The 72,089-nt window shown below is 48.9% G+C and overlaps 1 pseudogene; it reads right to left on the reverse strand.

The window, feature by feature from the left end:
• Positions 1-10,297: 10,297 nt before the first annotated feature.
• LOC136578084 (mitochondrial dynamics protein MID49-like) lies at positions 10,298-48,859 on the reverse strand (annotated as a pseudogene).
• Positions 48,860-72,089: the final 23,230 nt, after the last annotated feature.

The raw sequence follows: 72,089 nt of genomic DNA on the forward strand, positions 1-72,089 counted from the left end.
AATTCCTATCCGGTCATGTGAGGCCGACCTAAGGTAGATCGCTACCTTTTTATCACGTGACCGGGGACCGCTCAACGAGGCCACCCGTCACTGCTCCAGGCTCTCGGCGACCGTTGGTCGCTGGGAGCAAGGAGATTTTAAATTTCCTGTGCTCCCCGACTCCTGCGCATGTGTTCGCTGTTTTGCCGGCAGTCGCATGTGCAGAATTCGGGTAAGTTCATGGATGAGAATCGCGTCGGGGTGCAAATACAGAGGCCTCCGTTAAAAAGTTTTATCTCCTCTCACCGATCGCATCGGTGAGGAGAGATGAAGCTTCACCTTTTTTTTACTTTTACGTGATCGCCATTATCTATTGGATAACGGCGAACACGTGACGAGGAACCGCTCACCGCGGCCCCCGTGAAATCTCCAGGCTCTCGGCTAAGTTTTGTAGCCAGGAGCAGGGAGATTTTAAATTATCCTGGCAATCCACGGCTTTTGCGCATGCGTCCGCCATTTTGGCGACGGGTGCGTGCGCAGAAGCTGAGGTAAGGTCCGCGGATAAATTCGCAGGCCTTAGGTACGTCATTTCATCCTCCCTCACGGATAAGATCTGTGGGGGGAGATGAAACGCAAGCTTACTTAACTTTTAAACCTTTTTTTTTCACATTTAACACTTTTTTTTTTAACTTTACATGATCACTGTCATCCATTGGATAACAGTGATCATGTCCCCGGTATAATCTCTCTGTTCCTGGCTACACATGGCAGCCAAGAGCAGAGGGATTTTAAATTTCCCGGGGCTCGAGCCCGTCTGTGCACGCGCCCGATGTCAATCATCGGGTGCGCATGCGCAGAGGGGGATTCGGGTCCCGGGACATCGGGACATCGGGGAGGACTAAGGTGAGTATTTTCACCTCCCCTCATGGATCCGATCCATGAGGGGAGGTGAAACTGACTTTTTTTTAAAACTTTTTCGCGATCCATCAGGGCAGCTGAATATCTAACTTTTTAGGCACTTTTCTTTACTTTTTTGCGATCGGTGCTATCCATTGGATATTGCCGATCGCAATACCGGGGGGGACTGCCCACATCCTGGGATGACAGCTCCATGCTGTCGGCTACCTGAGGGCACCGACAGCATGGAGCTGTCACGTCCTCAGGCAAGTGGGCATTAATCCAAAGAGGATTCATAAAACTACGTCCTCTAGGATTAAAGCCCACTTACTAAGGACGTAGTTTCCCGATGGGGCAGTCGTTAAGGGGTTAAAGATTTATTGTTATAAAATGATAGAGTATGATTGTTTATAGAATTGTTTCCCTATATGTCCTGTCATATGACATTAGTGAACAGAGCTAAATCCACGAACGAGTGGAGCGCACGTTGCGTTCCATGACCAAGGAAGTGAGAGAAGTTACGTCGCGACATCACAGCTACCACGTGACACGCTCTTTTGGAATGCATCGATGCGTCTCAAAAGGTTCAGGGTGACGTAGCCACTAGAGGTACGTCATGCGCCGCGCCTATGGGACGCATCGAGCATTCCAGGGCACATTGATGACGCAGACACTTGAAATTAGCGTGCTGTGCTGTCAGCTTGCTCACTTCATATATCTCATGATCCATTGCTTGCTCAAGCGGTTTCACCTGCCACCGGTCCTGGGCTTAACCCCTTAACAACCAGCCCATAGTGTTTTTACGTCCTCCCGAAGTGGGCTTTATTCTCTGAGGACGTAAAAACATGTGTCCTGCAGAGAATAAAGCCCCTCGGGCTCTGGACGTGACAGCTCCATGCTGTCGGTGTCTGCAGGTAGCTGACAGCATGGAGCTGTCATCCCAGGCTGTTCGAACCCCCCCCCCGGCATTGCGATCGGCGCTATGCAATGGATAGCGCCGATCGCAAAAAAGTAAATAAAACTGCAAAAAAGTACATAAAACTGCAAAAAAGTGACATATTTAGCTGCTTTGATGGATCGGATCCATCGGAGCAGCTGAATTTACTCACCGAGGTCCGCCGCACGACTCCCCGCTGTCCCGATGCTCTGGGCGCCGTAGCCGTCCTTCTGCGCATGCGTGCCAGGCGGAATTACGTCAGCCACATGCGCAGAAGGCCTGGCAGCGCAGGAGACCTAAAATCTCCTGGCTCCCGCCTCCTGTAGGTAGCCGAGAGGCAGGAGATGTCAGCCGGTACCGCGATCGCCGTTATACAATGGATAACGGCGATCGCGGAAGAGTGAAAAAAAGTGTAAAACAAGAAAAGTTTCACCTCCCCTCATGGATCGGATCCATGAGGGAAGGTGAAAATACTCACCTCAGGTCCGCCGATGTCCTCCGGCCGGTGTCGGGACCCCCCGCTGGCTTCTGAGATGTGCCGATGTGGGGCGCATGCGCAGAAGGCCGGCGAGCCCGGCAAATTCAATATGACTGGGGACCGCTGTATGTGGTTTCCAGTCATATGATCACCGTTATCCATCGGATGATCATAACGGTGATCATATAAAGTTAAAAAGTAAAAAAAAAAGAAAAAGTTAAAAGTTAAAAAAAGTTTAAAAAGTTAAAGTTTCATCTCCCCTTACAGATCATATATCTGTAAGGGGGGATGAAATTACGTACCCAAGGTCCCGGATTTATTCCCTGATGGAATGTTGATTCGCGGATCTTACCCCAGCTTCGGCGCATGCGCCCGTCAGAATGATAGCGGACGCATGCGCAAAAGTGAAATATTGCCCAAGAAATGTAAAATCTCCCTGTTGCTGGCTACCAAAGGTAGCCAAGAGCCTGGAGATGTCACGGGGGGCGCCGTATGCAGTTACTGGTCACGTGATCGCCGTTATCCAATGCATAATGGCGATCACGTAAAAGTTCTTTAAAAAGTGGCAGTTTCATCTCCCCTCACCGATGCGATCGGTGAGGGGAGATGAAACATCTTCTCGGAGGCTTCCGCATTTGAATCCAGATGCGATTATCCTCCATGGACCCTTCCGGCTGCTGCGTATGCGCCCGCCGGCAAAATGCCGGACACATTCGCAGGAGCCGGGGAGCCCAGGAAATTTTAAATCTCCTTGCTCCCAGTGACCAACGGTTGCTGAGTGCTTGGAGCAGTGACCGGTGGCCTCGTTGAGCGGTCCCCGGTCACGTGATAAAGTAGCGATCTAACATTAGGCCGGTCACGCATGACCGGAGAGGAATTACGGGTTCTGCATGCGCTTGATCAGCGGTAATCCACGGATCAATCACATGCATTGGATCACACAATTCCCCCCAATATACCTGGCAATTTTAAATATGTCTAAATAAAGGAAGATTATATATTTTATTCTGCAAGCAAGCGTGGATGACACTTTTTCCTGCATGGAATTCTCTGCTGATGACGCAGACATCAGGGACACGTCATCACTTCCCGCCAAAGATGGCCCCCCGCACCGGAACACACTGTCTGCATTCGTTCCCTTCTCACCCCATGGTATGACATTTTGTTGTTTGTAATTTACCCTATATATAGCGATGAAAACTTGGGATCACTTATGCTTGACAAAGGCGTTTATTACGCCGAAACGCGTGGCATTTGCATTTATTCTGTTTGTTTTTTAAAAAGAAGCATGCTACCTCTCCTGATTTTAATAGAATAAACCTCCTGATATATGAGTGAGGTTTTATGTCGTTTTGAATGGGGGAATCATATAAGTAGCGCAGAGGCAACTTTTTACTGTTAGGGCTCATGTCCACGGGCAAAAGAAGAATTAAAATCCGCAGCGCATTTTAACTCTTCTCCCGCGCGCGGATCCGCACCCCATAGGGATGCATTGACCACCCGCGGGTAGATAAATACCCGCGGATGGTCAATAAAAGGGATTTTTTTAAAAATGGAGCATGAAAAAATCTGGACCATGCTCCATTTTCGTGCGGGTCTCCCGCGGGCTTCTATTGAAGCCTATGGAAGCCGTCCGGATCTGCGGGAGACCTAAAATAGGAATTTAAAAGAATTAACTCACCCGCAGCGGGTCGGGAGGGTCTTCTCTTTCTCACGGCCGGATCTTTCTTGCTTCGGCTCGGTGGATCTGCCTGGTGCATGGCGCGGCACGTCGGCAACGTGCCGGCGACGTGCCGCCGGCGTGACAAGTTCATCCCCCGGCCGAAAAAGAAGATCCGGCCGTGAGGAAAAGAAGACCCTCCCGGCCCGCTGCGGGTGAGTTAATTCTTTTAAATTCCTATTTTTAGGCCTCATGTCCGCGGGGCAGGAGGGACCCGCTGCAGATTCTACATGTAGAATCCGTAGCGGGCCTGATTTTCCCCGTGGACAAGGAACAGAGTATTGGTTTGGCCTGCGGCTCTCCAGTTGACTGGATTTTGGACGAACCCCAGATAAAGGAATTGCCCACTTGGATCTTTGGTGCAGATATGGTCACCTGCAGGTGACATGTTGAGCATCGGGTGAGTTTGATATTTACTATTCTACTTACTTTAAAATAGTGAGTTTCTTGAGGTGCAAGGCGCTCTCCTTGATACACATTTCTTTTCAACCTCTGAAGAATGGAGCCCTCAGAACTCCTTTCCCACTCTCAGACACTCACATTTATAGCCTCATACCACGTGACAGGACCTAAATTGATACATTCACAGCCAATTTGCAGGCCCTTGCAAACACTTAAAGGGGTTGTCCCGCGGCAGCAAGTGGGTCTATACACTTCTGTATGGCCATAATAATGCACTTTGTAATGTACATTGTGCATTAATTATGAGCCATACAGAAGTTATAAAAAGTTTTATACTTACCTGCTCCGTTGCTGGCGTCCTCGTCTCCATGGTGCCGACTAATTTTCGCCCTCCGATGGCCAAATTAGCCGCGCTTGCGCAGTCCGGGTCTTCTCCTCTTCTCTATGGGGCTCCGTGTAGCTCCGCCCCGTCACGTGCCGATTCCAGCCAATCAGGAGGCTGGAATCGGCAATGGACCGCACAGAAGCCCTGCGGTCCATGGAGACAGAGGATCCCGGCGGCCATCTTCAGCAGGTGAGTATGAAGACGCCGGACCGCCGGGATTCAGGTAAGCGCTGTGGGGGTTGTTTTTTTAACCCCTGCATCGGGGTTGTCTCGCGCCGAACGGGGGGGGGGGTTTAAAAAAAACAAAACCCCGTTTCGGCGCGGGACAACCCCTTTAACCCATCACACGCTGCAGCTGTGCAATACACATAAGAGCATGACTGGACAGATTTGCACAGTACACCAACATAAGACAGGACATGTATGACATTATGGAGTGAGCCAGGAAAGCATGTACTGGGCCACTACACAATCCTAACCCTGGGGCCGACCCAAAAAGTACCTCATATGGGCTGGGGCCTATTCTGTTAGGTATGTACCTTACAGAGCAGACTGCCAGGGGGAGACACCCGGTCCATGGTCTATTGGGCTCTGCCATGGCCTTCTGGATCGTGGTTTTTAAGGTACCATTTAAAGGGGTTGTCCCGCGGCAGCAAGTGGGTCTATACACTTCTGTATGACCATAATAATGCACTTTGTAATGTACATTGTGCATTAATTATGAGCCATACAGAAGTTATCAAAAGTTTTATACTTACCTGCTCCGTTGCTGGCGTCCTCGTCTCCATGGTGCCGACTAATTTTCGGCCTCCGATGGCCAAATTAGCAGCGCTTGCGCAGTCCGGGTCTTCTCCTGTCTTCAATGGGGCCGCTCGTGCAGAATGCCGGCTCCGTGTAGCTCCGCCCCGTCACGTGCCGATTCCAGCCAATCAGGAGGCTGGAATCGGCAATGGACCGCACAGAAGAGCTGCGGTCCACGGAGGAAGAGGATCCCGGCGGCCATCTTCAGCGGTAAGTATAGAAGTCACCGGAGCGCGGGGATTAAGGTAAGCGCTGAGCGGTTTTTTTTTTACGTCCCTGCATCGGGGTTGTGGATGGTACGGGGCATAAAAGGCCTGTTCTACCCCCAAGGCTTTCATTACTTTCTGTATCACTTCTCCTGTGGAGGCAGTACCTCGGTCACTCTCAGTTATCCCTGGTACACCGTACCTGAATACCACCTCAGATATCAGTTCTTGGCGGTCCTGAGCGGGAAAACCCCAGTCGATCAAATGAGGATAGGTTATCAATAAAAATAGCCCAGAAAAGCCCTTCAATCCACAACCAGGCTCTGGTGGTGGCTTATCTCCTAGGGAACAAAAGGATGGGGTATGAAAAATGAACACCCCTATCCGTCTTTTCCTTGACATCAGTCAGGTGACAGTTGAGCTACCCTAATACCCATTAGAGAGTCGTCTGGCCCTGCCGTTATCAGCAGGTTTGGATGACTAAACTCTAATATGTATGGGGACCTTAGGCTTCCTTCATATGGGTGACACGAAAAAAAAAAGATTGCTCACCTATTCTGGTGGCACCCATCCATCGCTGCAGTCTCAGTATCTGCCACTCGGAACCCAGCGGAAGCGGTGGGCGGTCATGTGTCATTCATTGTGCATGTGACCACTCAGCCATTTGTAGGAAGGTGATCGGGTGCCCGCTGACAGCGCTGGTATACACTGGGATCACAGGTGAAGCCACTGCTCCATCCCCTGCCTACTGGCCGGCGCTTGGAATTGCAGGAGCAGCTCCTATTGATTTCAATAAAGGCTGTTGCTGCAGTTGCAAGCGCCGGCCACTACACAGATGTCGGAGCAGCGGCTCCTGCTGCGCCCCAGTGTATATCAGTGCTGTTAGCGGACAGCAAATCAACCATTGACAACCTATTCTGAGGATAGGTCATTAACCCTTTCCAATCAATTTTTGGATAGAGGGTTTCCTAGAGGGCTTGTGATTTCTGCCGTTTTATATAACGGCGCCATCTACTGGCTAATTGAATAACTACATGATGGGATGTGTGGGAGCAGCCTGACGAGTGGCCGGCAGAATAATATAAGTATACACTGTCTAACAAGCATACATCTTCCGATATTGGAGCTGTACTGACTTCAGTGGTTAACATATTTGTTATCCCTGATCCTGTAAGAGTCTGATTTAGTAAAATAACCCCCAATTTCTCCCACACAGTGACCGTCTTCAGACACCGTGCCGGAGTTCCACTTTTTTAGTCACCCAGTCTGCAAGAAAAATGTTATACAAAGTGATCACAAAGCTGTATGTGGCCCAAAACAGAACCAACGGAAACTTCAGGCTGCCGCACAAAAACTGCACCGTCACACAGCTGCATCGATGGAGAAATACCGTGATGGGGCTCAAAAGATGGGGGCAGTCATGTTCTTATTTCTTAAAAACATGGAAATTTGGTATCGCCGTATTCATACTGATCCACAAAATAAAGTTAACGTCATTTTTTCTGTACTATTGACGTCATGAAAACAAGACCCCTTAACAACAGTGGGATTGTGTTTTTTCAGTTCATTTTATGGCACCCTTGTAAAATACACCTCGCCCTCACATGGCAGTGCCATCTGATACACCAGAGAGTTGCGTCTCAGTCGTAACATCTATACTCCTTTTTTATTTGGGAGACGCCATGTTCACATCAAAGCTGTTGACCCGTTCTAGTGGTCCAACCACAACCAATTTTGCTAGGTATGAAGAAATGTGGCTTTGGTGCCAGTTGGTGGAATGGGTTTGGTGGTAAAGTACAGGACGGAGAAACAATCTAGCATGCTGCAAAACAGTGAATATAGGGTCTGAATACAAACTACTTCCCAACATACAACGTCCATTGAAAGGATGAGGCTGTGATATATGATCAGACAGAGCAATCCAATCCTTAGGCTCCGACTACTAGAGGGGAGGCTCAACTAGGAAGGTCCAGAAAACAAACCCGCATGCTTTAATTAAGCTGCGGGCGCCCATGAATAGCCTATGGGCGGCTTGAACTCCGAATCATCCGCGCAAGTGACCCACGTGGATCCTGGGACATGAGCCCTAAAATAGAATTCAAGTTTCCCACACAATATGTGAATAGCTGTAGGATATTCCATAGACGGACCCGTACTGTCTATGCTGCCCCCATTGCATTGCATAATCCAGCCCCTCTCTTGATCGGTGATGTGGATGACATCTCCTACATCATCCACAGCACTGTCCGAATCTGATGCATGCGCCGTGGCCACAAACCAGCGCATGCGCAGAAAAATCACTTGAGTGCATCCACAATAGGGCCCGGCGATCCCACACTGCAGCCCCGCAGTCCTTCCGGTCTTTGTTGTGGACCGACTACCACCTGATCACTGTAGCCAATTAGGGGCCCCAGTAGTCCGGTGTCCTTCTCCTGGCATAGATGCTGCTAGTGGATATGCCAGGAGAACAACAGCTGGCCCTTGCAGCGGTCAGGTGGTAGTCGTTCCACAACACAGATCGGGAGGACTGGGGGGCTGCAGCGCTGGATCGCCGGGTCTGTCAGCGGATAAGTCCCTCTATGATGTTATTTTAGCATGCGCAGACATAAAGCCCCATTCACAGGAGCGCATTTTCGGTCCATATTTTTTACTGACTGAATACGGACGGCGCACAAACCCCCCTAATTTGTTGTATTCAGATGTGCGGTTTTTGGGGGTATTTTTTAAATGGGGACTTATATTGCGCAAAAAAATAAAATCGAAATACGTCCTACTATATTCCATATTTACGGACCAAAATCACCCAATAAAGTCTATAAAGAACATTTTTTGCACGCTCTGTTTTCTGTGGATTGTGACAAAATGGACATCACATGGGCCTTCTTGCTTTTTTTTCGCCCACACATGAAAAACAGCTGACACATGGATGCAGCATGGACATAAGAATAAAACACACGCACGGACAACCCCTATACGGCCGGCTCCACACGGGCGAACACATATTTGCAAGCGACGGGACACTGTGAATTTGCGGAATGAGCAATGCTTTTTTGCACGCGCATTGAAGTATCGTACTATATATTTGGCCCCGCAGGACATGTTCATTTGTGCGCGGCAAACAAAAACACCCCAATTGAAATGGCTAATTAGTTCCAGAGGTGTTCTTTTTCCAGTGCGATTACAGTGTTTCACGCATCTCCATGCGTATTGTGTGCCCCCATTGACTTCTATGGGGACCTGTGGTGCGCAAATGTGCAGAAAAATAGAGCAATGTTTTATCTTTCTTTTGCGTAAGCGAAATGTAAATGAAGTCATTGAGATCAGCGGGTTCTGTTCTCTGCATATTGCGGTGTGAAGCCAGCCTAACTGAATGGCTGCCCGTCTGGCCACATGGCATCGCCCGCCCTATATATATAGCGGGGTTATCTCTGCACTGACACACTGGATACATACATCCTCCTACTCACCAATAACCTCCGCACGCCGCGGTCAGGGGAAAAACTTTATCAGCACAACCTATTTAAAAAAAAAATAGAATTTGAAGCAGCAAAATCTACAATGGAAAGCAGCAGCCGAGGCGAAACCGCGAGAGGCCAGCGGCGCGGTCTAGACACAGATAGACCCCACAGCGGTGCGCCTAGTGCCGGGTTATATGGCTGCACCCACCAGTAACATCACAGTGCACAACACCAAGGCTTGTATACATCGGTCAGTAAAAGGTCTCCGCAAATCCTTCAGTCATCCTCTTATGGAAAGAGGATTCGTAGTCGTATCTGGGCGGTGACCACTATGGGAGTTGTAGTGGCGGCCATATTGATTGTGACCCAACTTTCCCAGAAACAGAATGACTCAAGGCCATAGACTTTCACTGCCTCCATTCACCACGTGTTGCGCACAGGAAAAAGGCGTGCAAAATACGTGGTGACAATACCCCTTGTGAATGAGACCTTCTGTACACACATCGCTTCTGCAGGAATTCTAGTTATTGTCCTAAACTACAGTTCCCAGCAGGCATTGCCAGACTGACAGTCTAACTAATCGCACACCGATCTGAATTTTAAAGATACAGAAACTTTTCTAATCAAAAGCATAATTCAACCAGACAACATCACAGAATTGCCTAGAAGTAAAACTCAATAGTACGTGAGCGCAGAGCCCGTCCATATCAGTCCGCTGGTCGGCTTCAGTATAGAACACTGGCAGATGAGAGACGAATGGAAAGGCAGCAAAAAAGGAATTCTAGTCCTGCTTAGGGAGATTAAAGGGGCTCTCCATTTGTATACATAAAGTTAATTGAAGCAAGAACGGGACGTTCTACTGTTAGAGGAAAGACAGTTCCATCACCAACACAGAAGGATGTTCTTTACTGTAAGAGCAGTGTAACTGTGGGACACAAAATCCACAAACAAGGCCATCAACTAACTTTATTGAATGTCCCTGGAGAAGCACAAATACAAGTAAAGCTTACATCACAGTGTAAGGAATAGTTCTGCAACTTTCTAATATAGCTTGCATTTCAATTTTAAATATTCAAAATCTTTGCCTGCTGTCAGTGAATGGAAACATTGTTTATACCTCAAGGCTTATAAACCTGCCCTTGATCATGTGCTGCTCCTGGCATGTTACAATGTATCAGAGCTCTCCCTTCTAGTGGGCGGTGCAGCTGTGTGAGCAGGATACGTTTTCAAACTCTGTGTTTGCATTCACTGAAAGCAAGCAGAGATTTTGAAAATTGTCAGCAAGCGATACACATGTATATTAGCAGTTGTAGACCTTTTCATTATACAGTAGCAAGAGTAATTCTGTAGAGACCTCTGGCAGGATGCACTCAGCATTAAGTACCCGATGGCGGCCGTCAGTTGGCTGTAAACAACCTCATTTTTTCAGCAAGGAGCTGGGATCAGAAAAAAAACCTGATACAGTCCAAAGCCGATCTCCTCCTCCATCAGGGGCAAGAATAAATTGATATCTTGGTTAAAATAGCAAGGGAGGGTCCTGCTGCCCAGATACCCGATGAGCGCCTCTATGACCTGTAGTAAGCGGTCAGCTATATTATACTCTGACCAATCAGATGAGTCATTACTGACATGGAGAACAACACGTCTTAGATGGGTTGAAGACAGTTGGCCAAGTCCTGAGCGCTGATGGCCGATATTCTTTAGTATGTGTAGGCGCTTCTGTTGAATCGTTGCTGTCTAGGCCCTGGAGGCGAAGAATCTCCTCGCGGTAAAAGGTCCTTCGCCAGGGGTTTTCGGACGGGGCGGTAGAGTGGGGGTATGCCAGCAGGATAATGTCTTTGGATCAGCCTAAGGTCATGAGCGGCAACAACCGGCCAAACATTGTACTCAAGGACCGTCCCGATCGATGGCCAGTTAATGGACGATGTGATGGTCTTGTGCAAGGACTCCACGATTATCCTGGTGGAAAGGTAGCCCCCCAACATATACCTGTCCCATGGACTAAGCCCCCAGACTGTATACTCCAGAATAACCATTTTAATTATCCAAAATAGAGGGTCATTGAGATGGTCCACAGTGCCAGTTCAAGTATTAGAGGCAGCAATACGTAAGCCTGGTCCAAACTGGTAACGGGGAGGCCATTACCCAGGAAACCCCCCAACTGCATGGCGAACAAAGGCATTTCGGGTTGCTTTGCCTTCAGAAAGTCCTGTAGCTCGCTAACAATGTCCAGCACCAGCTGTCTGGCCACTTGTGTCTTGTCTTCGGGCACAACTGCTTTGTGGGTGTAGTAATGCAGGAGGGTCTCCCGTACGGTGAGGCACATAGGGGTCTTCTCAGCAGCAGGGGGTTGTGGAGGATCACTGCTCGAAGCGGCGACATCTGGAAGGATGGAAAGAAAAGAATCAGGCTCTCCTTCGCTCCATCTCTTGCTATAAAAGGAACCGGTCAACTCCGAACGGCACTGAACACTAAGTTATAGTGTGTGGGGAGGCGGCGGGAGTCAGGGGGGATGTATTACCTTTACTCACCTACTCCTGCACTGCTCCACTCACCTGCTCCTAGTAAAGTCCGCACGCAGTCAAAAAAATAGGACCATTTTCAGACCGCTGTGCGAACACAGTCCCATAGGCTTCCAGGGGAGAGCGTGTGCACAGCAGTCTGAAAAGAGCTTGGACACCGCAGGAGGGTCAAAAAGAAAAATACATTTTTTTTGACTCTCCCAAGGTGTCCACGATCCGTCCAAAAATCTGACTCTTTTCAAACTGCTGTGCCTCCCCCAGATTCTCCGGGGCGTAGCATTTAGGAATATGTAGCGTTCACGCTCCCTAAGGGACATTCATAGAAGATTAGACGCCAGTTTCTCACACAAAAAAGCAGCAAATTTTTGCACGTGGGGATCTGAGCAAAAACGGGCAACTTTTTCACTTTCTATGTCACCGACTACCAATTATTTTTTAAAGGGCGTGGCTTGTCAGAAAGGGGGCGTGGCTAGCACAGAGACACATTTATGTATAATATACGCTGGTGTAAACTATACCAGAAATGAACCCCAGATCGGATCCTGCATACATTTCTGATTAGGGGCATGGAGGAGCTGAGATGTGCCTAATATATGAAGAGTTGTGCTCCTACTCATGTATTAGGTGCGTCATGCCCCGCTGGAAATATTAAGACCAGCACTTGAAATACGGGGCTTAATAACATTTCCCTGCTGTTGTAGTCTGAAGTAGAAATAAACCAGATTTCTGTTAGCAGCTTTGGGTGTGACTGGAGTAGAGATGTGATATAGCATATTATATATGATATTATATCCACTGGTGAGGACACTTTCGGTTCCTCTGCTGACCTGTGACAGGCGGGTCGGGCTCGGGTGCTGCTAATGCACCGCTCAAGTCCGGGCAGGTTGCTTTTCACAGACGTTTGGGGGAGGCCTTCATCGGAACAGCTTACTTCCAGCTTTCTTCTATGGTTTTCTCTTCCACTTTCTCCTCAGGAGGCGATGCTGCTCGGTGAATCAGCTGCAGACAATAGGAGTAGAATATAATCATGTGCAGAATCAGCTTTACAGCAATGACTCATTTAAAGGGACCATGACCCAAATGCATATGTATTTTTCATTTACACAGTGCCAAATTTGAAATCTCCTTTAACGGGGTCTTTCCCATTAATGACATTCTTCCCTATTTTACACGAAAGGCAATATATGTTTGATCACTGGGGGTCCAACTGCTGGAACTCCCAGCGATCCTGAAACTAGCTCATCCGAATGCCCCATATGAATAGAGCAGCAGTGCGTATGTTGAACCGCTCCCCCGTTCCCTGCTACTATGGGAAGAAGGGAGATGGATGTTCTTGGCAATCTCCTTCTGTCCCATAGAAGTGAATGAGACAGTAGTCATGCCTGTACATCGCCACTCCATTCATGTGAGGCATTTGGGGGCACCAGGCTCAGAGTCGCTGAGGGTCCCAGCAGTCAGACATGTATCCCCTATTCTGTAGGCAGGGAATAGAGCTCTGAAGTGCTAAAACCCCTTTGAGTATAATTTACCACTTACATATAATTCCTGAGTTATATCATGTCTTATACTCCAGTCACACATAAAGCGGCAAAAAGGGGGGCAGCTTTTTGCCACAAACGGCTAATCGCACTGCGGGAACTTCTTTTTGCCACACTTGGCCAATCGCAAGGCAGACACCTTTTTTTCATTTCCCCACATGGCTAATCGCACTGCAGGCACCTTTGTTTCTCATTCGCCACACACGGCCAATCGCGCCATGGTCACCTCTCTTTTTCGTTTGCCACACACGGCCAATCGCACTGCAGGCACCTTTGTTTCTCATTCGCCACACACGGCCAATTGCACCATGGGCACCTTTTTTATAGTTCGCTACACACGGCCAATCGCACTGCGAACACCTTTTTTATAGTTCGCTACACACGGCCAATCGCACTGCGGGCACCTTTTTCTTTGTTCACCACATACAGCCAATCGCACTGCGGGCACCTTTTTTATAGTTCGCTACACACGGCCAATCGCACTGCGGGCACCTTTTTCTTTGTTCACCACATACAGCCAATCGCACTGCGGGCACCTTTTTTATAGTTCGCTACACACGGCCAATCGCACTGCGGGCACCTTTTTTATAGTTCGCTACACACGGCCAATCGCACTGCGGGCACCTTTTTCTTTGTTCACCACATACAGCCAATCGCACTGCGGGCACCTTTTTTATAGTTCGCTACACACGGCCAATCGCACTGCGGGCACCTTTTTCTTTGTTCACCACATACAGCCAATCGCACTGCGGGCACCTTTTTTATAGTTCGCTACACACGGCCAATCGCACTGCGGGCACCTTTTTTATAGTTCGCTACACACGGCCAATCGCACTGCGGGCACCTTTTTCTTTGTTCACCACATACAGCCAATCGCACTGCGGGCACCTTTTTTATAGTTCGCTACACACGGCCAATCGCACCATGGGCACCTTTTTTATAGTTCGCTACACACGGCCAATCGCACTGCGGGCACCTTTTTTATAGTTCGCTACACACGGCCAATCGCACTGCGGGCACCTTTTTTTTGTTCACCACATACAGCCAATCGCACTGCGGGCACCTTTTTTTTGTTCACCACATGCAGCCAATTGCACCGCATTGGGATGCGGCAGATGTCAGTCTGGAGGCAATGGGTCCCAGAGAAAAACACATAGTGTCCCAGTAAAAATAACACCTCCCTAGTGGCCCCAGTAGTAATAATGCCCCCATAGTAGCCCTAGTAGTAATAATACTCCATAGTGACCTAAGTAGTAATAATGGCCCCCATAGTGATCCCAGTAGTAATAATAACCCCATTGTGGCCCCAGTAGTAATAATGCCCCTATAGTGGCCCCAGTAGTAATAGTACCCCCTAGTGGCCCCAGTAGTAATAATGCCCCCATAGTAGCCCTAGTAGTAATAATACTCCATAGTGACCTAAGTAGTAATAATGGCCCCTATAGTGGCCCCAGTAGTAATAATACCCCCATAGTGGCTCCAGTAGTAATAATGCCCCTATAGTGGCCCCAGTAGTAATACTACCCTCATTGTGGCCCCAGTAGTAATGATGCCCCCATAGTGGCCCCAGTAGTAATAATGCCCCTATAGTGGCCTCAGTAGTAATACCCTCCTAGTGGCCCTAGTACTAATAATACCCCTATAGTGGCCCCAGTAGTAATAATGGCCACCGTAGTGGACCCTGTAGTTTTAATGTCCCCATAGTGGCCCTAGTAGTAATAAGGACCCCATAGTGACCCCAGTAGTAATAATACCCCCATAGTGGCCCCAGTAGTAATAATGCCCCCATAGTAGCCCTAGTAGTAATAATACCCCCCATAGTGACTCCAGTAATAATAGTGGCCCCATAGTGACCCCAGTAGTAATAATACCCCCATAGTGGCCCCATGGTGACCCCAGTTGTAATAATACCCCCATAGTGACCCCAGTAGTAATAGTGGCCCCATAGTGACCCCAGTAGTAATAGTGGCCCCCTTAGTGACCCCAGTAGTAATAATACCTCCTTCGTGACGCCAGTAATAATAGTGGCCCCCTTAGTGACCCCAGTAGTAATAATACCTCCTTCGTGACGCCAGTAATAATAGTGGCCCCCTTAGTGACCCCAGTAGTAATAATACCCCTATATCACCCCTCTTTGCCGTTCTCTCTGGATGTGGCTGGTGTTTTTTAGCATGAAGTAGCTGACAATCAGGAATACTGGAGATCTGGAACCCCTTCCCAGCAAACTGTGAGTCCGAGGTAAGAGCCGGGGGTCTGGTTGCTGATGGTAGTGGGGGTCTGCTAATTATAATTATAGATTCCCAGCGTACGGCCCCCAAAGAAAGGAATTGGCCCGTACTGCCCCTTATTATGTCCTTTACGGGGTCCGCAGGACAACTAGCCGCGTTAGGCCATATTACGGACGCGTTGTCCCTACAAGCGTTACTCTGAGGATTTGTTACAGATGCAGTCAGAGCCGACGATCAGCTGTGAATTCTACTGGATGGCAGCAAAGTACAGGGGCCGAAAAAATGGGAGAAAAATAAAAATCCGTAATAAAAAATAGTAATAAAAAACCTCTTTTGCGCACTTTTCCTCTTTTGTTAAATAAATAAAAACCCGCATTCGGTATTGTCGCATCCGTAATGATCTGTACAAAAAACGGAACCGACTTCTGATCCCGCACGGCAAACGGGGTAAAAAAATGAACGCACAAAAAAATAACAGCCAAAATTCACCAAGAAAACACAATAAAAGTGATAAAAAAAAAAAATGTAGCCCAAAGTGGTCCCATTGAAAACTGCACCTCGTCACCGAGCCCCACTGGTCAAAAATAAAGTTATGTGATTTTGAATGCAGCGCTCTAAAACGAAGACCTTCCAAATATGAATCAATGTTATGGCTTTTAAAGAGCGGAGATGAAAATCCCCCCCAAAATCGTCGCCTCCTTAAGCCTAAACTAGGTTGTGTCACTAAGGGGTTAATGCCTTTAACTTGGTGCACAACAACACTGGCAGCCCTGGAGACGGCACATGGCAGATCACCGTAGCAACAGAATGTCCAGAGATCTCACCCGGCGGCCATCTTGTGTCGGCTGAGCTGGACAGCATGCAGATGACTGGTGCAGGTATGTAGCTCCTCCCTCAGCGCTGAGGCCGCGCCCACACATGGCGTAGCTGGTAAAATGGGCACATCTGGGCGTGGTGAGGCAGAGTTACTGAAGGCCTTCAGTGTTTTGGCGTACAACAGTTGGACATGATGTTGCGCAGCATCTTGTGCGCCGTGCGGGGGACTTTTTACACTTTCTTACACTGGCCACACTACTTTTAAGAGAGCGGGCGTGGCTTCACATGAGGGGGCGTGGCTTCACATGAGGGGGCGGGGCTGCTCACGGCCATCGCATTTGTTTTTACACCAAAAACTGGTGTAAATTTATCTTTGGCGCACAGACAGACGGAAAATACCCCAACTGTATGAAGAGGAGCAAGCGCTCTGTACATTTAGGACGCTTCCCGCCGGCACGATGTTTCCTTAGACCGGCGTACGACGTCGCTGAGTAAATCTGCCCCCAAAAAGCCCTAAATACAGTTTGTGGTTTGTATAGAGGCGATCCCACGCCATACAATGCGTCAGACGGAGACAGCGTGAACACTGAGCGTGGCTGTTAACCCTTTAAATGCCGTTATCACTCCTGACCATGGCATTTAACCCCTTAATGACGCGGCCCCTTTTTCTTTTTCCATTTTCGTTTTTTCCTCCCCCCTTTATCATAACTCCTTTATTTATCCATCGCCGTCGCTGTAGGAGGGCTTGTTGTTTTTTGCGGGACGAGTTGTAGTTTTCAATGGTGCCATTTAAAGTACCATATAATGGACTAAAAAACGTTAAAAAAATTCTAAGTGGAGTAAAATAAAAAGAAAATGACATTTCGGCATCTTTTAGTGCGTCTTGTTTCTACGGCGCACAAACGGCAACACAAGCGACATGATAGCTTCATTCTGCGGGTCGGTACGATTACTGCGATACCAAACTTGTAGAGCTTTTTTTTTTTTACTATACTACTCTTTTTTTTTTCAAAGACATTTAATTTTTTTCAATTATTTCCTGCGGTCATTTTGTGCGCGCGATAACTTTTTTATCTTTCCGTCGACGTAGTTGAACAAGGTCTCATTTTTTGCGGGATGTTCTGTAGTTTCTGATAGTACCAATTTGGAATACATACGACTTTTTGATCGCTTTTTATTGCGTTTTTTCTGGGAGACAGGGTAACTAAAAAAGTGCATTTCTGGCGTTCTTTATTTTATTTTTCGGACGACGTTCACCGTGCGGAAAAAATAATGCGCTACTTTGATAGTTCGGACTTTTACGGACGCGGCAATACCAAATACATATTTTTATTTTATGATTTAGATTTTTTAATAATAGATATGGCAAAAGGGGGGGGATTTAAACTTTGACAATTTTTTTTTTACAATTAAAAAAACTTTATTGATTTTAAAAAAAATTACTTTGAAGTCCCCCTGAGGGACTTTAACATGCGATGCTTTGATCGCTCCTGCAGTATGATGTAATGCAGGACCCTCGAACATCGTTTCGGGGATTTAAATGCCGCTGTCAGAATTGACAGCGGCATTTAAATGGTTAATAGCCGCGATCGGCCGCACGGCTATTGCCCGCGGGTGTCAGTTGTTATTAACAGCTGACGCCCGCACTGTATGAAGAAAGGTCGCCACACGGCTCCATGATGTATCGGTACATCATGGAGCGGGAAGGGGTTAAATGCCCCAATCACTATTCCGGGGTCCCAAACGCCCCTCCACTTCCCCCCTGCAATGAGATCACGAGGCGCCATCCGGTTGCATGGCTGCGAAGGCATGCCTGTAGTGTGGCTGGAAAGGCTGCCTGTCAAAACATAGTATAATGCAATACTATGATATCTTATTATACTCTATGAGCGAGCTAAAGACCGCAAGTTCAAAACCCCTATGGTGACTAAAAAAATGTAAACAGGAGTTTAAAAAGTTGTATTAATTTGCAAAACTAAAAGGTATTAAAAGTTAAAATAAAACCCTTTGTAATTTTTTATACAATATAAAAAAAAATTATATATGTGTGTGTGTGTGTGAGTGTGTGTGTGTGTGTGTGTGTGCGTGTGTGTGTGCGTGTGTGTGTGTGTGTGTGTGTGCGCGTGTGTGTGTGTGCATGTGTGTGCGTGTGTGCATGCGTGTGCGTGTGCGTGTGTGTGTATGTGTGTGTGTGTGTGTGTGTGTGTGTGTGTGCGTGCGTGCGTGTGTGTGTGTATGTGTGTATGTGTGTGTGTGTGTGTGTGTGTGTGTGTGTGTATGTGTGTGTGCGTGTGTGTGTGAGATATGGTTGCGTCCGTAAAAGTCCAATCAAAGAAATGTATTATTCATCTCACATGATGGAACGTCGTCAGAAAAAAAAATAAACATCAGAATTCGATATTTTTGGTCAAATTGTCTCCAAGAGAAAAATGAAAATAAAGTAAATCCCAAAGTCATATGTGCTCCGTAATGGAGCCAATAGGAAGTACAGGACACCCCTCAAAAAGACAAACCAAACCATATAAGCCTGGTATTGTCGTCATCGTACTGACCCATAGAATAAAGTTATTTTGTTTTTGTCAAAGTGTGCATGCCGTAAAAATAAGTCCCCCCACCCCCAAAGATCGTGGAATATGTTTTTATATTTCACCCCAATTAGAAATTTTTAGTATTTACCTGTCCGTTGTCTTTGGATACGACAAATCTCAGCTTCTTCTCGTCCCGCAGGCGCAGTAGAGCTTGTCGGCTGGTTGGGTCCTCGAGAACGCGCGGTCCGCTCGCCCCACGGCTCCCGCTGACAGTACGGACCTGAAAATAAACAGAACAGCAGCTTCCACCTGCCGACCGTCTCCCTGCTGAGGGGTAAGTTTGGAATGAGGGGCTTATGTATGTGACTGTTTATGTGCCAAGGGGGGGGCTATCACAGTAATTTGTCGTGGTAGACGGTGTCACTATTACAGTGATCACGAACCTATGACATGCGTGTCAGCACTGACACGCGTAGCCATGTTCGTTGACACACCGCCGCATACAGAGAAGTATGGGGCCGCATGCCGAGAACCGAAAAGAATGTTTCATCCTCGGCTCCTGCACGGCCAGGTGTCACTCACTGCTCCGCTGCCCCTTTTGTGTCCTCTGCAGAGCATAGGGGACACGGAGGAGCGCTGAACATCGCCCAACGTGGGGGCACTGTCAAGTGCTGTAGAGACGCGCCGGTGCTCACTCCCTACAACGGAGGACCGCAGTGGGACCGGAGATTGCAGCACAAGGCTGCCCCCACCACTGCTGTGTGCCCGCTGTCAGCCGCCATCCATAGAGTCTGGAGCTGTAGGGACGGGACAGACTACGAAGCTGCAGGCAATCGGAAGCTAGGGGTGTGACAGGGGCATTCCCTCCTGCTAAGTGCTGTCACACCCCTAGCTTCCGGTGTCGACAAGGTACAACAGTACCCACAGCGGCACCTTGTCACACATCTTCTGGTCCTATCCACTAATCATGCCTTATTGGCAGGAAGTATAAGCACGTATCAAAAAAGTTACAAATCTAACCGTACCTGTTGTTCCAAAACTCGCTCTACTGATTATTGGTTTCAATAGAATTCACCCAGCATACAAAAAATTGATAGGCCATGTCCTATTAGGTGCCAAATTGCTTTTTTCCAAAAATTGGAAATCTGAGGCCCAACTGTTTGTCAAAGATCTAATTAGTAGAGATAAGCGAGCACGCTCGTTTAAGGCTGATGCTTGAGAGAGCATCGGTCTTTTTGAGTAACTGCTTACTTGTTCGAGCACCTTGTGGGGAAGCGGTGGGGGGAGCGGGGGGGGGGGGGGGGAGAGTGAGAGAGATCTCTCTCTCCCCTCGGCTCCCCGTCAACCCCCACCCCCGCATGGTGCTCAGACTAGTAAGCAAATCTGCTTAAAGCAGGTTTCACCTCAGGCTTCGTCATTCCCCATGTTCCGGGCTCGGCACTTATGCTTAGCTGCAATTTAAAATCCGCGCGCGACAACAAGGAGTTGGTGATGGATAAGCTGCTAAAGGAAGTAGAGCTGGGTCGCATGGCGGGTCCTTTTCTGGAGCCACCGTTCGAGAATTTGCGGGTTTCTCCTTTGGGTTTGGTTCCAAAGAGGGAAACAGGCAAGTTTCGGCTTATCCATCATCTGTCTTTTCCAACGGGCGACTCAGTCAACGACGGGATTTCAAAAAACCAAACGGCGGTGTCGTATACGTCTTTCGATGGGGCGATATACTTAGTCCAACAGGCGGGTCCCGGAGCCCTTCTGGCAAAGGCGGATATTGAATCGGCCTTTCGTCTGCTCCCGGTGCACCCTGACTGTTTCCATTTACTGGGTTGCCTCACTCCTTTAGAATCGGCGCAGCGACGTCGGCTTTTGCTTGCGGCTTAAAAGGGGAAGAGGTTAAGAGGGTGGGCCGATGGAGGTTGGAGGCGTACAGGTCGTACGTCCGACCTGATCTGAGAGTGTTATGATAACCCCGTAGCAAATGGGGATTGTGTGCCGTGTTGGTGCTTTCTTTTGTTTTCCTTTTACAGAATCGGGCTGGACAGTTTGGGTAGTCGGCCATTCGTATGTCTATTGGGCCGAAAAACGAGCGGGGTCCAGGCCCATTGGTGCGAACCTAGGAATACAGGATGCCCAAGTGAGATGGCATGGCATCAGGGGTTTGCAATGGGCCAGGCTGCTCCACGAAGTCTTATGCATCAGCAGGTGGTCTCCCGAAAAGGTGGTGCTAGTTATTCATGCCGGAGGAAACGATTTAGGAAGGGTGAAGGTAGCGGAGTTAACAACATTAATGAAGGAGGATATGGTTCGTTTTAAAAATTTTTTTAGAAAAGTTATATTAGTGTGGTCTGATATTGTTGCAAGGAGATTTTGGAAGGAAGCAAGGGATGCAGAAGCCATCGAGAGGGTGAGGAGAAGCATAAATTTTAAGATGTCTAAATTCGTAAGATCGCTAGGTGGAGTAGCTATCAGGCATTGGGAGCTAGAAAGGAGGGAGCCAGGGATGATGAGGTGTGACGGGGTGCACCTCAGCGATATAGGAATGGATGCATTCCTTTCAGGGCTGCAGGACGGAGTCGAGGCGGCTCTGTCGCTGGCATGTGGGGGGCGGAGTGCAGCGTAGGTTTACGCTGCATCCTTCTTAGCGGTAGAAATTGGACTTTCCATGCCAGCTGGGGAAGGAAGGCGTTTACAGGCCATTATGGGCTTTCTCACGCTTGTTTACAGTTATTGGACTATCAGTGAGTTTAACAAGACGTCTGTAGGCATGGGAAGAAATAGGAGTGAAAGTTAAATGTTCGGTTATATATAAAAAATTTTAAATAAAGCTGTGGCCTTCCCACAAAATTTATGCCAGCAACTTTTATGGTCTTCTCATTATTATTGGGGAGCGAGTTAAAGGGATGGGGAAGTCCCGTACTGTCTATGCTGCCCCCATTGCATTGCATAATCCAGCCCCTCTCTTGATCGGTGATGTGGATGACATCTCCTACATCATCCACAGCACTGTCCGAATGTGATGCATGCGCCATGGCCACAAACCAGCGCATGCGCAGAAAAATCACTTGAGTGCATCCACAATAGGGCCCGGCGATCCCACACTGCAGCCCCGCAGTCCTTCCGGTCTTTGTTTTGGACCGACTACCACCTGATCACTGTAGCCAATTAGGGGCCCCAGTAGTCCGGTATCCTTCTCCTGGCATAGATGCTGCTAGTGGATATGCCAGGAGAACAACAACTGGCCCTTGCAGCGGTCAGGTGGTAGTCGTTCCACAACACAGATCGGGAGGACTGGGGGGCTGCAGCGCTGGATCGCCGGGTCTGCCAGCGGATAAGTCCCTCTATGATGTTATTTTAGCATGCGCAGACATAAAGCCCCATTCACAGGAGCGCATTTTCGGTCCATATTTTTTACTGACTGAATACGGACGGCGCACAAACCCCCCTAATTTGTTGTATTCAGATGTGCGGTTTTTGGGGGGGGATTTTTTAAATGTGAACTTATGTTGCGCAAAAAAAATTAAATAAAATTAAAATACGTCCTACTATATTCCATATTCACGGACCAAAATCACCCAATAAAGTCTAAAAAAAAAAAAAGACATTTCGGCATTTTTAGTGCGTCTTGTTTCTACGGCGCACAAACGGCAACAAAAGCGACATGATAGCTTCATTCTGCGGGTCGGTACGATTACTGCGATACCAAACTTGTATAGCTTTTTTTTTTACTATACTACTCTTTTTTTTTTCAAAGACATTTAATTTTTTTCAATTATTTTCTGCGGTCATTTTGTGCGCGCAATAACTTTTTTATCTTTCCATCGACGTTGTTGAACAAGGGCTCATTTTTTGTGGGATGTTCTGTAAGTTCTGATAGTACCAATTTGGAATACATACGACTTTTTGATCGCTTTTTATTGCGTTTTTTCTGGGAGACAGGGTAACTAAAAAAGTACATTTCTGGCGTTCTTTATTTTATTTTTCGGACGGCGTTCACCGTGCGGGAAAAATATTACACTGCTTTGATAGTTCGGACTTTTACGGACGCGGCGATATCAAATACATATTTTTATTTTATGATTTAGATTTTTTAATAATAGATATGGCAAAAGGCGGGTGATTTAAACTTTGACAATTTTTTTCTTTTTACAATTTAAAAAACTTTATTGATCTTTTAAAAAGTTACTTTGAAGTCCCCCTGGGGGACTTTAACATGCGATGCTTTGATCGCTCCTGCAGTATGATGTAATGCAGGACCCTCGAACATCGTTTGGGGGATTTAAATGCCGCTGTCAGAATTGACAGCGGCATTTAAATGGTTAATAGCCGCGATCGGCCGCACGGCTATTGCCCGCGGGTGTCAGTTGTTATTAACAGCTGACGCCCGCACTGTATGAAGAAAGGTCGCCACACGGCTCCATGATGTACCGTTACATCATGGAGCGGGAAGGGGTTAAATGCCCCAATCACTATTCCGGGGTCCCAAACGCCCCTCCACTTCCCCCCTGCAATGAGATCACGAGGCGCCATCCGGTTGCATGGCTGCGAAGGCATGCCTGTAGTGTGGCTGGAAAGACTGCCTGTCAAAACATAGTATAATGCAATACTATGATATCTTATTATACTCTATGAGCGAGCTAAAGACCGCAAGTTCAAAACCCCTATGGTGACTAAAAAAATGTAAGCAGGAGTTTAAGGGCTCATGTCCACGGGCAAAATATGATTTAAGATCCGCAGCGGATCTCCCGCACGCGGATCCGCATCCCATAGGGATGCATTGACCACCCGTGGGTAGATAAATACCCGCGGATGGTCAATAAAAGGGATTTAAAAAAAAATGGAGCATGAAAAAATCTGGACCATGCTCCATTTTCATGCGGGTCTCCCGCGGGCTTCTATTGAAGCCTATGGAAGCCGTCCGGATCCGCGGGAGACCTAAAATAGGAATTTAAAAGAATTTACCCATCCGGAGCGGACCGGGAAGGTCTTCTCTTCCTCACGGCCGGATCTTTCTTGCTTCGGCTCGGCGGATGTGCCCGGCGCATGCGCGCGGCACGTCGGCAACGTGCCGGCAACGTGCCGCCGGCGTGACGAATTCATCCACCGGCCGAAAAAAAAGATCCGGCCATGAGGAAGAGCAGACCTTCCCCGCCCGCTACGGATAGGTAAATTCTTTTAAATTCTTATTTTCAGCGCTCATGTCCGCGGGGCAGGAGGGACCCGCTGCAGATTCTACATGTAGAATCCGTAGCGGGCCTGATTTTCCCCGTGGACATGAGGCCTAAAAAAGTTGTATTAATTTGCAAAACTAAAAGGTATTAAAAGTTAAAATAAAACCCCTTTGTAATTTATTTTATACAAAATAAAAAAAAATTATATATGTGTGCGTGTGTGTGCGTGTGTGTGCGTGTGTGTGCGCGTGTGTGTGTGTGTGTGTGTGTGTGCGCGCGTGTGTGTGTGTGTGTGTGTGTGTGTGCGTGCGTGTGCGTGTGTGTGCGTGTGTGTGCGTGTGTGTGCGTGTTTGTGCGTGTGTGTGTGTGTGTGTGTGTGTGTGAGATATGGTTGCGTCCGTAAAAGTCCAATCAAAGAAATGTATTATTTATCTCACATGATGGAACGTCGTCAGAAAAAAAAATAAACATCAGAATTCCATATTTTTGGTCAAATTGTCTCCAAGAGAAAAATGAAAATAAAGTAAATCCCAAAGTCATATGTGCTCCGTAATGGAGCCAATAGGAAGTACAGGACACCCCTCAAAAAGACAAACCAAACGATATAAGCCTGGTATTGTCGTCATCGTACTGACCCATAGAATAAAGTTATTTTGTTTTTGTCAAAGTGTGCATGCCGTAAAAATAAGTCCCCCCCACCCCCAAAGATCGTGGAATATTTTTTTATATTTCACCCCAATTAGAAATTTTTAGTATTTACCTGTCCGTTGTCTTTGGATACGACAAATCTCAGCTTCTTCTCGTCCCGCAGCGCAGTAGAGCTTGTCGGCTGGTTGGGTCCTCGAGAACGCGCGGTCCGCTCGCCCCACGGCTCCCGCTGACAGTACGGACCTGAAAATAAACAGAACAGCAGCTTCCACCTGCCGACCGTCTCCCTGCTGAGGGGTAAGTTTGGAATGAGGGGCTTATGTATGTGACTGTTTATGTGCCAAGGGGGGGGCTATCACAGTAATTTGTCGTGGTAGAGGGTGTCACTATTACAGTGATCACGAACCTATGACACGCGTGTCAGCACTGACACGCATAGCCATGTTCGTTGACACACCGCCGCATACAGAGAAGTATGGGGCCGCATGCCAAGAACCGAAAAGAATGTTTCATCCTCGGCTCCTGCACGGCCAGGTGTCACTCACTGCTCCGCTGCCCCTTTTGTGTCCTCTGCAGAGCATAGGGGACGTGGAGGAGCGCTGAACATCGCCCAACGTGGGGGCACTGTCAAGTGCTCTAGAGACGCGCCGGTGCTCACTCCCTACAACGGAGGACCGCAGTGGGACCGGAGATTGCAGCACAAGGCTGCCCCCACCACTGCTGTGTGCCCGCTGTCAGCCGCCATCCATAGAGTTCGGAGCTGTAGGGACGGGACAGACTACAAAGCTGCAGGCAATCGGAAGCTAGGGGTGTGACAGGGGCATTCCCTCCTGCTAAGTGCTGTCACACCCCTAGCTTCCGGTGTCGACAAGGTACAACAGTACCCACAGCGGCACCTTGTCACACATCTTCTGGTCCTATCCACTAATCATGCCTTATTGGCAGGAAGTATAAGCACTAGAGATGAGCGAACCTACTCGGCCACGCCCCTTTTTCGCCCGAGTACCGCGATTTTCGAGTACTTTGTACTCGGGCGAAAAGATTCGGGGGGCCCCGTGGGTGAGTGGGGGTTGCAGCGGGGAGTGGGGGGGGGAAAGGAGAGAGAGAGAGGGCTCCCCCATGTTCCCCGCTGCTACCCCCCACTCCATCACGCCTCCCCCCGCCCCCCGGCGCCCCCCGAATCTTTGCACCCGAGTACTGAAGTACTCGAAAATCGCGGTGCTCGATCGAGTAATTACTCAAAACGAGTAGGCTCGCTCATCTCTAATAAGCACGTATCAAAAAAGTTACATATCTTACCGTACCTGTTGTCCCAAAACTCGCTCTACTGATTATTGGTTTCAATAGAATTCACCCAGCATACAAAAAATTAATAGGCCATGTCCTATTAGGTGCCAAATTGCTTTTTTCCAAAAATTGGAAATCTGAGGCCCAACTGTTTGTCAAAGATCTAATTAGTAGAGATAAGCCAGCACGCTCGGTTAAGGCTGATGCTCGAGAGAGCATCGGTCTTTTTGAGTAACTGCTTACTTGTTCGAGCACCTTGTGGGGAAGCGGTGGGGGGAGCAGGTGGGAGAGTGAGAGAGATCTCTCTCTCTCCCCCCGATTCCCTGTCACCCCCCACCCCCGCATGGTGCTCAGACGAGTAAGCAGTTACTCGAAAAGACCGATGCTCTCTTGAGCATCAGCCTTAAATGAGCGTGCTGGCTCATCTCTACTAATTAGCTTGATTTTAGAACATAGTTTATACAAGAAAATACTAGCCCTTTGAAATAATGCAATTTCAAAATATCAGAAAATGTAGAACCCATGGATAGTACAATTCTCTCCTTTTAGTGTCTTCTCTCATTCTCTTACTTCGTTTTTTCCCAGTTTACAAACAGATGGGAGTGATCCTTGTATTGTCCCTCAATGTATTTATACATAGTTATTTGGTCGCCTCTTAACCGTCTTTTTTCCAGGGTGAATAATCCTAATTTTGATAGCCTCACTGAGTATTCCGGTCCTCTCAGTCCATTTATTGATTTAGTTGCCCTGCTTTGGACCCCTTTAAGCACTGCAACAGCTTTCCTGAGCACCACTGTCCAGAACTGTAGACGGTATTCCATATGAGGCCTGACAAGTGCCTTATATATCAGAAGATATAATATGTGGCTTGGGATGTCACAAAAATGGGTGTCTTTAAAAAGAAAGCTTGCTGAAGCTCTGAGGGTCAGCCTATGGATGGGCCCCTCAAAAAGGACAGAAAAAAACACAAAAAGAGCAAAAATGTAAAAAAATGTGCTAAAAAAAAGCAAAACAAAAGCAAAAAAAGTAAACAAAAAAAAACCAAGCAGAATCCCTGAGGGTCGATCCTGTTGAAGGGCCTCCTCAAAATCAAAAATGCCTGAAAGCTCAAAAAAGAAAAGCAAGCAAAAACAAAAACAGCGGGTGTCACTTGACTCGGTTGTCATGTGGCTCGGGATGTCACTTGGCTCGGCTGTCATGTGGCTCGGGTTGTCACTTGGCTCCGTTATGTCACGTGGCTCGGGATGTCACTTGGCTCGGCTGTCATGTGGCTCGGGTTGTCACTTGGCTCGTCTGTCATGTGGCTCAGGATGTCACAAAATTTAGTTTCCTTAAAAAGAAAGCTTGCTGAAGCTTTGAGGGTCAGCCTATGGATGGGCCCCTCAAAAAGGACAGAAAAAAACACAAAAAGAGCAAAAATATAAAAAATGTGCTATAAAAGCATAAAGCAAAAAAAAGTAAACCAAAAAAAAAATAGCAAAAACCCTGAGGGTCGATTCCGTTGAAGGGCCTCCTTAAAAACAAAGCCTGAAAGCTTGATGGAGCCCTGAGGGTCGGCCTCTAGACGGGTCTACTCAAAAAGCACAAAAAGTGCAAGAAAACGTGCCTGAAAGCACAGAAAGAAAAAGCAAGCAAAAAAAAACAACGGGTGTCACTTGGCTCGGCTGTCATGTGGCTCGGGTTGTCACTTGGCTCCGTTATGTCACGTGGCTCGGGATGTCACTTGGCTCGGCTGTCATGTGGCTCGGGTTGTCACTTGGCTCGTCTGTCATGTGGCTCAGGATGTCACAAAATTTAGTTTCCTTAAAAAGAAAGCTTGCTGAAGCTCTGAGGGTCAGCCTATGGATGGGCCCCTCAAAAAGGACAGAAAAAAACACAAAAAGAGCAAAAATATAAAAAATGTGCTATAAAAGCATAAAGCAAAAAAAAGTAAACCAAAAAAAAAACAAGCAGAAACCCTGAGGGTCGATTCCGTTGAAGGGCCTCCTTAAAAACAAAGCCTGAAAGCTTGATGGAGCCCTGAGGGTCGGCCTCTAGACAGGTCTACTCAAAAAGCACAAAAAGTGCAAGAAAACGTGCCTGAAAGCACAGAAAGAAAAAGCATACAAAAAAACCGAACGGGTGTCACTTGGCTCGGCTGTCATGTGGCTCGGGTTGTCACTTGGCTACGTTATGTCACGTGGCTCGGGATGTCACTTGGCTCGGCTGTCATGTGGCTCGGGTTGTCACTTGGCTCGTCTGTCATGTGGCTCAGGATGTCACAAAATTTAGTTTCCTTAAAAAGAAAGCTTGCTAAAGCTCTGAGGGTCAGCCTATGGATGGCCCGCTCAAAAAGGACAGAAAAAAACACAAAAAAAGCAAAAATATAAAAAATGTGCTATAAAAGCAAAAAAAAGTAAACCAAAAAAAAAACAAGCAGAAACCCTGAGGGTCGATTCCGTTGAAGGGCCTCCTTAAAAACAAAGCCTGAAAGCTTGATGGAGCCCTGAGGGTCGGCCTCTAGACGGGTCTACTCAAAAAGCACAAAAAGTGCAAGAAAACGTGCCTGAAAGCACAGAAAGAAAAAGCATGCAAAAAAACCGAACGGGTGTCACTTGGCTCGGCTGTCATGTGGCTCGGGTTGTCACTTGGCTCCGTTATGTCACGTGGCTCGGGATGTCACTTGGCTCGGCTGTCATGTGGCTCAGGATGTCACAAAATTTAGGCTCCTTAAAAAGAAAGCTTGCTGAAGCTCTGAGGGTCAACCTATGGATGGGCCCCTCAAAAAGGACAGAAAAAAACACAAAAAGAGCAAAAATGTAAAAAAATGTGCTATAAAAGCATAAAGCAAAAAAAAGTAAACAAAAAAAAAACAAGCAGAAACCCTGAGGGTCGATTCCGTTGAAGGGCCTCCTTAAAAACAAAGCCTGAAAGCTTGATGGAGCCCTGAGGGTCGGCCTCTAGACGGGTCTACTCAAAAAGCACAAAAAGTGCAAGAAAACGTGCCTGAAAGCACAGAAAGAAAAAGCAAGCAAAAAAAACCAACGGGTGTCACTTGGCTCGGCTGTCATGTGGCTCGGGTTGTCACTTGGCTCCGTTATGTCACGTGGCTCGGGATGTCACTTGGCTCGGCTGTCATGTGGCTCGGGTTGTCACTTGGCTCGTCTGTCATGTGGCTCAGGATGTCACAAAATTTAGTTTCCTTAAAAAGAAAGCTTGCTGAAGCTCTGAGGGTCAGCCTATGGATGACCCCCTCAAAAAGGACAGAAAAAAACACAAAAAGAGCAAAAATATAAAAAATGTGCTATAAAAGCATAAAGCAAAAAAAAGTAAACCAAAAAAAAAACAAGCAGAAACCCTGAGGGTCGATTCCGTTGAAGGGCCTCCTTAAAAACAAAGCCTGAAAGCTTGATGGAGCCCTGAGGGTCGGCCTCTAGACGGGTCTACTCAAAAAGCACAAAAAGTGCAAGAAAACGTGCCTGAAAGCACAGAAAGAAAAAGCAAGCAAAAAAAAAACAAAGGGTGTCACTTGGCTCGGCTGTCATGTGGCTCGGGTTGTCACTTGGCTCCGTTATGTCACATGGCTCGGGATGTCACTTGGCTCGGCTGTCATGTGGCTCGGGTTGTCACTTGGCTCGTCTGTCATGTGGCTCAGGATGTCACAAAATTTAGTTTCCTTAAAAAGAAAGCTTGCTGAAGCTCTGAGGGTCAGCCTATGGATGGCCCCCTCAAAAAGGACAGAAAAAAACACAAAAAGAGCAAAAATATAAAAAATGTGCTATAAAAGCATAAAGCAAAAAAAAGTAAACCAAAAAAAAAACAAGCAGAAACCCTGAGGGTCGATTCCGTTGAAGGGCCTCCTTAAAAACAAAGCCTGAAAGCTTGATGGAGCCCTGAGGGTCGGCCTCTAGACGGGTCTACTCAAAAAGCACAAAAAGTGCAAGAAAACGTGCCTGAAAGCACAGAAAGAAAAAGCATGCAAAAAAACGAACGGGTGTCACTTGGCTCGGCTGTCATGTGGCTCGGGTTGTCACTTGGCTCCGTTATGTCACGTGGCTCGGGATGTCACTTGGCTCGGCTGTCATGTGGCTCAGGATGTCACAAAATTTAGGCTCCTTAAAAAGAAAGCTTGCTGAAGCTCTGAGGGTCAACCTATGGATGGGCCCCTCAAAAAGGACAGAAAAAAACACAAAAAGAGCAAAAATGTAAAAAATGTGCTATAAAAGCATAAAGCAAAAAAAAGTAAACAAAAAAAAAACAAGCAGAAACCCTGAGGGTCGATTCCGTTGAAGGGCCTCCTTAAAAACAAAGCCTGAAAGCTTGATGGAGCCCTGAGGGTCGGCCTCTAGACGGGTCTACTCAAAAAGCACAAAAAGTGCAAGAAAACGTGCCTGAAAGCACAGAAAGAAAAAGCAAGCAAAAAAAAACAATGGGTGTCACTTAGCTCGGCTGTCATGTGGCTCGGGTTGTCACTTGGCTCCGTTATGTCACGTGGCTCGGGATGTCACTTGGCTCGGCTGTCATGTGGCTCGGGTTGTCACTTGGCTCGTCTGTCATGTGGCTCAGGATGTCACAAAATTTAGGCTCCTTAAAAAGAAAGCTTGCTGAAGCTCTGAGGGTCAGCCTATGGATGGCCCCCTCAAAAAGGACAGAAAAAAACACAAAAAGAGCAAAAATATAAAAAATGTGCTATAAAAGCATAAAGCAAAAAAAAGTAAACCAAAAAAAAAAACAAGCAGAAACCCTGAGGGTCGATTCCGTTGAAGGGCCTCCTTAAAAACAAAGCCTGAAAGCTTGATGGAGCCCTGAGGGTCGGCCTCTAGATGGGTCTACTCAAAAAGCACAAAAAGTGCAAGAAAACGTGCCTGAAAGCACAGAAAGAAAAAGCAAGCAAAAAAAAAAAACCAACGGGTGTCACTTGGCTCGGCTGTCATGTGGCTCGGGTTGTCACTTGGCTCCGTTATGTCACGTGGCTCGGCTGTCATGTGGCTCGGGTTGTCACTTGGCTCGTCTGTCATGTGGCTCAGGATGTCACAAAATTTAGTTTCCTTAAAAAGAAAGCTTGCTGAAGCTCTGAGGGTCAGCCTATGGATGGCCCCCTCAAAAAGGACAGAAAAAAACACAAAAAGAGCAAAAATGTAAAAAATGTGCTAAAAAAAACATTAAGCAAAAAAAGTAAACCAACAAAAAAAAAACAAGCAGAAACCCTGAGGGTCGATTCCGTTGAAGGGCCTCCTCAAAAACAAACTGCATCCAGACTGACAGAGCTAAGAACAGACAGACAGCAGGATGCGGACAGACTGAGCTCTTGCAAAGCTGCACACCACAGCAGACATAGGCAAAATGACCAGCGCCAAGATAGGGCACAGCTATCTAACGGTGCCCATATACCTAAGTAGCAGGATATCAAGTATTCTAATAGATTGGAAGCTCCTAGGAGCAGGTTGTATTTATCTCTTTCTTTACAGCATCAGCTCTCCTGAGCCTGGAATTACATACAAATATATATACAGCAATATGCAGCAGGACCGATTCCATCCAGGGTGATAGCCGATCGCCACATCTGGGGTCAGGAAGGAATTTTTTGCCCCCCTGAGGTAGAACTCTCCAGGGGTTTTTTCGCCTTCCTCTGGATGTTTGGATCCGGCGGCTCTTATCTTAGGACATTGATGGACTGGTCAGAAGGACCGAAGCAAGTTCTGTGGTCTCCAGCGGTCCTAACCTGAGAGTCACTGTGATCATTGTGTCATTTATTAAAGGGCCGGTAATATTTAATTACAATGTTGCTTATTGCTATTCTAATAAAGCAGAATTCTATCATCTACATTGTGGTGTTTGTCTTTTGTCTGATTTCTCCTTACACAGCGACCATGATGGGATGCCGCCCAATAGTCCAGTAGACGTATCTTGCACATAATAAAGTGTTTCATCTCCTAACCACACGGTGACAGCTGTTGCCGGACAGGAACTATAGTGTGGCCATTATAGGACAAATCACGCCATAACCTGATGGGACTGAAAACTGACATTTCTATAGAAATTCTAGTAATGAACAAATGTGCATATTTTCCTAAACATGGTAGATGGTCGGGTGTTACCCGTTGGGTGATTTGTCTTGGAATGACCCTTCAAACAGTCGTTCACGATCATCTGCACGTGTAAAAGGTGATTTTCCCAAGAAAGACATTTATCCCCTAACTACAGCATAGGGGATAAATGTTTGACTTACATTCGGACCCTCAGTGATACCGAAACAAGTGCTCCCAGATGCCCCATGTGAATGGAGCGGTAGTGCGCAGGCTTGACCGCTGCTCAGTTCAGTTCTATTGGCAGGCGGAGATTGATGTGCTCAGTAATCTCCCTCAATCCCATAGAAAGTGAATGGAGTGGTCACTGACAATCCATTAACATGGTGCATTCGGGTCTGCTGGTCTTGGGAATGCCGGTGGTCTCAGCATTTGGCACCCCAGCGATCAGACATTTATGACCCTTACCTGCAAATAGGATATAAATGTCTTTAATAGGAAAACCCTTTTGAAAGTACCAAAATCCAGTATTACCTAGGTGATAGGTGATAAAAGTCTGATTAGTGGGGGTGTAAACGCTAAGACCCCCAGTAATCCTAAGAACGGGGTTCCCATGTCCCCACTCCTTTTCCCTGTGGGTTTATTGCATCTTCCATAGTGAGGAGTTTGGTTTCCCAAAGTGTGCTCTGCGGAGCCCATGGAGCTCCACGATTGATTATCAGGGCTTGGACGGAGGATCTAGGTCCCCGCTCACCTCACCTAATATGCAGTCCTGCAGTCAGCATAGCAGTGCAGATCACATCAGCTGACTCTGGTCACATGATCCTCGCTGCTATGCCAACCACAGGGCCTGTGTATTAGGTGTCCTAGACATTCATTTCGCCTGTACAGGCTGTCGGGACACCGCTACAGGGGGGAGTAAAGCGGGGACCAATGGCAGATCATTACTGGGGCTGCAATAGTGGTCACTATTACTACTGGGGCCATAATAGGAGTCACTATTGCTACTGAGGCTGACATAGGGGGAGCCTGTTACTACTAGGGCCACAATAGGGGACACTATTACTACTGGGGCCAATATCGGGGTCACTATTACTTTGGGACCACTGTGAGGGTCACTATTACTACTGAGGCCAATGTGGGGAAAAGTATTACTGCTGAGGCCAATATAGGGGACACTATTACTACTGGGACCGCAATAGGGGTCACTATTACTACCTGGGCCATAATAGGGGACACTTACTACTGGGGCTTCAATGGGGGAACCTATTACAACTTGGGCTACAATAGTGGTCACTATTACAATTGGGGCAAATCTAGAGGTTACTATTACTACTGAAGCCACCAATATAGGGGGTCACTATTACTACTGGAGCCAATATAAGGGTCACTATTTCTACTGGGGCCACCAATTTAGAAGACACTGTTACTACTGGGGCAACCAATACAGGGGAAACTTTTACTGCTGCGGCCACTTTGGGGGGCACTTATTACTGAGGCCATTGTGGGGGACACTTACTACTGGGGCCAATATAAGGGACGCTATTACTACTGGGGCCACCAATATAGGGGGTCACTATTACTACATGGGGTGGATTTGCTGTGGAGTTTACAGAAGCTGTAGTAGCAAAGTGGATGAGATTTTTAAAATCTCATCCACACGATGTTGAAAAAATCTGCTCACACCCCATGCGGATTTTGACATGTGGTGCGGGATTTAATTCCACAGCATGTTAATTTTAAATAAATTGTATATCAAAAGCGCATCCAGCGCTCCAGCGTTCCGACCTGTGCTTTTTATAAATGGCTCTATCCTTTTTATAACGATGGAGGTAAAAATCATACGTCATGATAAGGGTGGCTTCACACGAGCATGTTTTTGTGCATCCATAAGTGTGCACCCATGTATGTGCAAAAACACACGTGAATGCAGGTCCGTGCATTGCCTTCAATGGAGCTGTGACTGCTGCCGGCAGCTCCATTCTGCCAGCACCCCGTAATTGTTTTTTCAGGGAAGGGCTTTAAATATAAGCCCTTCCCTGAAAAACAACAATTTTAGTGTAAAACAAACAAAAAAACTTACCTGTCCGCCCCTGCCGTGTCCCCGCGGGGATGAAGAACACTATGATCCTAACACATGAGTAGCAAAAGTCTCTCTCCTGTCCTGATGGTTTGTTACATTGTATCAGTGCAGATAAAATGTATCAGTTTGGAGCTTAAGCTTTCTATCTGAAGCCGTAGTCACACGGTTATTATTCTCGTACTTTGTGAGACACACAAAACTCACTCGGAAATAAAACCCATTATTCACATGAGAGATTTTTCTCTTGCAGCGATGATGTGAGACGGTAAAGACTGCGGCATGTCCTATTTTTTGGCGATCTCACTCATTACTTTCTATGGGACTACATAAAAGCGTATCGCACTCTCCTGGAAGATTGCATATTTCCCAGCGTGATATTGGTCCGAGTTTCACAGACTGATATCGCTCTTGTCCGCATGACTACAGCCTCACAGAGGATTGTCTAGACTGGATGCAGACCCTCAGCTGTGAGAAGTAGGAGGTCTTCACAGATTTTTCAGCCTCTGGATGTAAATAAAAAATATCTTGTCCTTAACTGACAGCAAGCAGAGATCCTGAACTGGTCAGGAATTCCAACACACTGAATTTAATGGATGGCAACCCTTTAGAGCTCTGTCTATAGGGGAGATTCTGATAATGCTCTGAAATACCCTCATTGGGCACTCACTACAGTAGGGTACGGTGCCCATAGACATTTTCAGCTCCGTCGTGTCTGTAGTTGGGGTACATTTTGCCCTGTGTTAGTCATGAGGGGTGTTAGGAGAAGTTTACAGAAGCCCTGTACTATAGTGCTGCCCTATTAACAGGCGAGGATGTGACTCGGGATGTAATCATTAATACCTACAGGAGGGAGTGGAAATACCCATCTATGCCCAAATGAAAGGTACATTAGCCACAGAAGGAATAGGATGATGGCCGCATAGTCACACTGTGTTCTTCCTTCATGATCAGGCATAGACATACAATCACAAAGATAGGTATGGCTACATGGTAACTGTGGCTACTATTGCTATATGGTCACTGTAGTTGGTATTACTACTACTTGGTGATTATGGCTGGCACGCAGTGCGGTCCTGATGGTTGGAATGACTAAGGTTCAATGTGGTTGGTATTACTATGTGGCCCCGTTGGTTGCTATTGCTACCGGTACATGGTCTTTGTGACTAGCACTGATATATTGTCACTGTAGTTGGTATTACTGTATTGGCATTGTTGACTGACAATGCTATTAGGGCACTGTAGTTTGTACTGCTGGCTAGCACTGCTATATGGGCAATGTGTTTGGTACCACTAAATGGTCACGATGGTTGATCTTACTAGATGCTCGCATTGGATAGTGTTATTAAAGGGCCACTCCGGTGAAAACACATTTCCCATCCCTGCCCCATCACCTGATTGCCTGCGACACTCTGGAGGTCTCCTCTATGTATTGCAGCCACTTCCATGCAGTGCAGCCCCCTGTCCGATGCTCATCAGGCACCATCTGGAGGCTGAGGTTTTTTGCTTCCACATCTATCCCATGAGGCACTAGCTGAGGCTATAGCATTTCTACCTGCTAATGAGAAAGTTTAATTATCATTACCTTCTATAATCCCCTAAATAAGCTACAGTACACAAGTGTATGGTCAGGAGGATGAGACGCGATCTCCTCAGGCACTTTTCACTCAGCTTCACCTACACTTTATTAAACGTTAAAGGAGATGTCCCGAGGCAGCAAGTGGGGTTATACACTTCTGTATGGCCATAATAATGCACTTTGTAATATACATTGTGCATTAATTATGAGCCATACAGAAGTTATAAAAAGTTTTTTACTTACCTGCTCCGTTGCTAGCGTCCTGGTCTCCATGGTGCCGACTAATTTTTGGCCTCCGATGGCCAAATTAGCCGCGCTTGCGCAGTCCGGGTCTTCTGCTGTTCTCTATGGGGCTCCGTGTAGCTCCGTGTAGCTCCGCCCCGTCACGTGCCGATTCCAGCCAATCAGGAGGCTGGAATCGGCAGTGGACCGCACAGAAGAGCTGCGGTCCACGAAGATAGAGGATCCCGGCGGCCATCTTCAGCGGTAAGTATTGAAGTCACCGGACCGCCGGGATTCAGGTAAGCGCTGTGCGGGTGGTTTTTTTAACCCCTGCATCGGGGTTGTCTCGCGCCGAACGGGGGGGGGGTTTAAAAAAAAAAAACCCCGTTTCGGCGCGGGACATCTCCTTTAATTGTCCCTTCAGCTAGAGGAACTAGTGGGGGAAATTGTCTTTCAAATCAGTTCAGAGAAAGGAAAGGAGAGAACGTTTAAGTCAGTTGTTAAGTAAATATTGCTGTATTCTTCACCCTGTTCAATTCACTGCATACTGCTGTATCTTCTTGTGCCATTTCCAAGTTTAGTAAATCTGCGTACTCCCAGATTACTACCACAAGCTACTGGACTCGTCTCAGTTATTTCATCGGCATTCCATCCTGAGAGTCCGGTTGGAGTACTGACGTCACGCGTGACAAAACAGGCCTTCCTGTTAAGCATACCGCGGTACGTTCTCTGGGTCGCTGCACAACCCCTGAGCAGAGCACTTTTGGCTAACACACTCAGACTAAACACCCCTGTAATACGAACCTCACATGCTCGCCTACAGGACTTCACCAGAGCAGCACCCATCCTCTGGAATGCTCTACCCCAAGGCATCCGGACAATTCCCGATGCACGAAATTTCAGACGTGCCTTAAAAACGCACCTCTTCAGGGAAGCATACCAAATCTCCTGACCTAGTCCCTCGCCCCTCCCTATGGTGCCCCACCCTGTTTGCCTTCTGATAAATGATCTGTACATGAAATTTCCTATTGCCTGTGTTCCCCAACCCCTGCACCTCCTGTACCACCCTCACCCCATTTGTGTCTAACCCAACGTATCTCACATTGTAATTGTTGTATTGTTTTGCATTTATCCATGCCTGAAAGCTGCGGAATAAGTTGGCGCTATACAAATAAAGATTATTATTATATTCTGCAAACCTCATGGTCTCCCTCACTTTGGCACGCCAGGGTCGGCCGTTGCACAATCGTAATGCACTCGCAGTGAACATCGCAATTTAACAAGCATGATAGCGGTGTGAGTTCCTCAGAGCATTATCACGCTCGCCCATATGAATGCACCCTAACGGTGCATTCCCACAAACGTATATCGGCTCGGTTTTTACGCCGAACCAATATACGTCGTCCTACTCTGCAGGGGGGGGGGGGGATGGAAGAGCCAGGAGCAGGAACTGAGCTCCCACCACCTCTCCGCCCCTCTGCACTATTTGCAATGAAAGGAGGCGGGAAGGGGGGGGGGGGGCTAAGTTCCGCGAATAGCCCCGCCCCTCCCCATTGCAAATAGTGCAGAGGGGCGGAGAGGAGGCAGAGAGGGGGCGGGAGCTCAGTTCCTGCTCCTGGCTCTTCCATCGTCCCCCCCCCCCCCCCCCCTGCACATGAGGACGACGTATATCGGCTCGGCGTGAAAACCGAGCCGATATACGTTCGTGGGAATGCAGCCCACGAAGGACGTATAAAAAAAAAGAGAAAAAAACCTAAAGTAGGCATCCCTGAAAGAAAACACTACATTTTCTCCTACTGCTCCTTCAATTGGTGTATTTTTGCTGCTGATTTTGCCCCAAATCCTCATGAAATTCACGCCATTTTAGCATTCTATGAAATACTATGTAAGTCTGTGCTGCAGTTCATACGGGCAGATTTTTCCGTGCGTGAGTTCTGAGATACACATTGCTGGGGAAACACCTGCGTCAGTCGGCCGCACACACGCTGTCCCCATTGACTGGAGCCAAATCTCCATGTGGGTCTGCATGAACATCTGTGGCAGAACGCTGCGGCTCAGCCTTGTATTTCTCCAACACGGACGTGACGCTTTCAGTATTGTGTGAATAAGGTTTAACGTAGTTTTCACGGTCACAAGACCACATAATGGTTCAGTATCAGCTAAAATGAAAATCTTAACCCTTTCATGCTCCACGGCATACAGTTACGTCCTGGGCGTGCAGACTTTGTACGGAGCGGGATCAGAAGTCGATCTTACTTCATACTCGCCGGCAGTCCTTCACAGCTGATACCTACCTGCAACAGCTGTAAGTATACATTTATACAGTCATACATTATATGAGAGGCGCGCAGGCTGCACACAACTCCCATTACTTGGAAGTGATTCATATGGAAGTCATTGCCTCAGTTTTTGGCGGTTTCAGATTTCCCCGATTTGATTTCGGACAGTTTATTCGCTACTAATTTTTAGAAAAATGTAATTACTATACAAAAATAAATCAACAAAACAAACAGAGAACGTCCCCCTACCGCCCCTTTTATGTTCCAACGCCCCCAGTTGCGCCATTTCGTTCCACCGCCCCCCTTGAGAAGTAAAAACGCTCCCAAGGGGGCAATAACGCCCACGTTGAGAACCACTACTCTAGACGTAGAGAGCGCCCCTTTGTGACAGTCCTGGGCATAAATACATGATGGGAAAAATCTCTGTATTGTAGTCTGCCCATTCCGTTTATTACTTTAGTTGCCCGCCCTTGTGCCCGCTCCAGCTTTGATGTCCTTCTTGACTACCGATGCCCACAACTGTACATTCCATGTGTGCTCTGACCAGTGACATGTAAAGAGGAAGAACAATGTTCTCGTCATGTGCCCTTAGACCTCTTTTGATGCACCCTATGATCCTATTTGCCTTGGCAGCAGCTGCCTGACACTAGTTGCTTCATTTTAGCTTAGAGATCCCTAAAATCCACAAGTCCTTTTCCACATCAGTGTTACCCAGTGGTTTCCCATGTAGTGTGTAATTGTGACACATATTTCCCTTTCCATGTGCAAAACCTTACATTTATCAATGTTAAACCTCATTTCCCACTTTTCTGCCCCCAACTTATCCAGGTCCTCTTGTCACCACATTCTGTCTTCTCTTGTGTTCATTTCTTTACATAGTTTTGTCATCTGCAAATATTGGTATTTTACTGCACAATCCTTCTACCAGGCCATTAATAAATATACTAAAAAGAAGAGGGCCAAATACTGCCCCCTGTGGTACCCCACTAGTAACAATGACCCCTCTAATTCTGCCCCCTGTGGTACCTCACTAGTAACCCTCCCAATACTCCTATGAGTTGACAGGACACAGCAGGAGAGATCGTGAAGTGGTAGAACCCATTAGCAGGAGGGATAGTGAGGTGACAGGACACAGCAGGAGGGTCAGTGAGGTGACAGGACACAGCAGGAGGGACAGTGAGGTGACAAGACACAGCAGGAGGGACAGTGAGGTGACAGGACACAGCAGGAGGGACAGTGAGGTGACAGGACACAGCAGGAGGGACAGTGAGGTGACAGGACACAGCAAGAGGGACAGTGAGGTGGTAGGACACAGCAGTAGGGACAGTGAGGTGGCAGGACACAGCAGGAGAGACAGTGAAGTGATAGGACACAGCAGGAGGGACAGTGTGGTGACCTCACACAGCAGGAGGGATACTGAAGTGACAAGACACAGCAGGAAGGACAGTGAGGTGACAAGACACAGCAGGAGAGATCGTGAAGTGAAAGGACACAGCAGGAGGGACAGTGAGGTGATAGGACCCATTAGCAGGAGGGATACTGAAGTGACAAGACACAGCAGGAAGGACAGTGAGGTTATAGGACACAGCAGGAAGGACAGTGAGGTGATAGGACATAGCAGGAGGGAGAGTGAGGTAACAAGATACAGCAGGAGGGACAAGTGAGGTGATAGGACACAGCAGGAGGGACAGTGAGGTGGCAGGACACAGCAGGAGAGACAGTGAGGTGATAGGACACAGCAGGAGGGACAGTGAGGTGACAGGACACAGCAGGAGGGATACTGAAGTGACAAGACACAGCAGGAAGGACAGTGAGGTGATAGGACACAGCAGGAGGGACAATGACGTGACAGGACCCATTAGCAGGAGGGATACTGAAGTGACAAGACAGAGCAGGAAGGACAGTGAGGTGATAGGACACAGCAGGAGAGACAGTGAGGTGACAGGACACAGCAGGAGGGACAGTAAAGTGATAGGACACAGCAAGAGAGACAGTGGGGTGGCAGGACACAGCAGGAGGGACAGTGAGGTGACAGGACACAGCAGGAGGGACAATGAGGTGACAGGACACAGCAGGACGGACACTAAGGTGATAGGACACAGCAGGAGAGATCGTGAAGTGAAAGGACACAGCAGGAGGGACAGTGAGGTGATAGGACACAGCAGTAGGGACAGTGAGGTGGCAGGACACAGCAGGAGGGACACTAAGGTGATAGGACACAGCAGGAGAGACAGTGGGGTGGCAGGACACAGCAGGAGGGACAGTGAAGTGATAGGACACAGCAGGAGGGACAGTGAGATGGTAGGACACATTAGCAGGAGGAATAGTGAATTGACAAGACACAGCAGGAAGGACAGTGAGGTGATAAGACACAGCAGGAGGGACAGAGAGTTGACAGGAAACAGCAGGAGGGACAGTGAGGTAACAGGACAAAGTAGGGAGAAAGTAAGGTGACAGGACACAGCAGGAAGGACAGTGAGGTGGCAGGACACAGCAGGAAAGACAGTGAGGTGGCAGGACACAGCAGGAAAGACAGTGAGGTGACAGGACACAGCAGGGGGGGCAGTGAGGTTACAGGACACATTAGCAGGTGGGACAGTGAAGTGACAGGACACAGGAGGAGGAACAGTGAGGTCACAGGACACAGCAGGAGGGACAGAAAGGTTACAGGGCACAGAAGTAGAGACAGTGAGGGGCAGGACATAGCAGGAAGGACAGTGAGGTGACAGGACACAGCAGTAGGGACAGTGAGGTGACAGGACACAGCAGGAAGGACAGTGAGGTGACAGGACACAGCAGGAAGGACAGTGAGGTGAAGGGACACAGCAGTAGGGACAGTTAAGTGACAGGACAGATTAGCAGGGGTGACAATGAGGTGGCAGGACACAGCAGGAGAGACAGTGAGGTGACAGGACTCAGCAGGAGGGACAGTGAGGTCACAGAACACAGAAGGGGGACACTGAAGTGACAGGAAACACTACCAGGAGGGACAGGGAGGTGACAGGACATATTAGCAAGAAGGACAGTGAGGTGACAGGACACAGAAGGAGGGCCAGTGAAGTGACAGGACACAGCAGGAGAGATAGTAAGGTGACAGGACACAATAAAAGGGACAGTGAGGGGCAGGACACAGCACAAGGGGCAGTAAGGTGACAGGACACAGCAGGAAGGACAGTGAGGTGACAGGACACAGCAGGAGGGACAGTGAGGTGAGAGGGTACAGCAGGAGGGACAGTAAGGTGACAGGACACAGCAGGAAGGACAGTGAGGTGACAGGACACAGCAGGAGGGACAGTGAGGTGAGAGGGTACAGCAGGAGGGACAGTAAGGTGACAGGACACAGCAGGAAGGACAGTGAGGGGCAGGACACAGCAGGGGGACAGTGGGGTGACAGGACACAGCAGGAAGGACAGTAAGGTGACAGGACACAGCAGGAGGGACAGTAAGGTAACAGGACACAGCAGGAGGGACAGTCAGGTGACAGGACACAGCAGGAAGAACAGTAAGGTGACAGGACACAACACAAGGGACAGTGAGGGGCAGAACACAGCTGAGGGGGACAGTGAGGTGATAGGGCACAGCAGGAGGGACAGTGTGGTGACAGGACACAGCTGGGGGACAGTGAGGTGATAGGGCACAGCAGGAAGGACAGTGAGGTGACAGGACACAGCAGGAGGGACAGTGAGGTGACAGGACACAGCAGGAGGGACAGTGAGGTGACAGGACACAGCAGGAGGGACAGTGAGGTGACAGGACACAGCAGGAGGGACAGTGAGGTGGTAGGACACAGCAGGAGGGACAGTGAGGTGGTAGGACACAGCAGTAGGGACAGTGAGGTGGCAGGACACAGCAGGAGAGACAGTGAGGTGACAGGACTCAGCAGGAGGGACAGTGAAGTGATAGGACACAGCAGGAGGGACAGTGAAGTGATAGGACACAGCAGGAGGGACAGTGAAGTGATAGGACACAGCAGGAGGGACAGTGAGGTGACCTCACACAGCAGGAGGGATACTGAAGTGACAAGACACAGCAGGAAGGACAGTGAGGTGACAAGACACAGCAGGAGAGATCGTGAAGTGAAAGGACACAGCAGGAGGGACAGTGAGGTGATAGGACCCATTAGCAGGAGGGATACTGAAGTGACAAGACACAGCAGGAAGGACAGTGAGGTGATAGGACACCGCAGGAAGGACAGTGAGGTGATAGGACATAGCAGGAGGGAGAGTGAGGTAACAAGATACAGCAGTAGGGACAGTGAGGTGGCAGGACACAGCAGGAGAGACAGTGAGGTGATAGGACACAGCAGGAGGGACAGTGAGGTGACAGGACACAGCAGGAGGGATACTGAAGTGACAAGACACAGCAGGAAGGACAGTGAGGTGACAGGAAACAGCAGGAGGGACAGTGAGGTAACAGGACAAAGTAGGGAGAAAGTGAGGTGACAGGACACAGCAGGAAGGACAGTGAGGTGGTAGGACACAGCAGTAGGGACAGTGAGGTGGCAGGACACAGCAGGAGAGACAGTGAAGTGATAGGACACAGCAGGAGGGACAGTGTGGTGACCTCACACAGCAGGAGGGATACTGAAGTGACAAGACACAGCAGGAAGGACAGTGAGGTGACAAGACACAGCAGGAGAGATCGTGAAGTGAAAGGACACAGCAGGAGGGACAGTGAGGTGATAGGACCCATTAGCAGGAGGGATACTGAAGTGACAAGACACAGCAGGAAGGACAGTGAGGTTATAGGACACAGCAGGAAGGACAGTGAGGTGATAGGACATAGCAGGAGGGAGAGTGAGGTAACAAGATACAGCAGGAGGGACAAGTGAGGTGATAGGACACAGCAGGAGGGACAGTGAGGTGGCAGGACACAGCAGGAGAGACAGTGAGGTGATAGGACACAGCAGGAGGGACAGTGAGGTGACAGGACACAGCAGGAGGGATACTGAAGTGACAAGACACAGCAGGAAGGACAGTGAGGTGATAGGACACAGCAGGAGGGACAATGACGTGACAGGACCCATTAGCAGGAGGGATACTGAAGTGACAAGACAGAGCAGGAAGGACAGTGAGGTGATAGGACACAGCAGGAGAGACAGTGAGGTGACAGGACACAGCAGGAGGGACAGTAAAGTGATAGGACACAGCAAGAGAGACAGTGGGGTGGCAGGACACAGCAGGAGGGACAGTGAGGTGACAGGACACAGCAGGAGGGACAATGAGGTGACAGGACACAGCAGGACGGACACTAAGGTGATAGGACACAGCAGGAGAGATCGTGAAGTGAAAGGACACAGCAGGAGGGACAGTGAGGTGATAGGACACAGCAGTAGGGACAGTGAGGTGGCAGGACACAGCAGGAGGGACACTAAGGTGATAGGACACAGCAGGAGAGACAGTGGGGTGGCAGGACACAGCAGGAGGGACAGTGAAGTGATAGGACACAGCAGGAGGGACAGTGAGATGGTAGGACACATTAGCAGGAGGAATAGTGAATTGACAAGACACAGCAGGAAGGACAGTGAGGTGATAAGACACAGCAGGAGGGACAGAGAGTTGACAGGAAACAGCAGGAGGGACAGTGAGGTAACAGGACAAAGTAGGGAGAAAGTAAGGTGACAGGACACAGCAGGAAGGACAGTGAGGTGGCAGGACACAGCAGGAAAGACAGTGAGGTGGCAGGACACAGCAGGAAAGACAGTGAGGTGACAGGACACAGCAGGGGGGGCAGTGAGGTTACAGGACACATTAGCAGGTGGGACAGTGAAGTGACAGGACACAGGAGGAGGAACAGTGAGGTCACAGGACACAGCAGGAGGGACAGAAAGGTTACAGGGCACAGAAGTAGAGACAGTGAGGGGCAGGACATAGCAGGAAGGACAGTGAGGTGACAGGACACAGCAGTAGGGACAGTGAGGTGACAGGACACAGCAGGAAGGACAGTGAGGTGACAGGACACAGCAGGAAGGACAGTGAGGTGAAGGGACACAGCAGTAGGGACAGTTAAGTGACAGGACAGATTAGCAGGGGTGACAATGAGGTGGCAGGACACAGCAGGAGAGACAGTGAGGTGACAGGACTCAGCAGGAGGGACAGTGAGGTCACAGAACACAGAAGGGGGACACTGAAGTGACAGGAAACACTACCAGGAGGGACAGGGAGGTGACAGGACATATTAGCAAGAAGGACAGTGAGGTGACAGGACACAGAAGGAGGGCCAGTGAAGTGACAGGACACAGCAGGAGAGATAGTAAGGTGACAGGACACAATAAAAGGGACAGTGAGGGGCAGGACACAGCACAAGGGGCAGTAAGGTGACAGGACACAGCAGGAAGGACAGTGAGGTGACAGGACACAGCAGGAGGGACAGTGAGGTGAGAGGGTACAGCAGGAGGGACAGTAAGGTGACAGGACACAGCAGGAAGGACAGTGAGGTGACAGGACACAGCAGGAGGGACAGTGAGGTGAGAGGGTACAGCAGGAGGGACAGTAAGGTGACAGGACACAGCAGGAAGGACAGTGAGGGGCAGGACACAGCAGGGGGACAGTGGGGTGACAGGACACAGCAGGAAGGACAGTAAGGTGACAGGACACAGCAGGAGGGACAGTAAGGTAACAGGACACAGCAGGAGGGACAGTCAGGTGACAGGACACAGCAGGAAGAACAGTAAGGTGACAGGACACAACACAAGGGACAGTGAGGGGCAGAACACAGCTGAGGGGGACAGTGAGGTGATAGGGCACAGCAGGAGGGACAGTGTGGTGACAGGACACAGCTGGGGGACAGTGAGGTGATAGGGCACAGCAGGAAGGACAGTGAGGTGACAGGACACAGCAGGAGGGACAGTGAGGTGACAGGACACAGCAGGAGGGACAGTGAGGTGACAGGACACAGCAGGAGGGACAGTGAGGTGGTAGGACACAGCAGGAGGGACAGTGAGGTGGTAGGACACAGCAGTAGGGACAGTGAGGTGGCAGGACACAGCAGGAGAGACAGTGAGGTGACAGGACTCAGCAGGAGGGACAGTGAAGTGATAGGACACAGCAGGAGGGACAGTGAAGTGATAGGACACAGCAGGAGGGACAGTGAAGTGATAGGACACAGCAGGAGGGACAGTGAGGTGACCTCACACAGCAGGAGGGATACTGAAGTGACAAGACACAGCAGGAAGGACAGTGAGGTGACAAGACACAGCAGGAGAGATCGTGAAGTGAAAGGACACAGCAGGAGGGACAGTGAGGTGATAGGACCCATTAGCAGGAGGGATACTGAAGTGACAAGACACAGCAGGAAGGACAGTGAGGTGATAGGACACCGCAGGAAGGACAGTGAGGTGATAGGACATAGCAGGAGGGAGAGTGAGGTAACAAGATACAGCAGTAGGGACAGTGAGGTGGCAGGACACAGCAGGAGAGACAGTGAGGTGATAGGACACAGCAGGAGGGACAGTGAGGTGACAGGACACAGCAGGAGGGATACTGAAGTGACAAGACACAGCAGGAAGGACAGTGAGGTGACAGGAAACAGCAGGAGGGACAGTGAGGTAACAGGACAAAGTAGGGAGAAAGTGAGGTGACAGGACACAGCAGGAAGGACAGTGAGGTGGCAGGACACAGCAGGAGGGACAGTGAGGTGGCAGGACACAGCAGGAGAGACAGTGAGGTGACAGGACACAGCAGAGGGGACAGTGAGGTTACAGGACACATTAGCAGGTGGGACAGTGAGGTGATAGGACACAGGAGGAGGAACAGTGAGGTCACAGGACACAGCAGAAGGGACAGAAAGGTTACAGGGCACAGAAGTAGAGACAGTGAGGAGCAGGACACAGCAGGAAGGACAGTGAGGTGACAGGACACAGCAGTAGGGACAGTGAGGTGACAGGACACAGCAGGAAGGACAGTGAGGTGACAGGACACAGCAGGAAGGACAGTGAGGTGAAGGGACACAGCAGTAGGGACAGTTAAGTGACAGGACAGATTAGCAGGGGTGACAATGAGGTGGCAGGACACAGCAGGAGAGACAGTGAGGTGACAGGACTCAGCAGGAGGGACAGTGAGGTCACAGAACTCAGAAGGGGGACACTGAAGTGCCAGGAAACACTACCAGGAGGGACAGTGAGGTGACAGGACATATTAGCAAGAAGGACAGTGAGGTGACAGGACACAGAAGGAGGGCCAGTGAAATGACAGGACACAGCAGGAGAGATAGTAAGGTGACAGGACACAATAAAAGGGACAGTGAGGGGCAGGACACAGCACAAGGGACAGTAAGGTGACAGGACACAGCAGGAAGGACAGTGAGGTGACAGGACACAGCAGGAGGGACAGTGAGGTGACAGGGTACAGCAGGAGGGACAGTAAGGTGACAGGACACAGCAGGAAGGACAGTGAGGGGCAGGACACAGCAGGGGGACAGTGGGGTGACAGGACACAGCAGGAAGGACAGTAAGGTGACAGGACACAGCAGGAGGACAGTGGGGTGACAGGACACAGCAGGAGGGACAGTAAGGTAACAGGACACAGCAGGAGGGACAGTCAGGTGACAGGACACAGCAGGAAGGACAGTAAGGTGACAGGACACAGCAGGAGGGACAGTAAGGTGACAGGACACAACACAAGGGACAGTGAGGGGCAGAACACAGCTGGGGGGGACAGTGAGGTGATAGGGCACAGCAGGAGGGACAGTGTGGCGACAGGACACAGCTGGGGGGCAGTGAGGTGACAGGACACAGCAGGGGGGCACTGAGGTGACAGGACACAGCTGGGGGGACAGTGAGGTGACAGGACACAGCAGGGGGGACAGTGAGGTGACAGGACACAGCAGGGGGGACAGTAAGGTGATGGGACACAGCAGGAAGGACAGTGAGGTGACGGAATATAGCAGGAGAGACAGTCTGCTGCACTCAGGGAGCCTCCTGCCCTCCTGTCATCTCCTCACTTTGGACTGGGCCAGCCTGACCGCTCCGACGGCCCCTTAGAGTTTCCAGAAGGTTTCAGTCTCACTGGTAATGCCTGGTCTGGTAGGAGGACATTGCTCATCCATTTTGTTGTAATTTTCTTCCATTGATAACTCAGCTTGGTAACAGCAAATATGGCGGCTGCCTTCTGTTGGACAGAGACTATTCAGGACGTACAGTTTGTTCTCTTGTGACTGAAGTGGCAGGTTCCTGTGACTACAAATGAGATGCTACAGTTGTCAGTACTGTGCCAAGTGGTCCCAGACGCAAGAATAAACTCCATAGTGTCCCCAGTAGAAATAATACCCGCATAGTGGCCTCAATAGTAATAATACCCCCATAGTGAGCCCAGTAGTAAAAGCACCCCCGTAGTGTCCCCAGTAGTAGTAATACCCCCATAGTGGCCCAAGTAGTTATAATGCCCCCATAGTGACCCTAGTAGTAATAATACTCTCATAGTGACCCCAGTAGTAAAAGCACCCCGTAGTGTCCCCAGTAGTAGTAATACCCCCATAGTGGCCCCAGTAGTAAAAGCACCCCCGTAGTGTCCCCAGTAGTAGTAATACCCCCATAGTGGCCCCAGTAGTAATAATTCCCCCATAGTGACCCTAATAGTAATAATACTCCCATAGTGACCCCAGTAGTAATAATGCCTCCATATCACCCCTCTCTGACATTCTCTCTGGATTTGGCCAGTGTTTTTCAGCATCAAGCAGCTCGCAATCAGGAATATTGGAGATTCAGAACCCCTTACCCAGCAAACTGTAAGTACGAGCCGGGGGTCTTATTGCTGATGGTAATGGGGGTCTGCTAATTATAATTATAGATCCTCGCCGTCCTGCCCCTTCTTATGTCTTTTACAGGATCGGCAGGACAACTAGCCGTGGTACACCATATTATGGTTGCATTCTCCCTACAAGCGTTACTCTGAGGACTTTACTTTTATATGGTAACTCCTATTTAGCACAGCTGGGGATTTGCTACAGATGCAGTCAGATCTGACGATTTAAAATTTTAAAAAAGCATACCTCACCTAGAAGCGCTGTCCAGGGCTCCGCTGCAGTTTCTTCCGGGTCCCTGATACTTGTTTTCTTCATCTCTTCTGGCCAGGATTGAAAATCCCTGCCTCCTGGAAGCGCTGGCTGTGATTGGCTGATGTGTAGCCAATCACAGCCAGCGCTCGATGAATGGCTGTGATTGTTTCATCGAGTGCTTGCTGTGCTTGGCTAAGCGTCAGCCAATCACAGCCAGCACCTCGAGGACTTTTTCAATCCCTGGCCAGAAGAGATGAAGGAGAATAGTGCCGAAGATCTTGTCAATGGGATCAGAGGCGCCGGAATACTAGCCCCCGGGGATATATATGGAGGCAGCCCATGACAGGGTTAACGGGGAGGCCAGGGTTAATTGAAGGGTGAAGAGGGGGGGGGGTGTAGTATAGGGGGGAGTAGAGGGGGAAGTTAGAGAGAAAGTGCGGGAACAGCAGGGGGAGGAGCATCCCTAGGCGGCAACGGAGGAAGAAGAAGCAGAAGGAGAAGACGGAGGCCACGAGGAAGAAGAGGGAAAAGGTAGAGAAGACCCAAGACCGAAGTCCCAAGACCCCAGACCGAAGTCCCAAGACCCCAGACCGAAGTCCCAAGACCGAAGTCCGCAGACCGAAGTCCCCAGACCGAAGTTCCAAGACCTGTCCGTGAAGAGCCCGAAGGTGATCGTCAGGAAGGGCCCAGAAGAGGACTTACCCGACATGGAGGCCGCCATGGAGAAGATCCGGGCAGCGGTGGAGGAGCGGGGCATCGACTGGCTCATGAGGGTCCTGGACGTCGGGGCCCCGGGCCCATCGGAGGAGGAAGCGGCACCCGCACGGTCAGCAGCGTCGGAGGGAGAGGCGTCCGGAGCCCCTGCAGCAACAGCGGTGAGAGAAAGGGGGCGAAGGACAGCTGCTGCGGAGAGCCGCAAACCGGAGGCAGCAGCGGGAGCGCTGTCGGGGACTGCTACTGGCCGGAGGGAGGAGGCAGGAGGGAGCAGGCAGACACCTGCAGCATCGGCGAGAGGGCCGAGAACGAGGAGGGCCCGCGCTCCGGCGCGTCTGAGCCCTGATCAGACTCCACAGCGTCGGCGCCGCACAGAGAGTCCCTCACGGGCCCCTCCGGGCCGGCTCCCTGCACCATTCATGCCATCGGGGGAGCGCAGGCCCGGGAGGAATCTCGCCGGGCGGCACGGCGCAGCGTCCGGCACTAGGTCCCGTGCTGCCAGGGGGGCGGGGCCTAGCATCGGGCTGTCGGCGGTGAACAGAGCTACAGCGTGGGGCCGCTCTACAGGAGAGCCGGTGGTAGCAGAGCAGCCCCACAGTGACTTCTCTGGACTAACTGAAGTGCGGCCCGTGAGAGCCAGGCAGAGCAGCAGGCAGGCGGCTGCGAATCCGGAGGTGCGTATGCAGCCAGAGGAGGACCCCGGTCGTCAGTTCGGACCACATTCTGACGAGGAATTGGATCCGCTGGAGGGAGGATCGGCGGCTGGTGGGACTACAGCCCCTACGCAGCCAGGTGAGCAAACACACGGGGACACTACACTACATGCAGTTAGCCGCGTTGCGCACGCGGGAGATAGCTTTGGGGGGTGGACAGGGGATGGGGGGGCGATGGCAGGCACACGTGGCGCAGCGAGTGATTTTGGGTTATTTCTGGGTGGATTATGGGAGTTGTGGCGCAAGCAAGACGCAAGAGCAGGGCCGTCGCCAGTAGCTGCTTGGACGCTACCGTCCAATGCGTCGATCGCCGACGATAGCGCTAGGGGAGGTAGCACGGCGGGGGCGTCGGTAGGGCAGCAGGTAGCGCCCGTTACGGTAGGGGTCCAGACGGAGAAAGATGGGGAAGGGATTCGCCTGGATGACAGAGCGAAGGGGGAAGTTTATGTGTGTTTCGAGGGCCCCCTAGGTTCACACTTAAAGAAGGAGGTTAGAGAAAAGATTTGGCGCGACGAATGCGTCGAGATCTTTTCCCTTCTCCCTTTGGAAAAATTCAATTTAGATAAAGGGAAAAGGACAGAATATAAGAAGGAAGAGGAGGAGAAACGTCGGTGGAGACTGATTCCACAGACGTTCTCTAACTGGATGCAAGCCTTCGCCATTCTGGCCAGCGTTATAGGTGAAAAGGCGCCGGAGAATTGCTCCGGCCTTTTTTGCTATCTCGATGCGATAGGTGAGGCGTACAGAGTATACGGGGGCCAAACGTGGCTTAGGTACGACGAACAATTTCGTCAGCGGAAAGCGATCTGACCGTCTATTCGGTGGGATCAGAAAGATATTGGCCTATGGTTGCGGGTAATGGCCCCAGTTAGGTTTGGTCAGCCCTTTCAGGGGGGGGGGCCGGGACTAGCAGCTCGGCCAGTGGTTCCCAAGGGGGGGGGGCAGGGAGGACAGTCAGGGAGTCATAGGCTCGGATTGTGTTGGCAGTTTAACGACGGCCAATGCAAATTCGGGAACTCTTGCAGGTTCAAGCACGTCTGCTCCGTGTGTAACGGCACATCACATGGAGCAGCAAAGTGCTTTAAAAAAGGAAAAGGAAAGGGTTTTGGGGCACCTGGAAAAAGGGATGACACCAGTGAAACTGGCAAAGATGGTGCCGTTTTTTAAATAGGTACCCCGACCGAGATAAGGCGAGTTTATTGTTTGAGGGTTTTAGGGACGGTTTTAGAATTCCCGCCCCAGTTCATAGGGTTCCGGTCACAACCAAGAATTTGCCGTCAGCGATTCGGCAATCGGCTGTGGTGACCGAAAAATTGTTTAAGGAGGTTCAGTTAGGCCGCATGGCGGGACCGTTCCGTTCCCCGCCCGTGGCGGACCTGGTGGTCTCACCGCTGGGGGTTGTTCCTAAGAAGGAACCTAACAAGTTTCGACTCATACACCATCTGTCATACCCAAAGGGGGCGTCAGTAAATGACGGTATAGACCCGGAAATTTGTTCTGTAGTGTATACTTCATTTGACGCCGCAATAAAATGGGTCCGCAGGTATGGGCAGGGAGCGAAGCTGGCAAAGGTGGATATCGAGTCTGCGTTTAGGTTGCTCCCAGTTGCTCCAGAGAGCATTCGTTTGTTAGGGTGTTTTTGGGAGGGAAGTTATTTTGCGGATAGGTGCCTACCCATGGGCTGTTCCATTTCTTGCGCTTATTTTGAAGCGTTCAGTTCCTTTTTAGAATGGGTAGTTAGGGATTGCACGGGGATTAGGTCAGTGATCCATTATTTGGATGACTTCCTATGCATAGGGCCAGCAGGTTCGCCTATTTGTGCAACTTTGCTGGGGTCACTTCAATGGGTTTCCGGTCAATTCGGGGTGCCTTTGGCGCCTGGGAAGACAGAGGGGCCCACTACATGTTTAAAGTTCCTGGGCATTACCATTGACACGGTTGCAATGGAATGCAGATTGCCCGAGGAGAAGTTGACAGAGTTAAAGGCGGAGGTAAAAAGAGCAAGGGTTGTCACCAAGGTCACTTTGAGGGAGCTCCAATCGTTATTGGGCAAGCTTAATTTCGCTTGCCGAATAATGCCGATGGGGAGAATTTTCAGCAGAAGGTTAGCGTCAGCAACGGCGGGGGTTCGGTTACCCCACCATTTTATCCGGCTAGGCAAGGAACTCAAGAAAGATTTAGCAGTATGGGCGGCGTTTCTAGAGAACTACAACAGTCGGTCAGTAATGATGGAGGAAATGGTAAACAATTTTGATTGGGAATTGTTTACTGACGCCGCAGGGAGTTCAGGTTTTGGGATTTACTTCCAGGGCCAGTGGTGCGCGGCCGGATGGCCGAGCGACTGGTTCTCGTCAGGGTTGGTAAGGAATTTGGTGCTACTCGAGCTCTTCCCCATTATAGTAGCGGTGGAGATATGGGGCGAGCAATTTAGGAACAAGAGAGTACGCTTTCACTGCGACAACCTGGGGGTCGTGCAGGCGATAAATAAATTGTCTGCATCATCCCCTCCAGTGGTGGCCTTACTGCGCCACCTGGTGCTGAAAGCGTTATCACTGAACGCTTGGATAGGTGCGGTACATGTGCCGGGGGTGAGCAACTCACTAGCGGATGCTCTTTCTCGTTGCCAGTGGGAGCGATTCCGACGTTTGGCCCCGGCAGCGGAGAAGGAAGGGGTGTCTTGCCCGAGACACATCTGGAGCGTGGTCAGCGAGCAGTGAGGCACTTAATAGGTACCTCACTGGCTCGGAGTACGTGGACGGCTTATAGGGCAGCCTGGTCGGAATGGGAGGAGTGGCTGCAGCAGTGGGGAATCGTGCGTTCCGACGAGGACAGGGTAGGGGCGTTGTTGGGATGGTTGGGGAAAAGTTCTGAGACAGGGTTGTCAGTCGCGAGAGTTAACAAATTTATGGGAGGAGTGGCGTTTGGCGCTAAGTTGCGGGGTTTGACTGATGTTACAAAGAATTTTGTAGTGAGACAGGCACTAAAGGGGTTTAGAAGGGGGCGGAGGGGGGGCCAGATATGCGTCGGCCAATCTCGTTCGACTTGTTGAAAAGATTGGGGGGCGCATTGAGGGAGATATGCGGGGACGGGTTTGAATACTCGCTTTTTAAGTTGGCTTTTTCATTAGCTTTCTTTGGGGCTCTTCGGCTGGGGGAACTGGTTTCCCCCAGCAAAAAGAAAGGGGGGGGTTTACAAAGCGAGGATACCAAGGTTATAAAAGGGCGGTTGGAATTAGTCATACGTCGTTCCAAGATGGATCAGGAGGGAAGAGGTCGGAGAGTGTCGCTAGGACAAGTGCGGGGAGAGTCCATGTGCCCAGTTAAATGTTGGGAGGAGTACAGTTTGGTAGCAGAAGTCAGGGTAGGGCCTCTTCTGCAGCACCGAGATGGTCGTTTTTTGTCAAGGTTCCAGTTCGAGGCGGTGTTAAGAAGAGCGATAGATACGCTGGGATTAGACAGCTCTAATTTCGGGACACATTCTTTTAGAATAGGCGCGGCAACGGAGGCAGCAGAGAGGGGACTGGATAGTCAGGCGGTGATGGGCATCGGTCGGTGGAAGTCGGGACGGTTTAAACGTTATATCAGGCCGCACTTGCTTTAAGTGGGGGGGGGGGGGAAGTCTTTTGCGGCGGGGTTAATTACGACTAGTTGTTTTTTCTTTTTGTTACAGATCATCGAGCCGCGTTGGTGTGGATAATGGGCCACTCTTTTGTGTATTGGGGGGGGGGAGAGGGCTAAGATCAGGCCTAACGGTAGACAGTTAAGGCTGAGTAAAGAGACGGCGGTAATTCGATGGATCGGAGTGCGGGGCATGGCCTGGTTCCGGGTGTTACAGGACGTTCAGCGCCTAGTCTTCCTAGACAGGCCGCCTAACATCCTTGTACTGCACGTCGGGGGTAACGATTTGGGGCGGAGACCCTTTAGGGACCTAGGTAGGGACATCCGGTACGATATGCTTCGTATGTTGCAGATGTACCGGGGCTTGATCTTGGTCTGGTCAGAGATGGTCCCTCGCAAGGTGTGGCGCGACGCGCGCTCAGTGCGGGGGATAGACAAGGCCAGGATCAAGGTTAACCGGGAGGTTTCACGCTTCGTTGCGCGTAATGGAGGAGTGGCCGTTCGGCACATAGATCTTGAGAAGGGAGTAGGAAACTATTGGAGGAGCGATGGCGTGCATCTCAACGAGATTGGGACGGATCTGTGGTTAGAGGGGGTTCAGGAGGGAATAGAACGCGCGTTAGTTCTGTGGGGTGCTGCGCAGGCATGAGGTGGTCATGCCATGCTGGCGGTGGCGTTCGGAAGGGGGGGGGGGGAGTTCTTGGAGCCAGCTGATGTGCGGGGCGGGGGGGGGGGGAAACGGGGGGCTGATGGCTGCCTCCCCCCCCCCTCCGCCTTTTTGGTATAGTGTGTGTGGTCAGCCTGTCGCCTCCCGGCTCTGTCAGGCCGTAGTCCCTGCAGAGAAACGTGGCTAGCCGAGGAACGGCTCGCGCCTCTCTGAGTCGGGAGGAGGAGGGCGACTAGGGGCAACCGGTTGTGTGTTGCCTCCCGAGTCAGCTGTCTTGCGACGGGAGGGTTTTAGCGGGAAGGATTTCAGTCTCCCGAGTCGGATAGAGGGAGAGAGCGGCGGGAGGCAGGACGGAAATCCTTTTCCCTGTTGGGGAGGCGACAGAGGGGGTTGGAGGCTCCAGGGACTTCCCCCTTTTCAGTGGGTTGTTTTATTTGATGTTTTTACCCAATTGTTAATAAGAATTTAAATAAACGGCCGCTGTGGCCAAAATTTATCCAAGCTAGAAGTTGCAGTGTTTTAATTGAAGAAAGGGGGAGGTTGGGTTAGGTCACAGAGGTCACATCCGATATACCCGCGTCAAGAGGCGCCGGAATAGTAGCCCCCGGGGATATATATGGAGGCAGCCCATGACAGGGTTAACGGGGAGGCCAGGGTTAATTGAAGGGTGAAGAGGGGGGGGGGGTGTAGTATAGGGGGGAGTAGAGGGGAAGTTAGAGAGAAAGTGCGGGAACAGCAGGGGGAGGAGAATCCCTAGGCGGCAACGGAGGAAGAAGAAGCAGAAGGAGAAGACGGAGGCCACGAGGAAGTCCCACCCACCCGCCCTTACTTTAGCATATAGGGGGCAGTTTAGTTAGTAGAAAGGGTCGTAGAGGTATCGCAACATTGTCATAGCGGCGTTCGGAAGGGGGGGGGGGAGTTCTTGGAGCCAGCTGATGTGCGGGGCGGGGGGGGGGGGGAAACGGGGGGCTGATGGCTGCCTCCCCCCCTCCCCCTTTTTGGTATAGTGTGTGTGGTCAGCCTGTCGCCTCCCGGCTCTGTCAGGCCGTTGTCCCTGCAGAGAAACGTGGCTAGCCGAGGAACGGCTCGCGCCTCTCTGAGTCGGGAGGAGGAGGGCAACTAGGGGCAACCGGTTGTGTGTTGCCTCCTGAGTCGGCTGTCTTGCAACGGGAGGGTTTTAGCGGGAAGGATTTCAGTCTCCCGAGTCGGATAGAGGGAGAGAGCGGCGGGAGGCAGGACGGAAATCCTTTTCCCTGTTGGGGAGGCGACAGAGGGGGTTGGAGGCTCCAGGGACTTCCCCCTTTTCAGTGGGTTGTTTTATTTGATGTTTTTACCCAATTGTTAATAAGAATTTAAATAAACGGCCGCTGTGGCCAAAATTTATCCAAGCTAGAAGTTGCAGTGTTTTAATTGAAGAAAGGGGGAGGTTGGGTTAGGTCACAGAGGTCACATCCGATATACCCGCGTCATGTCTGGCTCCGTTGATGTCCCTCATATGACGGATCTGTCACACCGTTACTAAAGTTTTTCTGCTCCTATGATGCAAATGTGAACAGATTCTTAGGTGTAAGATATAAAGAGATATTGGTAAGTGGAGCTGTGCTTTATCTTGTCTCGATGTCCTCCTTAATTGTAGGTTTACCACCTGGGCGAGGGTCAGGATTCCACGTCCTGGCTAAACAATAACAAAGGAGACCTGGGCAAGATGTTCCTCTCTCACTTGGAGAATGTGGTTGGCTTCCTCCACACCAAGTTCCCCGAGAAGAAACTGCTGATGTGGGATGACATGCTGAGAAAGCTGAGCAGAGAGAGCATACAAGGTGAGTGGCCGCCTGTCTACTGTTTCCTTTTAGCAAAAACGGTAGCCAATCAGAGGGTGGGGTGGGGCTATAATACAGTGTAGCCAATCAGATCCTGGCAGTGATGAGTGTAGCAGCAGATGAGTATGCTGAGCATATGGGGCAATGACCTGTCCACTTTCTTTGGTATGTTAGTAAGACAGTAGCAGTGACGGAGGGGGACATACAAAAGGTTACAAGAAGCTACAGCAGCACAGAGTATCTTAGATCAGGAAGTGATCTGTGGTTGTGTTAGTGAGGACAGGACGGAATGTGACGTGTCAGCAAAGTGGAGACAAGTAGAAGGCCACAGACATGATTTAAAGTGACCCTCCGGTCCTGAAGAAACATAGATGGCCGCACCGCTAGTCTGACTACCTGAGGCACACTGTGCATTAATATGCATGGATAGTCAGCGCTTGCCATGCTGAATCCTCAGGTGAATTCCAGTCATCTAAGCCTCGCTTTACGGTGTATGTGCTGGAAGATGACATGAGAGGCGCACGTCACTTACATGGGATTCAGCCTGGTTTGTACCGACGTCAGAAGGAAAGTGGGTGGCAGCAAGAGGCTGAAGAGGAGGGATTTAACAAGTGACATCTTTACTTGGAGCTGTAATGGCGCCGCCTCTTGAGGCAGGGCATTTCACTAACAGGCGCTCTGCAATAAAAGTAGAATTTTGACTTTTTTGCCGATTTGCTCTATTCTGCTTAAAACATCAATGTTCTCCTGCTGCTATGCTGTTTTACACTGTGGGGCCAGGTAATATACCTATATTCTGCTGACAGGTTCCCTTAAAGGTAGTGGTAGGAGCAAGGGATAGTGATGCCAGATCTATGAGCAGGCCATACATAAGATTTCTCCGTTGGGGGTCAGTCAGGAGACCCCGTACGTGTATTAGATTGTTGGCAGTGGTGATTTAAGGGCTTTTTAACGCAAGAGTTTTTTTCCGTGCGAGTATGGTCCGATTTTTTATTTTACGGAAATAGAACGCACTGATTTCATAATCAGATAGTCTGAGTAAAAAAATGCAGCATGTCCTATCTTGGTCTGATTCTTGGGCAAGAATTGTCCATTCAAATCAACCGGTGCATTAAAAAAACGGACATATGAGTGCGTTCTGATTTTTTTTTTCATGCACCCATTGATTTTAATAGAACTTTTCAATTAGATCAGTTGAGCCACCTTCCATTTTTTAATGCACAGAAAACACAGATGACACTTGGATGACAGTCTTGAGATGCAGTATACAAGAGAGCAGCACCAGGCGATGTTATATTGTAAGAATCACATGATACATCCAGCACAATCCACGTGTCTTCAGTAGAAAGAATCTTTATTCCCAAAACGACCAGATTACAGCAACGTTTCGACTCGCAAAGGTAGAGTCTTTCTCAAGCTGTCAGTACATACACATATACCCTTCATATAAATAGAAAGCCTCAACCAATCAAAGCATACATTAATTAAAAGTACTTAGCAGTGTATCTAACTCACCTGACCGGGGATGAGAGCGCACCTGTCACACTGTAACCACCACCTCAGATCACTCAAAGGGTGTTGCAGACGCCATCTTTGCCAGCTAATGCATACACAGGTGTTGTTTGTAGTCTCTGATTGGTTGAGGCTTTCTATTTATATGAAGGGTATATGTGTATGTACTGACAGCTTGAGAAAGACTCTACCTTTGCGAGTCGAAACGTTGCTGTAATCTGGTCGTTTTGGGAATAAAGATTCTTTCTAGTGAAGACACATGGATTGTGCTGGATGTATCATGTGATTCTTACAATATAACATCGCCTGGTGCTGCTCTCTTGTATACTGCATCTCTGGATTTATTGAGGACGTTGGTCCAGTCCTTTGGAGAAGCCTGCGCCTATGTGCTTTCTGCATTGAGTAAAAAAGAAAAAAACCCTCCTGAGTAGGATCTGTCGGTGAGTGCTGCTGCCTATACATTGCTTGTTTTCCTGTATATGATAGACTGTAGTCAGCGTGCACCTGACCGGGGTGTGAACCCACCTACTGATCTGGGTGACGATGTCCCAGAATTCCCACGACCGTTTGCATACACCAACGCTGATGCCACCAGGATACTGGCGGACATAGCAAATGACGGTACCTTCCTGAGTTCTCCATCTGTTTGCAATCTACAGTCTAAATATGAATTTGAAAAGAAAAAAATAATTTCGTATGGTCTGCATATGGTGACATTGAAGGAGTACTTCAACATGAAACGTATTCCAAGGGGGTTACGAACGAATGTCCGCCCGACTCTTATGATGGACAATATGGAATTTCGTTTAAAATATGAAGCAATAGCCAATAAATTCTCCTTCGATGTCATCTTGCTTAATATTGAATATTTGCAGGCTGAGACTAGGAAGCACCAAGCAACTTTATCTGAGATAGAGACACAGCTAACTTCTCAATTATCTGGCTCTGATCTTTCTGACCTAATGAAGAAAATTGATGAATTATGTAGGCAATACAAGAAGGACATTGAATCCACTAAAATACAAAAGTGGCAACGCGATATAGATGACTATAGGTCCGGCAGGGTCTATAGTTGGCAGGGGGAGCGCAGAAATGGTGCTCAACAATTTAGATCTCGTCCCAATAGACGACAGAAGAGGAATGTGAATAGGAACCGTTCACCGTACTTTGGTTTTACATCGGCAGCATCCGATTCGACGGATGATCCTGGAGGACACAATAATGAGGAGAGATCTCAGTATTCTTTTTTAGATCGACGACCACCGATACGTTCCAAGGGAGGTCCTCCGTCGACAAAAGAACACGCCGTGGAGGCTGACATCACAACCGCTCGAGGAAAAAACCCGATGACCACGCGGTCCAGGAACAGACGGAACTAACTACGGAAACCGCCACTTCGTCTCTGGTGGTAAATATCTCACAACGTATGTTATCCGATGTGGAAGTGCAAGTTCTATCTAAAGGGCTTTCATTTTGTCCCTCAGTTCCAGCTGACTGGTTTCAGCTGGAACTTGACTGTGATAAGTTTTTGAGGAAGCTCAAGCTACGCACATATTTTGCGGACAAGTCGAATGTTCAATCTAATGATGTACCATCTGACTCTAGTTTTGGTTTTACCTCAAAGAAACTTGGTTTACGGGGGAAAAGTACGTTCCAGCCCCCGACCACAGAAACGGCAGTAGAGACATATATGAAGTTGGTGAAGAGAGATCTTAAACAACTAAGAAAAAAAAGTGTATGTCAATATGTTCCCTCTAATTTGAACTAAGCTGAGAGACAGGCATTGCGTGATCTTCGGTCGGACGTGTCCATCACGATCAAACCTGCCAACAAGGGCGGTGCGGTGGTCGTGATGGACACGTCCCAATATAGAGCAGAAATACTCAATCAATTAAGAGATGTGGCAGTCTATGAATTGCTCAGCGGGGACCCCACGACACGATTCCAAGTACAACTTAAGAACATGGTGGATGAGGCCCTCTTGCTGGGGATTGTCGATAAGGCCCTGGCGGACTTTCTTTGTATCAAGCATCCAAGGGTACCCTGTATATACACCTTACCCAAAATTCACAAGAGGCTTGAGAGTCCGCTAGGCAGACCGATAATCTCCGGCAGAGGGTCCTTATTCAATAATCCCTCAAAATTCCTCGATCAGGTTCTATGGGAGTTTGCGGTAGGGGCTAATTCATATTTGAGAGATACGAGTGACTTTCTTGTAAAAATACAGGAAATACAGATTAATGCACAAACTGTTCTGGTGACGATGGATGTAATATCACTTTACACCATCATTACCCATTCCAGGGGTGTTGAGGCTGTGCGTGGGTGCCTCGTTGGATCCCAATTACCAAATTCTTCTGTTCAATTTACCCTGGCGCTGCTGGAGTTCATTTTACACAACAACTACTTTCTATTTGAAGAGTCTTATTACCGACAGTGCCAGGGTACCGCGATGGGGTCCAACGTGGCGCCCACGTACGCAAACATCTTCATGGACTGGATTGAAAGGAACCATATATACACGCATTCGATGTGGCCCAAAGTGCCATTCTGGGGCCGCTACATCGATGATGTGTTTTTCCTGTGGGAGGGCACCATCGATGAATTAACCCTCTTCCATGCATCGCTGAATGAAATTCTACCTGAATTGAATTTCACGATGGCCTACTCACAGGATAGAATACATTTCCTTGATGTCCTGGTAATCAAAAATGGATTGACGTTGGAAACTGATCTGTTTTGCAAGGAGACGGACCGTAACAACTTGCTCCTATTTGGGAGTTGTCATCCCAGTAAGACTGTAACATCACTACCTTGGAGCCAGTTGTTGCGGGTCTGTCGAATTGTAAGAGAGACAGATGTGGATGAAAGGCTGAGGCAGATGTGCCAGAAGTTCAAAGAAAGGGGTTATCCGCACAGATTAGTTGAGGGTGCCTCTGAGAAGGCGAGGGCCCGTAATCGTATTGAGCTTTTGACCCCTCGAGAAAAGCTAGGGACTACAGGACGGATGCTATTTGTTTCTACCTATAATGGTATGAGCGGACAGATTTCCAATGTTCTGCGACGATACTGGTCCATTCTGTCAAAAAGCTGTCCCCAAATTACGGAATTCCATAGTCCCCCGATGATGGCGTACAGGAGGGGTCCCAATATAAGAGACCAGTTGGTACAATCATATCGGAAAACAGCTAAGATGGGAGGTCAACAGGTCTTAACGCAACCCAGGCGTGGGAATTTTCCATGCCTGGGTTGTTCCTGCTGTAGCAATTTGCTGAGGGGCGAATTCTTTTATCATCCACAGACTGGAAAAAAGTTCAAAATCAAAGGACATTTTACATGTCACTCGTCTTTTGTCGTCTATATTATTACATGCCCCTGCTGGCTATATTATGTGGGAGAAACAACCACTGAGATTAAAACGAGGATTACGAACCATAAGAGCACGGTTCGCACCAAAAAGGTTGATCTCCCCATACCACACCACTTTGTGGAACAGAATCATTCAACGAGCCAGTTGCGCTTCAGAGTCATCGACCAGGTCCCTTTAGACATCAGGGGAGGGGACAGGGAGATGGCTCTGAAGCGTAAAGAACTTGAATGGATCTTTAGGCTGGAGACTTTGTCTCCACTAGGTCTTAATCTTGAATTCAACACTGCTATGCATTTATAGGTGGATGGGTGACGTCAGCACCCTGAATTACCATTTGCATTTTTTGATATGCGGCATTTTATGCAGTTTGTACTTATTAACTGATTTGTAATATATGTCTCTTTTTCTCCTTTTTTCTCTTTCTGTTTTTAGATTGTAAACCGGTTGGAGAGCACGCACCTACACCTGGACTTCCGCCTCATATATGATTTTTGATGTCCATTTGCGATTTTGTGCATAATTGATTGAAATGATATAAGCAACATGTTTTTGAAGAAATGATCCTCTTTCTCAGCTATGCCTTAATTCCTTCCGCATTAATAAAAACACTGCATGAACATTAGGTCGTAGTCCTGTTGTCCTTAGATAATGGGGGTGATACTTATCACTAGTGGGGTACCCTAGTATTAAAAGGTGTTTAGCTACTTGCATGCACACTTTACGCTATACGTTAGGATATGATTTGAATGTTACTATTGTATGGAGCGGGATTAACCCTCAATCCTTCTCCATACAATCCATGGGTACTGGTGCATTATGTCTCCACTGGATGTATGGGTGGAGATATGGGTTGGCCGGTGTCACGGACAGAGAACTTCTAGGCCATGCCTCCCTCACCTCCTGCATCCTCTTGAAATAGCCCTGGCAGCTCGCTTGTGTACCCCCACCCTGATACAGTGCTTATACCCACATGGCCGTGGCAGCTGACACGTGTTCCCGCCGGAGTCCCATCTGTGCTCCGCTGCCGCTGTGCTCATACCTCTCCTCCGCTCCTGTTCCTCCTGCAGCTGCTGCTACCGGGGTCGCTGTTACTCTCCTCACGGCTGTCACAGTCAATGCCGGCGCTCGCAAACCAAGCTGTGTCTGTCCATGCACCCATGGCACCACTCTCCTCCCCGCTGTCACCCTGCATGCTGCCATGTCAAACATCGCTCTCTTTGGCCATGTCCCCCTGGTGGCACTGTCGGTGTCCTCGCTCTCAACCTGCATCGTGCCGCTCACCCCACCTTCTCCCCGCCGGCTCACTGAGCCAAAAGGATCCATAGCAGCTGAGGGGGGCGTGGCCTGGGAGTTCCCTGTAACTGACAGTGGCTAACCGATGTCTCCACCCATACATACGGTGGAGACATAATGCACCAGTACCCAAACAGCGAACCTCCTTGATGTAACTACGTTATGGAGACATTGAGGTTTGTCAAGATTCCCCTTGACATTTGGGACATCAACATCCTTAGGTCTCCAACTCTCCGTATACTTCAACCTACTGAACTGATGAAGGGGTTTTGTGCCGTAATGCGTTTCACACTATAAATATGAAAGAAATATTAAAGATGATCGAGTGTTGCAGTAAACCACCAGTTCTTGTAGTTCTATCCTCCCGTTGAATCTATGAACGACACATGGAGTACATGGGTCTGGAAGAGAACTCCGTCTGCTCCGCCTCCATTCACTTTAATTACTATTGCTTCTGTGTAAAGTACAGGACCGATAGTCGCTGGTATGGCTGCCAAGCGCTAAAGCTTCCAATAGTCGTACTGTGCGAAGGTACCTTAAGGGCTCATACCCACTGGTGACAGATTTTTCTGCAATGCGAGAGTGAGTGAAAATGCATGATTATGAAACCAATAATTTTCAATGGTTTGATTCTCATTTGCGATGTGCTCACTTAAGACTCGCAGCGCCAAGAAAAATCAGCGCTATCGCCCATTGTTTTCAATGGGGTCGGTGGCAGCAGCGGTGGCCCCATTAAAAACATAGGGAGTACATTGCGCTCCCCTGACACAGCTGTGACAGCTATGACAAGGAATTCCTTCATTCCTGCGGGGGTGAAGGAAGCCTCTGCCACAGCTGTGGCAGAGTTCCCTTATGCTATCCCATTGCTTTCAATGTGGCCAGTGCTGCCGCATCCCCATTGAAAGCAATGAAATAAAGGCCACCATGGGGGACAATGATTTTCGGGGAGGAGGCTTGACATAAAAACCCTACCCCTAAAATCATCCCTAGCTGTAAAACAAAAGTAAAAAAATAAATTTACTCACCTAGAAGAACTGTCCGGCTCTTCTTTCCGTGCCCGGCCGTCTTCATCTGTCATCTGGTGGCCGGGGATTGAAAAATCCCTGCCTCCAGAAAGAGCTGCTTCTGATTGGCTGAACGCTGTGTTCAATCAGAGGTAGCGCCCAGCTGTCATTGAATCAGCCGTCACTGAGCCAGAGGCACTATCACCAAATGGGGCCTATCCTCCCCCCAAGTAAAGGTTGGGGGCACCAAATATGGCCAGTCGCACCAGTGGTAGGGGAGGACCTTTCTCTAAACACGGCCAGTCGCACCGGAGGCAGGGGTCACCATTTGCCAAACATAACTAGTCACATTTGGAACGAGGGGGGGCACCGAACGCCACACACGGTCAATCGCACCACGGGCATTTTTTTCGCCACACACGGCCAATTGCACCCCAGGCATTTTTTTTCGTCCCACATGCCGGACTTTGGGGGGGCCCCTTTTTTTCGCCACACAAGACCAATCACAATGCATGCATTGGGGGGCACCTTGACTTCACCACACAAGGCAAATCGCACCGCGGGCATGGGAGCCACCTTTTATTGCGCCACACATGTCCAATTGCACAGTGGGCATGGGGGCCACCTTATTTTGGAAATCTCACCCCCTTTGTTGCTACTGTAAGTGCTGGAGGGTATGCATGGAAAATCCACTACAAATCCACTCCTACAGTTATCTGTATTCTTGGTGCTTGACAAAAGGTCAAAATTCTACAAATCTGTATGCATGAGGCTGCTGTCACACGTGCGTTCAGAAAATGCAGTCCAAAAACCGCCGCGTTTTACTGTGATTTCGCGCTGCATTTTGGAACACTTTGACAGTGTTTTTTAATGCACCCCATCGTGATGGGTGATTGCTATATTTTTGCGCATTTTAGCACTTTGTAACGCATCTCAGACAGCACTCTAAAATCTAGGCATTAGAAATGCAACATTCAAGTTTTCATCTGCGAAGCCCCATTGAAATCACTGAGAGCGTTGTACTGCGCTAATCATGGTAAAAAGCAGGCCCTGAGAGAGCGGCCTAAGGCCGACTTCACACCCGCAAAAAAGATCTCGCATGAATATGAACCCCATTCTTTTGAATATACATAAGCGATCTTTTGTCTTTCTTTAGCCCACAATGCACCGTGATGCGGTAAACAAATCGAGGGATGCCCTATCTTTGTGCACACTCTCGCATCACATCTCCCATTATTTTAAATGGGGCCGGCAGCAGCATCGCACAACGTGTTAGGTGCATGCGATGCAAGCTCTCCCCATTGAAAACAATGGGAGAAACTCTGCCATCCTCCACCGCGGCTGATCGCTGCTTCCCTGAAGTGATGCAAGAGGTGTTATGGGAATAATATCTTATTCCAGATGAGTTCACTATCTGCTCCAATTGGTTAAAATGAGAAGTAGCATGCATGCAATATATGAGTCCGACTCCATGTTGGTCATTCACCAGTACACTTCTGGTTTAGGGCTCACACCCACTGGCGTTTTTTTCTCCACTGCGCTGCGAGAGTAAAGGAAAAGTCTGGCAGCGCAGTGCGAGAAAAAAAACGGCATCACGCCGGGATATCGCCAGTGTTTTCAATGGGGCCAGCGGCAGCAGCACTAGCCCCATTGAAAAGAAATCGAGAATGCCGCAGACTTCTGCCACAGCTGTCACAGCTGTGGCCGAAGTCCGCGGCATGCTATCCCATTGCTTTCACAGTACTCCACAGTACAAGGCAAAACAGTGTTCCAAGTGCAGACATTAAGACAGACTTGATTTAGAGTACCTCCACACGGTGATCCCTTAATTTAGGACGCCCTTGTGTGAACAACTAAAAGACGTGTAGCTCAACCCAGCAGTCCCAGACTTCAGGACACTTGGGTGTAAACAATTGAAGAAGAGTACCTCCACCCAATGGTCTCAGAATCAGGACGCTCGGGTATGTGAATTAAAGATGAGTACCTCTGCACTGGGCCTTGGGAAGAACACACTCGCGGTTCGCTCACGCTCCCTCTCTCTCTGGGGCTTACTCTTCGCTCATGATAGAACAGTCAATCAAGGGAACCTCTCCTCTTCTTCCATTCTTCACTGCATGAGGGTTGAAGGTACCCCCATGCAGCCAGCACTCTTGATCAGGAACACAGAAGAATCTCGACCTCTGAAGAATTACTCTAACAGAAAAAAGTTATTGAAAGTAACACCATTAGAAAGTATAACATCTAGATCGTTCTCTCATTTAAAAGCTAGAGAGATGTTCTGGATCTTCCGTATGGATACACTGGCCCCTAAAGGCCTTAATGAGTCCCTTGAAAAAATCTTTTAAATCATGTTTCCTCAAGAAAGCAATAGTTATATTATCCGTCATATTGTGGAATAAAATATAATAAAAGCATATTAGTATACATATAGAGATGAGCGAACGTACTCGTTTCGAGTAATTACTCGATTGAGTACCGCCATTTTCGAGTACTTCACTACTCGAGTGAAAAGTACTCGGGTGCGCTGTGGGTGAGTGGGGGGTTGCAGCTGGGAGTGGGGGGGGAGAGAGAGAGGGCTCCCTCCTGTTCCCCGCTACTACCCCCCACTCCCCTCTGCAACCCCCCGCCCCACAGCGCACCCGAGTACTTTTCACCCGAGTAGTGAAGTACTCGAAAATCGCTGTGCTCGATTGTGAAATCGCCCTTACCGAGTACGTTCGCTCATCTCTATATACATAATAAAATGTTACCCGACTTTGAGCTTACGTAGTCAGAGATATGGACAGTTATTTATCATTTTATTATGAGGAGAACTTCTAGAACGTTAGGGGTATAATATTTATTTGAACATGTAGTTTTAATATTCCTTTTATATATTTCTCCTTTTTATAGGTGATAGAGAGAAAAATGCTAAACAGTATAGAACATCTACAATATGTACCCAGTATAGTGAGTCCGTTTAACCCCTTAGTGACAAAGCCTGTTTGCGCCTTAGTGACGGAGCCAAATTTTGGAAATCTGACATGCGTCATTCAACGTAGCATAACTCCGTAAAGGCTTTACATATCCAAGTGATTCTGACATTGTTTTTTCGCCACATGTTGTACTTCATTTTGGTTGTAAAAAGAGACCGATATAATTTGTGTATATGTATTAAAAGTACCAATATTGGAAAAATTTTGAAAAAATTGTCATTTTTTCAAATTTTCAACTTTAATATCTCAAATATGTCCAAACATACTGTACAAATTTTTGATAAGATATATTTCCATCTGTTTATTTTATTCTGAATGCACACTTGAAAAACTTTTGCGTTTTTTTAACCATTTATAGGACGTACAAATTTAACATTACTTTTCAGCATTTTGAGGAACACTTTGTTTTCCTGCACCAAGCCAAGTTTGCAAAGGCTCATGAGTGTCAGTATAATAGATACCCCCCCAAATGACCCCATTTTAAAAACTACACCCCTTAATGTATTCACTGAGGGGTGTCATGAGTATTTTGACCCGACCAGTTTTTTTCTGGAATTAATTCAATTTAGAGGAGAAAAAATAAAATTTCATAGTTTTGCAAATATGTCATTTTAAAGACATATTTTTTTCCTATATTGCCCATGAAAATGAGGATTTACACCCAAAAATGGATACCCCCGTTTCTCCCGTGTTCAGAAACATACCCATTGTGGCCCTAATCTTATGTCTGGATGCACAACGGGACCCAAAATGAAAGGAGTAGTCGGTGTCTTTCAGAACATAAATTTTGCTTGAAGGCGTTTTAGACCCATAGCACTTTTGTAGAGCTCTTGAGCGGCCAAAACCAAAGAGAACGCCCACAAGTGACCCCATTTTGAAAACTAGACCCCTTAACTAATTTATCTAGGGGTGTACTGCCCATTTTGACCCCACAGTTTTTGAATGAATTCAAGCAAAGCAAAAGGAAAAAAAAATGATTTTCGTTTTTTTGGCAATTCTGTCGTTTTAAAAACTGCTTTTTTGGTACAGCACACATATGAATGAAGACTTGCACCCCAAAATGGATACCCCTGTTTGTCCCGTGTTCAGAGACAAACCCATTGTGGCCCTAATCTTTTGTCTGGATGCACAACGGGGCCCAAAATGAAAGAAGTAGTCGGTGGCTTTCAGAACAGAAATTTAGCATGAAGGTGATTTAGGCCCCATTGCCCACTTGTAGAGCCCTTGAGCGGCCAAAACGACAGAGAACCCCAACAAATGACCCCATTTTGAAAACTAGACCCCTTAACGAATTAATCTAGGGGTGTACTGTGTATTTTTACCCTACAATTTTTGAATAAATCTAAGCAAAGCAAAATTACAATTTTCATTTTTTTGGCATTTGTATCAAATTAAAAACAGTTTTTTTTGTACAGCACACATATAAATGAAGACTTTCACCCCAAAATGGATACCCCTGTTTGTCCCGTAGTCAGAACCATACCCCTTGTGGCCCTAATCTACTTAAAGGACACATGGCTAGGCCTATAATGGAAGGAGCACCCGTTGGATTTCAGGGTACAACAGAATAAATTCCAGGCCCCATTGCCCACTTATAGAGCCATTGAGCATCTAAAACGATAAAGAACCCCCTCAAATGACCCCATTTTAAAAACTAGACCCCTTAATGAATTCATACAGGGGTGTACTGAGTATTTTGACCCCACAGTTTTTGAATAAATCTAAGCAAAGCAGAAGGAAAAAATTACGTTTTTCATTTTTTTGTCAATTTTGTCAATTTAAAAACGGGTTTTTTTGTACAGTTTACATAGGAATGAAGATCTTCACCCCAAAATGGATACCCCCATTTGTCCCGTGTTTAAAAACATACCCATTGTGGTCCTAATCTACTTATAGGACACATGGTTAGGCCTGTAATGCAGGGAACACCCATTGGATTTCAGGGCAGAACTGAATAAATTCAAGGCCCCATTGTTCATTTGTACGGAATAAAAATTGACTCCCTAAAAATCCCCCACCCCTCCCCCACACACTCTGCGCCCTTTTCGGCATTCCCCAAATCTTAGATCAAAGTAATAATGTGAACTGTGTGGTATTTCCGAAGACAGGGGTAATTACGGAGGCAGGTTGGTATGGGTACATGGGGCAATAAAACCAGGTATCCCCCCCTCCTCTCATGCTTTTTGGGGGTCATTTCTTGACCTCAGTGGTGGGTATAGGGTGTAAAAAGTGGCGCTCTGTGAGTCTCCCTAAGCTTGCCGAGGTGCGGCGGTCTCGCACAGAAGACGCTCAACAAGCTGCTCCTGGAACTGCAGGAAGGCGAGCATTCCCGGGGCTTCTTGTAAATTGCGTATTACAGGTAGCGGTCTGAATAACGCCGGGCTCACACAGCCGTAGGTGGAATCCGCTTGTGGAGGTCCGCAGCGGATCCCAGCTGTGAGCCCGGCTGTGACCCTGCGTACGGCCGCCTATTGTACTGCGCATAACTGCCTACTCACACGGGCGGTCATTCGCAGTACTTTTTTAAAATTTGTATTTCCCGCACAGTCGCTTAGCAATGACCCGGGTACCCGCAGCCAGTATACAACGTAGTTGCGTATGGGCAGCGGGTATATGCGCAACCACGGAGCACAATGGGCTCTATGTTGCGGATATCCGCGGTAAAATAGAACCTGCTGCGTTCTCTTTTCTGCGAGTGGATTACGCAATTCCGACCCGCTAATGTGAGCGGAATTGTGTAATCCAATGCGCTTCATTTGCGTATTACCGCGGATCAGACGCATGCGGAATCCGTAATTCCTATCCGGTCATGTGAGACCGGCCTAAGGTAGATCGCTACCTTTTTATCACGTGACCGTGGACCGCTCAACGAGGCCACCCGTCACTGCTCCAGGCTCTCGGCGACCGTTGGTCGCTGGGAACAAGGAGATTTTAAATTTCCTGGACTCCCCGACTCCTGTGTTCGCTGTTTTGCCGGCGGTCGCATGTGCAGAATCCGGCTAAGTTCATGGATGAGGATCGCGTCAGGGTGCAAATACAGAGGCCTCCGGTAAAAAGTTTCATCTCCTCTCACCGATCGCATCGGTGAGGGGAGATGAAGCTTCACCTTTTTTTTACTTTTACGTGATCGCCATTATCCATTGGATAACGGCGAACACGTGACGAGGAACCGCTCACTGCGGCCCCCGTGAAATCTCCAGGCTCTCGGCTAAGTTTTGTAACCAGGAACAGGGAGATTTTAAATTATCCTGGCAATCCACGGCTTTTGCGCATGCGTCCGCCATTTTGGCGACGGGTGTGTGCGCAGAAGCTGGGGTAAGGTCCGCGGATAAATCCGCGGGCCTTAGGTACGTCATTTCATCCTCCCTTACGGATATGATCCGTGGGGGAAGATGAAACACAAGCTTTTTTTAACTTTTTTAAACCTTTTTTTTTTTACTTTTACACTTTTTTTTTCACTTTTTACACTTTTTTTTTAACTTTACATGATCACTGTCATCCATTGGATAACAGTGATCATGTCCCCGGTATAATCTCTCTGTTCCTGGCTACACATGGCAGCCAAGAGCAGAGGGATTTTAAATGTCAATCATTGGGTGCGCATGCGCAGACGGGGATTCGGGTCCCGGGACATCGGGGAGGACTTAGGTGAGTATTTTCACCTCCCCTCATGGATCGGATCCATGAGGGGAGGTGAAACTGACTTTTTTAAAAACTTTTTCGCGATTGCCGCTATCCAATGGATAGCGGCGATCGCGTGCCCGGGGACCGCTCACCAAGGTCAAAACACCTCCTGGTTCCCGGCTACCTTCAGGAGCCGGGAGCCAGGAGATTTCAAATTTGCCGGGGGCTCCCGCGCGTGCGCCTGACGTCATTGTCTGGCGAGCATGCACAGAAGACCGCCGGCGGGTGCGGGAGGACCCGATCTCCGGGGGACACCGCCGACAAGCCAGGTAAGAATTTTCAGCTGCTCTGATGGATCCGATCCATCAGGGCAGCTGAATATCTAACTTTTTAGGCACTTTTCTTAACTTTTTTGCGATCGGTGCTATCCATTGGATATTGCCGATCGCAATACCGGGGGGGACTGCCCGCATCCTGGGATGACAGCTCCATGCTGTCGGCTACCTGAGGGCACCGACAGCATGGAGCTGTCACGTCCTCAGGCAAGTGGGCATTAATCCAAAGAGGATTCATAAAACTACATCCTCTAGGATTAAAGCCCACTTACTAAGGACGTAGTTTCCCGACGGGGCAGTCGTTAAGGGGTTAAAGATTTATTGTTATAAAATGATAGAGTATGATTGTTTATAGAATTGTTTCCCTATATGTCCTGTCATATGACATTAGTGAACAGAGCTAAATCCACGAACGAGTGGAGCGCACGTTGCGTTCCATGACCAAGGAAGTGAGAGAAGTTACGTCGCGACATCACAGCTACCACGTGACACGCTCTTTTGGAATGCATCGATGCGTCTCAAAAGGTTCAGGGTGACGTAGCCACTAGAGGTACGTCATGCGCCGCGCCTATGGGACGCATCGAGCATTCCAGGGCACATTGATGACGCAGACACTTGAAATTAGTGTGCTGTGCTGTCAGCTTGCTCACTTCATATATCTCATGATCCACTGCTTGCTCAAGCGGTTTCACCTGCCCCCGGTCCTGGGCTTAACCCCTTAACGACCAGCCCATAGTGTTTTTACGTCCTCCCGAAGTGGGCTTTATTCTCTGAGAACGTAAAAATGTGTCCTGCAGAGAATAAAGCCCCTCGGGCTCTGGACGTGACAGCTCCATGCTGTCGGTGTCCGCAGGTAGCTGACAGCATGGAGCTGTCATCCCGGGCTGTTCGGACCCCCCCCCCCCGGCATTGCGATCGGCGCTATGCAATGGATAGCGCCGATCGCAAAAAAGTAAATAAAACTGCAAAAAAGTGACATATTCAGCTGCTCTGATGGATCGGATCCATCGGAGCAGCTGAATTTACTCACCGAGGTCCGCCGCTCGACTCCCCGCTGTCCCGATGCTCCGGGCGCCGTAGCCGTCCTTCTGCGCATGCGCGCCAGGCGGCATTACGTCAGCCACATGCGCAGAAGGGAGACTTAAAATTTCCTGGCTCCCGGCTCCTGTAGGTAGCCGGGAGGCAGGAGATGTCAGCAGGGACCGCGGTGAGCGGTCCCCGGTACCGCGATCGCTGTTATACAATGGATAACGGCGATCGCGGAAGAGTGAAAAAAAGTGTAAAAAAAGAAAAGTTTCACCTCCCCTCATGGATCGGATCCATGAGGGAAGGTGAAAATACTCACCTCAGGTCCGCCGATGTCCTCCGGCCGGTGTCGGGACCCTCCGCTGGCTTCTGCAATGTGCCGATGTGGGGCGCATGCGCAGAAGGCTGGCGAGCCCGGCAAATTCAAAATCTCCCTGCACCCGGCTGTCACAGTTAGCCGAGTGCAGGGAGATATGACTGGGGACCGCTGTATGTGGTTTCCAGTCATATGATCACCGTTATCCATCGGATAACGGTGATCTTATAAAGTTAAAAAGTCAAAAAAAAGAAAAAGTTAAAAGTTAAAAAAAAGTTTAAAAAGTTAAAGTTTCATTTCCCCTTACGGATCATATATCTGTAAGGGGGGATGAAATTACGTACCCAAGGTCCCGGATTTGTTCCCTGATGGGATGTTGATCCGTGGACCTTACCCCAGCTTCGGCGCATGCGCCAGTCAGCATGATGGCGGACGCATGCGCAAAAGTGAAATATTGTCCAAGAAATGTAAAATCTCCCTGTTGCTGGCTACCAAAGGTAGCCAAGAGCCTGGAGATGTCACGGGGGGCGCCGTATGCGGTTACTGGTCACGTGATCGCCGTTATCCAATGCATAATGGCGATCACGTAAAAGTTCTTTAAAAAGTGGCAGTTTCATCTCCCCTCACCGATGCGATCGGTGAGGGGAGATGAAACATCTTCTCGGAGGCTTCCGCATTTGAATCCAGATGCGATTATCCTCCATGGACCCTTCCGGCTGCTGCGCATGCGCCCGCCGGCAAAATGCCGGACACATTTGCAGGAGCCGGGAAGCCCAGGAAATTTTAAATCTCCTTGCTCCCAGCGACCAATGGTTGCTGAGTGCTTGGAGCAGTGACCGGTGGCCTCGTTGAGCAGTCCCCGGTCACGTGATAAAGTAGCGATCTAACATTAGGCCGGTCACGCATGACCGGAGGGGAATTACGGGTTCTGCATGCGCTTGATCAGCGGTAAT

This window comes from Eleutherodactylus coqui, chromosome 8 (assembly GCF_035609145.1).
Source record: "Eleutherodactylus coqui strain aEleCoq1 chromosome 8, aEleCoq1.hap1, whole genome shotgun sequence".
In the NCBI taxonomy this organism is placed as follows: Eukaryota; Metazoa; Chordata; class Amphibia; order Anura; family Eleutherodactylidae; genus Eleutherodactylus; species Eleutherodactylus coqui.